Source organism: Hyla sarda, chromosome 2, assembly GCF_029499605.1.
Source record: "Hyla sarda isolate aHylSar1 chromosome 2, aHylSar1.hap1, whole genome shotgun sequence".
NCBI classification, from domain to species: domain Eukaryota; kingdom Metazoa; phylum Chordata; class Amphibia; order Anura; family Hylidae; genus Hyla; species Hyla sarda.
This window is the reverse complement of record NC_079190.1, coordinates 281618831-281690919: the sequence shown is the minus strand read 5'-3', so window position 1 is coordinate 281690919 and position 72089 is coordinate 281618831. Positions and strand designations below refer to the sequence as shown.

Below are 72089 nucleotides of genomic sequence, written 5' to 3'. Positions count from 1 at the left end.
TGGCGTGGCACAGAAGGAGACTGTCAGGACGTGGCAAGATGGCAGTAGGTCAGGGCAGGTAACAGGTGCAGGGGGGGTAAGGTAGCAAGGAACAGGTACACAGTAACAGGGACACAGGACTTTCACTATGGCAATAGGTAACCAAAGATCTGGCAGGGAAACAAGGGAGGAGCTGATATTTAAGGACAGGATGCAGGTGTAGACACTTTATTAATAGAGCACTGGCCCTTTAAGTCAAAGAGCTCCGGCACGCACGCGCCTTAGGAGTTGGGGGTACGCGCGCCGGGGCTGCGAGGACACGGAGTGGCGGAAGATGAGGGAGGTGGGTGACGGGCTGGGATTAGTATGTGGGCGCGTCCCGCGATCAGAATCCCAGCCCCGCCAGCGGCAGGTACATAAACAGAGAGTGCTCATAGTTACAAGTCTTAGCAGGTGTTTTAGATGATTCCTCCTGTGGATCTCTAGTTTAGAGCGGTTGTCTGGATTATTGGTTCCAGCTGATTATTGGTTCCATGTGAGCACTCTCCCTGTGGAGTAGTCCATCAAATCTCTATGGAACGCTCTCCCTGAGGAGTAGTCCATCAAATCTCTATGCCATTTGTGTCTCTTAGAAATCTCGAATTTGCTCCTGATTTTAGTTAAAAATGACAGTTCTTTGTCCACCTGTTTATCATACATCTCCTTATCAATAGGACACAATGAAGATTCCACCGCAGCTAATTTAGTCTGATGATTTACATGGATTTGTTTTTAAAACCACTCACTCATGTCTGGAAACCCTAAATTGTTTGTGATGCACTTTGATTGCACATGCACTTTATATATTTGTATACACTGTTTTAATGATTTGCAATTATGTTTGACATGTTGCACCCTATATATATATCTTGATGTGATCACTATCATTTGGCTGGAGAATGGTGTTATGAGAACACCAAAAGGCGCCTGTTCATGGAATAAAAGTCACTTTTTATTTTTGATACTCTGTAGTGCTGCAGTCATCCCTTTGTTTCTGTATCCTTTTGGACCCGGGCCCGGGGTCCCAGAGACCTGCCTGCCCCACTTTTACTTCACTTGCTGTTTTGGAGGTGCTGCGCCTACATATATAGGTGCCTACATAAAAAGCTGTTTTCATCTGCTCTGTTTAAAAGTAGAGCAGATGATAACAGAAGGGATAAGAGAGAAAGAAATCTATTGCATTAAAGGGTACCTTTCATCAAAAAAACTTTTGATATATTATAGATTAATGTATGCAGAATAACTTTCCAATAGCATGTTATTAAAAAAATATGCTTCTTTCTATTTAATATTCCACTTTGAAACAAAAGACCACTAGGGGTCTCCCTACCAGTCCTGGCCGCAATCCTTTTTTTTTTTTCATAGATTTCAGACTCATTCTGGAGTCCTAAATCTCAGACTGCAGTCGGCACATAGGGAGGGAGCAGTGCTGAGCTTGTCTGTGTCCCAGCTGCAGTCTGAGATTTAGGACTCCAGCATGAGTCTAAAATCTATAAAAAAGACTTGCGACCAGGACTGGTAAAGAGACCCCTAGTGGTCATTTTTTCAAAGTGGAAAATTAAGTAGAAAGAAACATATTCTTTAAACCATGCTATTGGAAAGTAATTCTGCATTCATTAATCTATAATATATCAAAAGTTTTTTTTGATGAAAGGTATTCTTTAAGTGAAAAAATGGAAGATTATATAGGAAGCTATTGGCATTAGTCATTTTTGTCTATTACAATAATTATAAACATAGTGATCAAAAGGGAGCAAACCTTTTGGAATATCTTTGACTGGCTGGCGTCATAAACTAGTGTGTATTCAGATACAAGTATGGAAAAGAGATAACTGGAGCACTAAGCAAAGTTTTATCATTCAGTATGCAAGTTATGTAATATGAAGATTCACACGCTCATGTGGGACCAAAAGCTTTACACCTCTATGGGTACTCCCTTGCCTTCCCAGTAGCCCTCATCATTTTACAGATATAAACTGTAATGTCTACAGCAAGTATTACTCTTATTTTTCTGCTTTTTATGTTGGTTAAATATTTCGGCACCTTCTCCCAGTAACATGAAAGGTGAATGCTTTGACGGATCTTTGATAATTCTTGTTTACAGCCTTATCCTCTCAGCAACTGAGATAAAGACTACCATAACTGATAACTTGGAAAAGTCATCATATATATATATATATTTATATATATATATATATATATATATATATATATATATATATATAAAAGCATTTGCTTTTATTCCGCTGGCCATGAGACTGAAACCTAGAAGGATGAAGTGCACTGTTCTCTTACAATGATAACATTTATGTTGAGCAGTTATCAAGCCAAGGGGAAATAACAGTCTGTAGGGCAAGGCTTCTGTTTTGACAAGCTATCATTACATATAATGAACGTGAAGAGTACTATTCTGAAGCCACATTATACGTAGCTGTTATGGGTACGACTCCCACTGATCGCCTGATGGAAATGTAACTGCTGAAATAGCCAAGAACAGAGAAGTTATAAATAAAGTCAGTGAGACCAGGTCACACCAAATACTATAAGAACATAAATGATTTCTATGGCCGGAAGGAAAGCTTCCCAACATAATATCAACTTCATTAATCCCTCTCAGCATAGACAGCATATTGAGCTCCGTATTGCTGTGCATTCTGCTTGTGGTCACACATGTGCCAAGCCTTGTAAGACCTTGTGGTACCATTCATTTCCCTGAAGATTACAGGAACAAGAAATATTAAAAGCAATATGCTCTAGGGATTGCTTAAGGCAAGGTTCACACAGATTATTTATGTCACCATTGCATAGGGCAGTATCCAAGCTCTATTCACACAGTCATAGTATAGTGCGGTAGTATGTTTTCTAGCTTTGCATTTTTTTTTTTTAAATGCAAATTTTCTCTGCTTGATATTTCTGTGGTATGTAGAAATGCCATTTAACATCCCAAATAAACATTTTTTATGTACAGTATTTATGTATTGGTAGTAGCAACTCAATGGAGACATTTGTGGTTTTCTATTTGTTTACCAAAAGCAAACTTCACAAAGCCGTTTGTATGAACACAACATAGTAGCAAACTCTAAAAGCCCAATTAACCTCTTAACGACCACGGACGTAAATGTACGTCCTGGTTTGGCGGTACCTCCCGCACCAGGACGTACATTTACGTCCTGTGTATGACCGCGAGCATCGGAGCGGTGCTCGCGTCATACACGGCAGGTTCTGGCTGCTATCAGCAGCTGGAGACCCGCCGGTAACGGCCGATATCCGCGATCGCGCGGATGTCCGCCAATAACCCCTCAGATGCCATGATCTGTACAGATCACGGCATCTGCGGCAATACGCATAATAAAATAGATGATCGGATCGCTCGCAGTGCTGCCGCGGTGATCCCATCATCTGTAATGGCGGACGGACGTCCCCTCACCTGGCTCTGGCCGTCTCCCGGCATCTCCTGCTCTGGTCTGAGATAAAGCAGAACAGAGCACTGAACAGTATTAGCAATCAACTAATTGCTATAAATATAAATGAAAAATCACCTCCCCCAATATAATTAAAATTGTCAGTTTTTCCCATTTTACCCCCAAAAAGCGTAATATTTTTTTTACATAAACATATTTGGTATCGCAGCGTGAGTAAATGTCCGAACTATCAAAATATAATGTTAATGATCCCATACGGTGAATGACGTAAACGTAAAAAATTTTCAAAATTCCAAAAATGCAGCTTTTTTGTCACATTTTATTAAAAAAATTATAAAAAATGAAATAAAAGTCTTATATATGCAAATGAGCCCTCATACCGCCCTATAAACGGAAAAATGAAAAAGTTATAGGTGGTCAAAATAGGGCAATTTTAGATTACTGATTTTGTACAAAAAGTTTTAGATTTTTTTTAAGCAGTACAAAAATATAAAAGTATCTAGCCATGGGTAACATTTTAATCGTATTGACCCACAGAATAAAAACACATGTCATTTTTACCGTAAATTGTACAGTGTGAAAACGAAACCCTCTAAAATGTGCAAAATTTTGGTTTTCATTAAAATTTCCTCCCTAAAAAAATTTTTTTTTTTGGGTTCGTAGTACATTTTATGGTAAAATCAGAGGTTTCATTACAAAGTACAATTGGTCACGCAAAAAGCCCTTATATGGGTCTGTAGATGGAAATATGGAAGAGTTACGGATTTTAGAAGGCAAGGATTCTCTCCAAATAGCTAAGCATTTTGCCTGTCACACTAATATATCTGCACTGTAGTATTTAGTATGTGCAAGTGTTTTTATTTTGCTATTCACTGGTAGATTACATTTGTAAAGATGAATAGAACTTTGGTCACATGGCCTTTCCTTTACCATTAAAAGCTGCTGGAAAGTTCTGAGGGAGAAGTCTCCCCAGTCCAACCCTCTCTTCAACCAATGCTGTCTAGCTCAGGCTTGTGTCACCCATATTGTAGGACCGCTTCACTCACTACCCCAATAGCTCCGGTTTCGTTGCCTTCCTCAGGGGATTGCACTCAGTCTATCTCTAAAGTCTCACCTTATATATCATGCTGTGGATATGGCGTTCTCGGGCCGCAGGAGAATCTCGCAATGGGTCTCGGCGCCCATGTGTCAGTGTGCATGTCCCGGCCTCAGCATAGCTGGATATGCGCACGGCCACTTTGGCTCCAGAGCGCATCCCGCTCCCGCTATGTCCCGAGAACACGCGCACAGTGAGAGAAAGCGCTGCGGTAGGCAATAGCAACAATTTAAAACTAATGTGACATTACTTACGGGGGAGATTACCGATATAAAGTGCTTTGAAAATATCATGTATGCATCAATACAATTTAAAGTGGCCGTGCTAAAAATAAAGTGCTAATGTAACAATGTGTAACCATTGAATGACCAGTGTAGAGAAACAAAATGCTTTGCTATCCCCACTCTGGCCATGACAAAGATGAAAATACAGTGCAATACATTTCACAATGCAAATAGATGTGTAATTCTTGTGAATACTTATATGTTCAAAATAATCCCAAAGAACCTAACAGGATTCATATCACTATGTTGGTCATGATATATTTTTGTTTGTACCCATAATATATCTAGTCTACTATCAATCATACTGTCACGATGCCGGCTGGCAGGTAGTGGATCCTCTGTGCCAGAGAGGGATGGCGAGGACCGCGCTAGTGGACCGGTTCTAAGCCACTACAGGTTTTCACCAGAGCCCGCCGCAAAGCGGGATGGTCTTGCTGCGGCGGTAGTGACCAGGTCGTATCCACTAGCAACGGCTCACCTCTCTGGCTGCTGAAGATGCTGAAGATAGGCGCGGTACAAGGGAGTAGGCAGAAGCAAGGTCGGACGTAGCAGAAGGTCGGGGGCAGGCGGCAAGGATCGTAGTCAGGGGCAACGGCAGGAGGTCAGGAACACGGACTAGGAACAGACAAGGGAACGCTTTCACTAGGCACAAGTGCAACAAGATCCGGCCCGGGAGTGCAGGGGAAGTGAGGTGATATAGGGAAGTGCACAGGTGGGAGCCAATTAAGCTAATTGGGAAGATTGGGCCAGGCACCATCATTGGTGCACTGGCCCTTTAAATCGCAGAGACCCGGCGCGCGCGCGCCCTAGGGAGCGGGGCCGCGCGCGCCGGGACAGGACCGAGGGAGAGCGAGTCAGGTACGGGGGCCGGGGTGCGCATCGCGAGCGGGCGCTATCCGCATCGCGAATCGCATCCCGGCTGAAGGCGGACCCGCAGCGCACCCGGTCAGTGGATCTGACCGGGGCGCTGCAACAACGAAGATGAGGCGAGCGCTCCGGGGAGGAACGGGGACCCGGAGCGCTCGGCGTAACAGTACCCCCCCCCTTGGGTCTCCCCCTCTTCTTGGGGCCAAAGAACCTGAGGAAAAAAAAACTCAATTTTTCCGTGATGAGGTCCGATGCAAATTAGGAGGGGTTCTGTGTGGAAACGTACGAGACAGTCCAATCTTTTATTGTAAAAACAATAGATGTAGAGGGGTCTGGCGAGACTGGTCACAGGAACGTAGAACCTGTTGATGAGAGAGGCCAAAAAAAATTTTCCTGCAGATCCGGAATCCAAGAAGAGCATAGTAGAGAAGGAGAAGGTAGAGGCAGATATCCGCACAGGCACAGTAAGGCGTGGAGAAGCAGAGTTGACATCAAGAACTGTGTCACCTTTGTGCGGAGTCAGCGTACGTCTTTCCAGGCGGGGAGGACGGATAGGACAATCCTTCAGGAAGTGTTCGGTACCGGCATAGTACAGGCAAAGATTCTCCATGCGGCGTCGTGTCCTCTCTTGAGGTGTCAAGCGAGACCGGTCAACTTGCATAGCCTCCACGGCGGGAGGCACAGGAACGGTTTGCAGAGGACCAGAGGAGAGAGGAGCCGGGGAGAAAAAACGCCTCGTGCGAACAAAGTCCATATCCAGGCGGAGCTCCAGACGCCATCCGGAAAAACGCATGTCAATGCGAGTGGCAAGATGAATGAGTTCATGTAGGTTAGCAGGAGTCTCTCGTGCGGCCAGAACATCTATAATGTTGCTGGATAGGCCTTTTTTAAAGGTCGCGCAGAGAGCCTCACTATTCCAGGACAACTCGGAAGCAAGAGCACGGAACTGAATGGCGTACTCGCCAACGGAAGAAACACCCTGGGCCAGGTTCAGCAGGGCAGTCTCGGCAGAAGAAGCTCGGGCAGGCTCCTCGAAGACACCACGGACCTCAGCGAAGAAGGACTGGACTGTGGCTGTGGCAGGATCATTGCGGTCCCAGAGTGGTGTGGCCCCAGACAAGGCCTTTCCAGAAAGGAGACCACGGCAGAGTCTAGAGTCCTCATCAAATTTGTCCGGCAGAGACAAGCAGGGGTTAGGAGCGGCCGGTTGCTGCGGAGGAGTTGCAGGAGCCGGCGGAGGAGATGGTTGTTGCAGTTGCAGCTGCTGTAACTGTGACTCCAGTTGCTGTGTCACGGTGGACAAGTATGCCAGCTGGTGATTTTGTTGGGTGATCATCGTGGAAATGTCGGCAAGACTTGACAGCGGCACCTCAGCGGAATCCATGGCCGGACGCTGCGGAGGAGTTGCAGGAGACGGCGGAGGAGATGGTTGTTGCAGTTGCAGCTGCAGTGTCAGTGGCAGCAGCTGCTGTAACTGTGAGTTCAGTTGCTGTTCCACGGAGGACAAGTATGCCAGCTGGTGATTTTGTTGGGTGATCATCGTGAAAATGTCGGCAAGACTTGACAGCGGCACCTCAGCGGAATCCATGGCCGGATCTACTGTCACGATGCCGGCTGGCAGGTAGTGGATCCTCTGTGCCAGAGAGGGATGGCGAGGACCGCGCTAGTGGACCGGTTCTAAGCCACTACAGGTTTTCACCAGAGCCCGCCGCAAAGCGGGATGGTCTTGCTGCGGCGGTAGTGACCAGGTCGTATCCACTAGCAACGGCTCACCTCTCTGGCTGCTGAAGATGCTGAAGATAGGCGCGGTACAAGGGAGTAGGCAGAAGCAAGGTCGGACGTAGCAGAAGGTCGGGGGCAGGCGGCAAGGATCGTAGTCAGGGGCAACGGCAGGAGGTCAGGAACACGGACTAGGAACAGACAAGGGAACGCTTTCACTAGGCACAAGTGCAACAAGATCCGGCCCGGGAGTGCAGGGGAAGTGAGGTGATATAGGGAAGTGCACAGGTGGGAGCCAATTAAGCTAATTGGGAAGATTGGGCCAGGCACCATCATTGGTGCACTGGCCCTTTAAATCGCAGAGACCCGGCGCGCGCGCGCCCTAGGGAGCGGGGCCGCGCGCGCCGGGACAGGACCGAGGGAGAGCGAGTCAGGTACGGGGGCCGGGGTGCGCATCGCGAGCGGGCGCTATCCGCATCGCGAATCGCATCCCGGCTGAAGGCGGACCCGCAGCGCACCCGGTCAGTGGATCTGACCGGGGCGCTGCAACAACGAAGATGAGGCGAGCGCTCCGGGGAGGAACGGGGACCCGGAGCGCTCGGCGTAACACATACGCTCCTTGCGGAGTCCAAAAATCACCTACTGTGCACCTAATAAGTGACAGTAATTTGTGAAATATCACATGTTGTACATAATATACTGCAGTAAGGACATCTACATGATGTCATATATTATAGCATGACCAACATAGTGACTTACATGTTATGGCACCATACATTGAACTATCCCACCTTTTAATAGTGATAATTAATATTATTATTGACAACATAATATACATCATCCCTCATGTAAAAAGGGGGTTCCTCCACCCCCACTCCACTTTGCACACACAAGGCACTACAAACAATGATATTGCAACCACCCCCCCCACCCCCCCCCCCCCCTACCCGCACACCTACACACCCACACCCCTGCTCTCCCATTATGGTTTGCAGTTCCTTGTTATTTGTTGCTACTTCATGTTTATGCCACAGTGTTTGCCCGGATAAGCTTGGCCACCACCACAATAAACAAGGGTCTATCAACAAAGTCTGTCACTTCCTACTAAAACTAAAAAAGACAGACAAAAGTTAAAATCAATGCAAATGGGTTATATCCTATAAAAATGAAGCAAAACTCAACTGCTCATTTAGGCCACTAGGAGCCATCGTACCTAGAGTTACTATCCAACGTGTTTCCTTCTGTGCAAGATTCCTCTTCACATTCCCACCACTAACACCACAGTGCACTCTCTCTATACCATGAATCTGCAAGAACTTAGGGTCAGAATTATGGGAAACTTTAAAATGTCTTGGGAGTGTTTTTAACTAGGCCAGATCCTCTATCTCTTTTGCCGCTATGATGTCTCTCACATGTTCCCTGGTGCGAACCCTTAATTCACGTGATGTTAGTCCTATATTTACTTTTGTACAACTGCAAGTAGCATAATAAATTACATTATTGCTACTACATGCAATGTATTGTCTGATCTTATGTTCCCTATCACCTTTTACTGTATGAAAGGTATCTGTTCTCGTTATATTTGGGCACGCACGACACCCTCCACACGGAAAGCACCCTACTCTCTGTTTTGTCACACCAAATGGATTTTTTATAGTTTTTGTATAATGTGATCGCACCAGGGAATCTTTGAGGTTTTTGCTCCTCCTAGCAGTCATAAATATTTCTGATGTAAAAAAATTGGACCAAGATGGGGGTCTGTAGATAATGCACCCCAGTGTTTTCTCAACACTTCTCTAATTGCTGTCAATTGACAGTTGTACGTAGTAATGAATCTGGTTTTGTTGTCTGTTTTTTTGCTGATTTCCTCTATTAATCAAAAGGTCCTCTCTCTTAGTATGTTTAGCTCTATGATATGCCTTTTTAATTGAACGTTTACTGTAGCCTCTAGCCAAAAATCGTTCACTTAGATCTTTACTTTGTTTTTCAAATGCCTCATCCGTAGAACAAACCCTCCTGATATGCAAGAATTGACCAACTGGAACAGCTCTTATTGTTGATCTCAAGTGGGCTGAAGTGAATGCAGCAACGAGTTTGTGGACGTCGGCTTTCGGAACACATCGGTGACCAGTGAACCGCCTAATGATTTGTGAATCTTTATATCCAAAAAATCCACCACTTCAGAACTATATTGATGGGTAAGTTTGATGTTCATTCGATTTTCATAAAGTTCCAGCATGAACTTCTCAAGCTCGGATATAACCAATCCAGCAATGCACATGGTGAGTGCCCTGCGCCCCTCTGCACATAAATACCCCTCTCTCCCAGTACCCCAGAAAGAGGTTGGCGTACGATGGGGCACAGGTCGCGCCCATGACAATGCCGCTCATCTGTAAATAAAAATTATCTCGAAAAGTAAAAAAATTATGTGTAAGAACAAATTCTAACAAAATCAAATGGCAGGTGTCGGTGTCCCAGCTACTTAAGCTCAGAAAAAAATCAACAGCTGTCAACCCGTCAGAATGGCCTATACATGTGTAGAGGGCTTCTACGTCGGCCATGACCAGAATCATATCTGGTTCCATAAAGACCCCGTCGATCTGCCTGAGTACATTAATTGTATCTTTAACAAAAGAAGGTAAATTTTCAACTAATTTTCAAATAATAATCAATAAACTTGCAGACGGGATCGCTTAGTCCATCAATGCCTGAAACTATTGGGCGCCCAGGTGGATTGACGGGGTCTTTCTGTATCTTGGGGATCATGTAAAAAGTGGGGACTTGTGGGTAAGGAATTAATAGTCCTTCTATTACCTTTTTGGAGGTTTAGTGTGCAGATATTGCCTGCTAGACCATGTGAGGTGAGTAGGCTTAGGCATATTATAGTTTCTCTGCTTTCAGCCAAGTCTGCTGTGAAGCAAGTTAAAGGGGTACTCCAGCCCTAAGACATCTTATCCCCTATCCAAAGCATAGGGGATAAGATGCCTGATCGTGGGGGTCCCGCCGATGGGGACCCCCGCAATCTTTCATGCAGTACTTCGCTATCATCAGCCTCCTGAGCGAACATCACTCCGGGTCTGATGAATCACGGGGCCGGAGTATCGTGACGTCACATGGAGGCAGAGCTGTGACGTCATGATACTCCAGGCTTGTGATCGCGATTCATCAGACCGGCTGATGATAGCGGGGGGGCTGCATGAAAGATTGCGGGGGTCCCCTTTGGATAGGGGATAAGATGTCTTAGGGCTGGAGCACCCCTTTATCTAAGCTTTTTTTTAATCTAACACCCTGCAATAGGGAATCATAAAGTCTTCTCAAGTATGCCTTCACCACAGGCAGCCAATGTGTGTAGGCCCTACTTACTGGACTGTATACATCATCTCTGTAAAAACCAAAATGTGTAAAGCATATTCAGAGAGTCTCTTGCTAATATTTCTTCTAACAAAGCAGATAAATAGGAACTGTGACCAATTTCCAAGTATCACTTAAAAGACTATAACGTTGATACTTTGTGCTGTGAAAAGTATATATATATATATATATATATATATATATATATATATATATATATGTATATATATATATATATGTGAGAGAGAGAAAAGCCAGATGAGAGCAGCACATCCCCAAAAAAGTGCACGGGTGCCGTCAGCTAGGAATCCAGGTCCAGGAAGAGTGTTTTTTATTCACACAATGTGAAGTGACGTTTCGCTTTGCTCACCAAACAATTTTCAGTAAATGGTTTGGTGACCAAACCGAAACGTCGCTTCACATTGTGTGAATAAAAAACACTCTTTTTTTGCACCTTATCTGGAGTTGCTAAATAGAAAGTAGAGAAATGGCGAGGTTCTCAAGGACTGTGGGTTGGTTTATGTAGGTGAAATTAATCTATGTATAGTGTGTGAGAATTCGTACATAGTATTAAGACCTGAGAAGTGGTATAGATTTATATAGAAAAATAGTATTGGTGGAATAGAATGTTATACAGTATATACCAATTTGTATGTATAGTGTGTGGTATAACTGTGGGATGTGGAGTGTAACTGTATCAGTAACTGAATCAGTTACATGTGAAGCAGGTGATGTGTAGAATGTTTAATGTAGCTGTGGGATATGTAACTGTATCAGTAGTTGTATCTGTGCTGTGTGTACTGTGTAAAGAAAACGGATAGGTGGAGGGGTTATGTGTGGTAACAGTAATAGAGATAGTGTGAGGATGGTCAGGAGAAAATATTATATGTAGATAAATAAGTGTCAGTGAGAATGCATCTAATGTCCTGAATGTTACTATCACTGATGATGGACCACGTAGATCCGAAACGCGTCTGATCTCAGCTTGCCACCCACCACAGTCACTACAATTACTAATCAGAGCATCAACCAACATCCAGGACAACATCACCCTGCGATTTGCTGCACCTCTAACTCCGGAACTGGCACCGCACTTTCCACCACTGCCGCTACCACCACCACCATCTGCACTCTCTTACAGCAGCCGCAAGCCACAGACACCTCGAGGACCCAGGACGGGAGCACCGGAGGCCTGATTTAGGAGACGGCGAATATAGCTGACGACCGGCCTGTCGGGAGACAGACTGCATTGCCTAACCACTTCATCGCCGATACCACCAGGTCACCAGAGACTCCACAGTCACCCACGGTCGGGTAAGTGGTACATAGTACCGAACGGCTTTTTGCTTTCTGCTGCCGCCGAGCTGCTTTACATCTACTGCTAGTATTATTACCATCTGCTGGCCATGACCGCCGAGTCACCACCAGGGAGTTTGTGACCGCCATGTCACTGCATCACTGTACCACTACCGATTTACTATTGAAACAATCTTAACACAAATTGCATCATATTTGGATATAACAATAGGAGTGGGCTGCAAATAAGGAGGCTCCAGAGGTTGCAAATTGAATCACCCAATTCAGGATTATAAACTGTTCAAACCAAAGAACTGTGGACTAATATATCTTTAGGGACATTCTGTGTGGCATTAATATATATATATATATATATATATATATATATATATATTTTTTTTTTTTTTTTTTTTTACCCTATATTAACCTTTTTTTTAATCTTTGTATTTTCTTTACCCCATGTACATTTTTTGGAGGGGATTGCAAGGGCCCTGCATCTCCCTTTCCTGCATGTATGTTTTTTATGTTTTATATGCTTCATAAAACTTAATAAATCACCATTGTACCTTGGACAGCTTTTGATTATTCAGTCATACAGATACATTACTGAGCTTCATTATTTACCAGTTTTTCACCAGACAAGAACTAAACATCTACATATACTATTTTCTCCTGACCATCCTCACACTATCTCTATTACTGTTACCACACATAACCCCTTCACCTATCCGTTTTCTTTACACAGTACACACACCACAGATACAACTACTGATACAGTTACATTCCATATCCCACAGCTACATTAAACATTCTACGCATCACCTGCTTCACATGTAACTGATTCAGTTACTGATACAGTTACACTACACATCCCACAGTTATACCACACACTATACATACAAATTGGTATATACTGTATAACATTCTATTCCACCAATACTATTTTTCTATATAAATCTATACCACTTCTCAGGTCTTAATACTATGTACTAATTCTCACACACTATACATAGATTAATTTCACCTACATAAACCAACCCACAGTCCTTGAGAACCTCGCCATTTCTCTACTTTCTATTTTTCTAAATATTTAAGGTGGGTTGAGAATACCACCAGGTGAAAGTTCTCGGACCTCCACAAAGATTGAGTACATCCACATATAATTTATCTTATCTGGAGTTGCTGCCTCTTTTTAAGTGATATATATAGCCTAGTTGTGCACATGGGGATTTCAGTAAAGTTAATTCCTCTATTGCAAAAGAATCACGTGCCTGGGGTGTTTCTATCATGCACACCTTCAATGGTACCCCCTCCAGACTTTGTACCCAAGTGTACCCCAGAGTCAAGGACCTTGCATGGGTTCACAGGGGGACCTACAGGGTTATCTAGCCACAAAGCAGTCCATAACAAGCCTAGTAGAATACAACTCTCAAACAACTCTTTGCTTCAGTCAGGATTAGACTGGGACTAAGAATTTGTCCTGGCACTTAAAGTGCCCCTGTCATTCAAAGCCACAAGCCACAGAGACATGTCAGAAGTTTTGATCATTGCTGTATCAGTGCTGAGATCCCAACGATCAGTAGAATAAGCAAGGAGAAGTCTACAGTACCACATTTCATATCCCCAGCTCACAGCAATCTCTGTTCTGTGGCCAAATCATAAGTCTATGGGGCACTACCTTGAAGCTGGAAAAAAGCCTATGTTGAGGCCGAAACATAGCACTTTGCAGTTTATCGGGATGCATGATAATTAGGGATGAGCGAATTGCAGCTGATGAAAATGATTTCTTTATGAATTTCATGAAAATTTTGATTCGCAACGAATGCAAATATTGCCGTGATACTATCGTGCAAATCGGTTCATTAAACTCCATTTAGTGGAGTCCAGGCTCCAGGGAATCTAAAATGGCGCATCCACATGTCAGGACATGGAGCAAGGAATGCTGGGAAGGCAAAGCGAGAAGGTGGGTGTGATAGACAAAGGACATCGCTGTGTGTGTTACACAGGAAAGCTTGTTGCAGCAGCGTTTCACCTCCTAGTCAAGTTTTTGCACAGAAATGAATGCTTACTGCAGCAATTAACCCCTCAGTCAATGTGAAAAGCATTATATTACAGAGAGGGGCAGAGAGCTGTGTGTTGCCTCAGCTGCAGAAACGTTTTGAGAGGAGGGAGAAAAAGTTTTTTAGGGCAAATCTGTGTCTTTGTTCCACAACAACTGGTCTGCTGGTTATACTAGTCTGTAGACAGTATAATCCATACCCAGCAGTCCATTCCTAATAGTATTTGAAAGAGAGAGTCTTTTTGCAATTTTGGGTTTACTACACAGTGATTGTGTGCTGCAGCACTGTTGTGTACTGCTGGTGTTGTGGGCAAAAAATTTTTTTTAAGTGTACTTTAGGGCATTTTTCTGCCCTCATTAGTGGTATACTATTTTTTATCTGTTAATCTGTCAAGGGCCAATATGCTGTGAAAGGACAACCAAAAGTAATCACCGGCTGGTGTTTTACTCCAATACGTTTTTTAAGCATACTGTAGTGCATTTTTCTGCCCTCATAAGTGCATACAACATACCTACATCTAAGGGGTGTACTATTTTGTAACTAATAATCTGTCAAGGGCCTACATACTGTGAAAGGACAGCCAAAAGTATTCACCGGCTGGTGTTTTACTCCAATACATTTTTTAAGCTTACTGTAGCACATTTTTCTGCCCTCATAAGTGCACACCACATACCTACATCAAAGTAGGGTACTATTTTGTACCTGGTAAACTCTCAAGGGCCTAGATACTGGGAAAGGACAGCCAAAAGTAATCACCGGCTGGTGTTTTACTCCAATACATTTTTTAAGGGTACTGTAGCGCATTTTTCTGCCCTCTTAAGTGTATACAACATACCTAGATCTAAGTGGTGTACTATTTTGTAATTAATAATCTGTTAAGAGCCTACATACTGTGAAAGGTAAGCCAAAAGTATTCACTGGCTGGTGTTTTTCTCAAATAATTTTGGAAGCGTAAAGTAGCGCATTTTTCTGCCCTCCTAAGTGCACACCACATAACTACATGTAAGTAGTGTACTATTTTGTACCTGGTAAACTCTCCAGGGCCTAGATACTGTGAAAGGCCAGGGAAAAGTAATCACTAGCTGGAATTTTACTAAAATAGTTTTTTTAAGCATACTGTAGCGCATTTTTCTGCTCTAATAAGTGCATACCACATACCTACATCTAAGTAGTGTACTATTTTGCACCTGTTAATCTCTCAAGGGCCTAGTTACTGTGAATGTCTAGGCAAAAGTAATCACCGGCTGGTATTTTACTCCAATACGTATTTTTAAGCGTAGTGTAAAGCATTTTTCTGCCCTCTTTGTTCCACAACAAATCATCTGCTGGTTATACTAGTCTGTAGACAGTACAATACATACCCAGCAGTCCATTCCTAATAGTCTGTGAGTAAGAAGGAGTAGCTGAGCTGCACTAGTAAATGAGTGGACTCACTGCTTCATAGGAGGGGACTTACCCACAATCACTGTGGTGCCCATGAGCTAGCTTTGCTGCTTTGGATGGACATGGGAAAAAGTGTGCAAGAAAGAAAGTGGGAAATTAAGTCAGCACAGGCCAATGGACAGCATTAAGCTTCTGATGCCGAGGAGCATTGGGACCAGTTGTGCCATGTTGTAGATTATCTGTGTATAATTAATGACACATTGAAGTACAATATGGGCTTACTGAAGTTTTTTTTTTTTTACAATAGAGGGAATATGTAATACAGCCATGTGCGTGAGCTCTTAGCCCACAAACTGCACTACATTACATGCACTTGAATGTATGGTTTTATCCTGTTTTTGTTATTTTATTTTTGCCCAAGCCTGCCAATTCATTTTTTATGCACACTTAACCCCTTAAGGACCAGGCCCATTTTGGCCTTAACCCCTTAAGGACTCAGGGTTTTTCCGTTTTTGCACTTTCGTTTTTTCCTCCTTACCTTTTAAAAATCATAACCCTTTCAATTTTCCACCTAAAAATCCATATTATGGCTTATTTTTTGCGTCGCCAATTCTAATTTGCAGTGACATTAGTCATTTTACCCAAAAATGCACGGCGAAATGGAAAAAAAAATCATTGTGCGACAAAATCGAAAAAAAAAACGCCATTTTGTAACTTTTGGGGGCTACGCAGTGCATATTTCAGTAAAAATTACACCTTTTCATTATTCTGTAGGTCCATACGGTTAAAATGATACCCTACTTATATAGGTTTGATTTTGTCGCACTTCTGGAAAAAATCATAACTACATGCAGGAAAATTTATACGTTTAAAAATGTCATCTTCTGACCCCTATAACTTTTATTTTTCCACGTACGGGGCGGTGTGGGACTCATTTTTTGCGCCGTGATCTGAAGTTTTTATCGGCATGATTTTTGTTTTGATCGGACTTTTTGATCACTTTTTATTCATTTTTTAATGGTATAAAAAGTGACCAAAATACGCTTTTTTGGACTTTGGAATTTTTTTGCGCGTACGCCATTGACCGTACGGCTTAATTAATGATATATTTTTATAGTTCGGACATTTACGCACGTGGTGATACCACATATTGTCACGATGCCGGCTGGCAGGTAGTGGACCCTCTGTGCCAGAGAGGGATTGGCGTGGACCGTGCTAGTGGACCGGTTCTAAGCCACTACTGGTTTTCACCAGAGCCCGCCGCAAAGCGGGATGGTCTTGCTGCGGCGGTAGTGACCAGGTCGTATCCACTAGCAACGGCTCACCTCTCTGGCTGCTGAAGATAGGCGAGGTACAAGGGAGTAGGCAGAAGCAAAGTCGGACGTAGCAGAAGGTCGGGGGCAGGCGGCAAGGTTCGTAGTCAGGGGAGATAGCAAAGTTCTGGTACACAGGGTATAAACACACAAAAACGCTTTCACTAGGCTCTAGGGCAACAAGATCCGGCAAGGAAGTGCAAGGGAGGAGACTAGATATAGCCAGGAAACAGATGGGAACCAATTAAGCTAATTGGGCCAGGCACCAATCATTGGTGCACTGGCCCTTTAAGTCTCAGGGAGCTGGCGCGCGCGCGCCCTAGAGAGCGGAGCCGCACGCGCCAGCACATGACCGCAGGAGACGGGAACGGGTAAGTGACCTGGGATGCGATTCGCGAGCGGGCGCGTCCCGCTGTGCGAATCGCATCCCCAACGGCCATGACAGGGCGGCGCTCCCGGTCAGCGCTGACCGGGGAGCTGCAGGGAGAAAGGCGCCGTGAGCGCTCCGGGGAGGAGCGGGGACCCGGAGCGCTAGGCGTAACAGTACCCCCCCCTTAGGTCTCCCCTTCTCTTTATCGGGTAACTGCCTCCCCTGGGATGAGGACACCGGGAAAGGAAGGAGGGATTCCTCAACGGCAGGCAGAACCGCAGGAGTAGGAATGGGGAGAGAGGGCAGAGGGCGAGACCTGGCACGGGGCAGTGTGACACCAGGACGAGGGCCATGAGGGGACACAGAAGCTTGCCTGGGAGGGGGGGAGGGGCATTTCCTGTGGCAGGCAGAGTCCTTAATGACCTTAGGGGGACCGGATACAGGAGGAACCACAGAGTTACGGCAAGGGTTACTGGGAACCGGTTTTAGACAGTTCTTGGCACAAGAGGACCCCCAACTCTTGATCTCCCCAGTGGACCAATCCAGGGTTGGGGAGTGAAGTTGAAGCCAGGGAAGTCCAAGGAGAATTTCCGAGGTGCAATTGGGGAGGACCAAAAGTTCAATCCTCTCGTGATGAGATCCGATGCTCATAAGAAGGGGCTCCGTGCGGAAACGTATGGTACAGTCCAACCTGGCTCCGTTGACCGCGGAGATGCGGAGTGGCTTGACAAGACGGGTCACCGGAATATGGAATTTATTCACAAAGGACTCCCGAATAAAATTCCCAGAAGCTCCAGAGTCCAGACAGGCCACGGCTGAGAGGGGAGAGCTGGCTGAAGTGGAAATCCGAACAGGTACCGTGAGACGTGGAGAAGCCGACTTGGCATCAAGAGACGCCACACCCACGAGAGCTGAGTGTGAGCGTGCGTTTCCCAGACGTGGAGGACGGATTGGGCAATCCACCAGAAAATGTTCAGTACTGGCACAGTACAAACAAAGATTCTCTTCCTTACGGCGATTCCTCTCTTCCAGGGTCAGGCGAGACCGATCCACTTGCATGGCCTCCTCGGCGGGAGGCCTAGGCGCAGATTGCAGTGGAGACTGTGGGAGAGGTGGCCAGAGATCTAAGTCTTTTTCCTGGCGGAGCTCTTGATGCCTCTCAGAAAAACGCATGTCAATGCGAGTGGCTAGATGAATGAGTTCATGCAGGCTAGCAGGAGTCTCTCGTGCGGCCAGAACATCTTTAATGTTGCTGGATAGGCCTTTTTTAAAGGTCGCGCAGAGAGCCTCATTATTCCAGGAAAGTTCAGAAGCAAGAGTACGGAATTGTATGGCGTACTCGCCAACGGAGGAATTACCCTGGACCAGGTTCAGCAGGGCAGTCTCAGCAGAAGAGGCTCGGGCAGGTTCCTCAAAGACACTTCGAATTTCCGAGAAGAAGGAGTGTACAGAGGCAGTGACGGGGTCATCACGGTCCCAGAGCGGTGTGGCCCATGACAGGGCTTTTCCAGACAGAAGGCTGACTACGAAAGCCACCTTAGACCTTTCAGTAGGAAACTGATCCGACATCATCTCCAGATGCAGGGAACATTGGGAAAGAAAGCCACGGCAAAACTTAGAGTCCCCATTAAATTTGTCCGGCAAAGACAGGCGGAGGCTAGGAGTGGCCACTCGCTGCGGAAGAGGTGCAGGAGCTGGCGGAGGAGATGGTTGCTGCTGCTGTAGCTGAGACTGAATCTGCTGTAGCTGCGACTGGAGTTGCTGAGTCATGGTGGTCAAGTACGACAGCTGGTGATCTTGTTGGGCAATCTGTCGGGCTTGCTGGGCGACCAGTGTGGGGAGGTCGGCGACAACAGGCAGAGGAACTTCAGCGGGATCCATGGCCGGATCTACTGTCACGATGCCGGCTGGCAGGTAGTGGACCCTCTGTGCCAGAGAGGGATTGGCGTGGACCGTGCTAGTGGACCGGTTCTAAGCCACTACTGGTTTTCACCAGAGCCCGCCGCAAAGCGGGATGGTCTTGCTGCGGCGGTAGTGACCAGGTCGTATCCACTAGCAACGGCTCACCTCTCTGGCTGCTGAAGATAGGCGAGGTACAAGGGAGTAGGCAGAAGCAAAGTCGGACGTAGCAGAAGGTCGGGGGCAGGCGGCAAGGTTCGTAGTCAGGGGAGATAGCAAAGTTCTGGTACACAGGGTATAAACACACAAAAACGCTTTCACTAGGCTCTAGGGCAACAAGATCCGGCAAGGAAGTGCAAGGGAGGAGACTAGATATAGCCAGGAAACAGATGGGAACCAATTAAGCTAATTGGGCCAGGCACCAATCATTGGTGCACTGGCCCTTTAAGTCTCAGGGAGCTGGCGCGCGCGCGCCCTAGAGAGCGGAGCCGCGCGCGCCAGCACATGACCGCAGGAGACGGGAACGGGTAAGTGACCTGGGATGCGATTCGCGAGCGGGCGCGTCCCGCTGTGCGAATCGCATCCCCAACGGCCATGACAGGGCGGCGCTCCCGGTCAGCGCTGACCGGGGAGCTGCAGGGAGAAAGGCGCCGTGAGCGCTCCGGGGAGGAGCGGGGACCCGGAGCGCTAGGCGTAACACATATGTTTATTTTTTATTTTTTTTACACTGTTTTATTTTTTTTATGGGAAAAGGGGGGTGATTCAAACTTTTATTAGGGAAGGGGTTAAATGACCTTTATTAACACTTTTTTTTTACATTTTTTTTGCAGTGTTATAGGTCCCATAGGGACCTATAACACTGCACACACTGATCTCCTATGCTGATCACTGGCGTGTATTAACACGCCTGTGATCAGCATTATCGGCGCTTGACTGCTCCTGCCTGGATCTCAGGCACGGAGCAGTCATTCGCCGATCGGACACCGAGGAGGCAGGTAAGGGCCCTCCCGGTGTCCGATCAGCTGTTTCACCGCGGCGGTCCCGAACAGCCCGACTGAGCAGCCGGGTCACTTTCAGTTTCACTTTAGAAGCGGCGGTCGGCGATGTGTGGTATTAGCCGCGGGTCCCGGCCGTTGATTAGCGCCGGGACCGACGCGATATGATGCGGGATCGCGGCGCGATCCCGCTTCATATCGCGGGAGCCGGCGCAGGACGTAAATATACGTCCTGCGTCGTTATGGGGTTAAGGATCAGGCCAATTTTATTTATGCATTTTCGTTTTTTCCTCCTCGCCTTCTAAAAATCATAACTCTTTTATATTTCCATCCACAGACCAATTTGAGGGCTTGTTTTTTGTGTCACCAATTTTACTTTTAAGGACATCACTTATTTTACCATAAAATGTACGGCTCAACCCAAAAAATATTATTTATGTGGGAAAATTTAAAAGAAAACCGCAATTTAGCTAATTTTGGAAGGTTTTATTTTCACGCTGTACACTTTACGGTAAAAATTACATGTTTTCTTTATTCTGTGGGTTAATATAATTAAAATTATACCTATGATTTATGCTTTTCACAATTGTACCACTTAAAAAAAATGGGAATTATTTTAACAATTAGTATGTTTGAAATTTACCTATTTTGACCACCTATATCGTTCTCATTTTTCTGTATAAAGGGTGATATGAGGACTCATTTTTTGCACCATGATGTGTAGTTTTTATCGGTACCCCTTTTGCTTAGGTTTTATTTTTTATAATTTTTTTAATGATTTTTTTGTGAATAAAACGTGACAAAGATGAAGCAATTTTGGACTTCTTTATTTTTTTACGTTTACGTCGTTCACTGTACAGGATAATTAACAATATATTTTGATAGTTCAGACTTTTACACATGCGGCAATACCAAATATGTTTATTAATTATTTTTGCATGCTTTTTGGGGGTAAAATGGGAAAAATAGATGATTTAAGTTTTTATTGGGGGAGGGGATTTTGCCCACTTTTTTACTTTTTATTTTTACACTTTAATAGTTCCCATAGAGGACTATTTATAGGAATTATTTGATTGCTAATACTGTTCAGTGCTATGCATAGGGCATAACACTGATTAGTATTATCGGTGATCTTCTGCTCTGGTCTGCTCGATCTCAGACCAGAGCAGAAGTCCCCTGGAGACGGCCAGATGATCGGATCCCCGCTGAAGCGCTGCGGGCGATCCGATCATCCATTTAAAGTATCGTACTGCCGCGGATGCCATGATGATCTTTATTGATCAAGGCATCTGAGGGGTTAATGGCAGACATCCGCGTTATCACGGATGTCCGCCATTACCGGCGGGTCCCTGGATGCTGATAGCAGCAGGTAAGTGCCGCACATGACGCGAACACTGGTCCGGTGCTTGCGGTAATGCGGAGCGTAAATGTATGTCATGGTGCGGTAAGTACCACGGCACCATGATGTACATTTACGTCCATTGTCGTTAAGAGGTAACGTAAAGGAGATCTATTCCCATAGCAACCAATAAATGCTGAAATCTAATTAGTTGCTATGGCAAACTGCGCCATTTTTCCTTGTGACAGATCTTGTCTATTGTCTTAATATGGACCTGGTCTAAGACCGGTAAAACAAGAATAAAATTTAGCAATTTCCTGCGTGTATCTGTGTATATTATTGTGTGGGGGAGGTGACTGTAACAGTGTTTAGCTATTATGAAAACATCATTAAGTAATGAAAACCCTGTCAAACGTGTGGACAAATCATAACATCAAACTCTTTATTAGGCAAACCTTTGCAATTCACAGAGGCACGCTCATACATTTAAACATGACTGCATAGCTTATGAATCTCAGCTGTCTTACTTGCTAGATTTTGCAGTTGGTACCTTCAACAATGATCTAAACATATTTTTAACAAAAAAGCAAAACAATGCAAATGAATTCATTCAAGGAAAGTTGAGAGATGAGTCTTTCTTTTGTGTTCTGTGCAGTCATTGCCCAGGTAAGCTTTTTTTTGTGGATAAGATTCAGAGCACTATTGTTCTCCAGAGTCCTTCAGTTTTATTTCAGTGATAGATTGGAGGCAACATTATTCTTTTTCAAGGTAGCAGGAAAGAAAATAGTCTTAATAAGGAATATTTTATTCGAATACAAAACTATACGTTGTGAGTTTGTGCCCCTTTGACTCTTTCCTGCCTAGAAAGAAACTATTGAAATAAGTTAGAATATAATTTTGTTACATAGTAAGGGAAAGTTTCCCGAGGATTGTGAAGTGCTGAGTAGGTGCTATTTGTGATGGATCCATACAATTGACCTGTCAGCAGTTTTGACATGAATTCTTTTTTAATGTTACACCTGTGTTGGTTTATTCTTTGGTGCAATTTTTGTGAAGTGCGCCCAATGTACTGTTTCCCACAAACACAATTTATGAGATATATTATAAATTCCGACTGGCAATTCATGTGGAATTTGATGGGGAATATTTCCCCTGTGTGGGTACTTGAGAAATGGGTGCTGTCTGCTTTAATAATCGTGCAGCAGAGGCATCGTTTTTTCTTGCCTTTAAATACCCCTTTTTTCAGTGTCATTTCTGCTGCTTTGCTCGTATCGGGCCTTGTCTTTTTATTCTGCTAGGTGCAATCATATTTTTAATGGTCGGTGCCCTCCTGAATACTATTTGCGTTTTTTCTGGTATTATGTCCTTTAGATATGGGTCAAAAAATGTAATACAAAGGATTATTTTAATATTTCAATGGCCCACTGAATATGTTGTGATACAATTAGTATTAAAAGCATTTTTGAGCATTTTTATTTGCTTCTTTATTTGTTTTGAGAAGGAATTTTTAATAAATAATAACATTTTTTAAAAACATGCAGTCATCTATAAAAGATATATAGATGACTTGTTCGTACTTTGGAAGGGGAACATTAATGAAATCAAGATGTTAATTGAGGAAATTGATTCCAACAATTGGGGGATCACTCTTATCCCCAATATATCAACAGATTAAATCGAATTTTTAGATATATTAATTTCACATGACTGCGATGCAATAACCACCTCCACCTTTTTTAAGTTATATACCATTTTCTAGTGCCCACTTCCATAAGTGGAAGGAAAATATACCTTATGGCCAGTTCAGGAGGGTAAGGAAAAATTGCACTGACTTGCACACCTTTTGACAACAAGCCAAGATTAAAAAAAAACACTTTACATCTAAAGCATATCCCCGGACCTTGATAGAGAATGCCTATGAGAAAGCCAAAAAACATACCCAAGATGAATGTTTGATACCAAGCACAAGACGGACATCTAGATTGACCTCCATGGAAAATGCGGGGAACATGGAATCTGCCAAAGAGAAAGAAGAAAGTGTAGAGAACCCAAAAATGCCCAAACCTTTTAATACTAATTTTATCACAACATATTCAACAGAAATATTCCCCATCAATTCCACATGAATTGCCAGTCGGAATTTATAATATATCTCATAAATTGTGTTTGTGGGAAACAGTACATTGGGCGCACTTCACAAAAATTGCACCAAAGACTAAACCAACACAGGTGTAACATTAAAAAAGAATTCATGTGCCGTAGTTTGTCTCGACATATCACTACAAAGCATAAAGGAATCACTAATACAATATCCATCATGGCGATTGACTATATTCTGGAACATGTGCCTAATCTCTTTGATGCATTAGCAAAAAGAGAAATGTATTGGATCTGCCGTCTCCATTCATTACAACCATATGGTCTTAATGAAGCAATGGAAGTAATGGCTAAAGATCATGTTAAGATATGTACATACTACAATATATTTATATATTTCTATACGCAGCTTATACAATTTCAACAAACTTTCAAGCACATTTATGTATGCTACAATATATTTTGAAGGGGTCCTAATAATATTTTTATATATTTTAACATTCTACTATTATATATCTTTTGATCATTTTACCGTCTAATATTATATTATATTAATTACTTATCATTTTCCCATTATATTGAATATATTTCCTGTAAAGATATGCTTATAGACATCTTTGAAACATCCGTTGTCCCCCACTTTTTGACATCGACATTTATTTATGTATAATTTTTATCTATTGCACATGTCACCTCAATACTATACAGCACTTTACCCTACTGGGCTGCGAATCTCCTCCTGGAGAAATGGTCTCCCATTTTTCTCTGGACCATAGCTGGTCTTGCTGAGCTGATTTTATGCACCAGGTATTCTGGATACCTGGACAACCCGATATTATAATGGAACACCTGTCCGTAAAGGGGCTGGATAAATGTGAATAGAAAGGACGCAAACCTCTGTTAAAACTTTTAAACCGTCTGATCCGATAATAGCATGATAACTGCAAATGATTGAAACTACAGGTTTACAAAGTACAGGGTGGGCCATTTAAATGGATACACCTTAATAAAATGGTTGGTGATATTAACTTCCTGTTTGTGGCACATTAGTATATTTGTGGTGTCCCGGTACCATATTGTATATGTTACCTTTATAGAGTTCCTAGGACGTCGGGGTCCCTCTTCTGTAGTTATCTCCTTGTCACCCCTCAGTTAGTCAATGACTGTATGGAAGTTCTTAACAATGTAAATATAAGTACATAGATATGTATATATTTAATTGCCTACCTATTCAAGCGTAGCAGGACCTGTGGGTCACGTGATTTGGTTAGAACTCTATGATTTTGCTACAGGAGCTTTGGAGGTTCCCATGACGTGTTCACCCACAATGCACTGTAACGGTGAGTGACAGTTGTTACGGACCAATCCAAAACGGCCAGCCCCTGCCCATATAAGGGACCTGCGCCATCTTGATCCCTCTCTTGGGTTGCTGACTCTGGAAGAGGTAGGAACTCCGCAGCTTACAAGACGATTTACTAGGCAAAAGCCTTGCGGCCAAGGCCTCTAACATAGCGGATAGACTAAACAATTCCCCGCTACTCATCGCAAGATCACTGGACCTAAATACTCCGCTAAATCCAGCGGATCTCTGCTATACAATCCTTAAGAAGCTAAATTAGGCTTATCTGATCCCAATCGAATGTCAATCGCTGCTCAGCTATATGCAAAGAGACTCTGTTATCTGGACTGTTACTATTACCACATGCACAGAAATTCTTCAGTAAAAGTTCCTGCAAGTTTTCAGTTAACAGTGGTTGTGGACAATCCTTTATTTCTGCATCACCTATTGCTCTTGGGAAGGGTGGCAATAGGCCTACCAAGAATACAGCATTTAACCCTCACCCTGGCATCACGAGTGACAAGGGTTGACAGCTCCCTTAACTATTCCGAACAGCAACACCCTAACTACCCTACACCCCCACAAGGCTTTATCCCAATTCCACCACCACATATGTGAGGGGGGAAACTTTTCAAGATGAGTGGTGACCATGGCGGCCATTTTGAAGTCAGCCATTTTGAATCCAACTTTGTTTTTTTCAAAAGGAAGAGGGTCATGTGACACATCAAACTTATTGGGAATTTCACAAGAAAAACAATGATGTGCTTGGTTTTAACATAACTTTATTCTTTCATGAGTTATTTACAAGTTTCTGACCACTTATAAAATGTGTTCAATGTGCTGCACATTGTGTTGGATTGTCAATGCAACCCTCTTCTCCCACTCTTCACACACTGATAGCAACACCACAGGAGAAATGCTAGCACAGGCTTCCAGTATCCGTAGTTTCAGGTGCTGCAGAATGGGCAAAACAAAAATTGGAACAGGACCCTCAGTTTACGCAGAAGATTTTGTTCAGTGATGAGGCAAATTTTTATGTGAATGGTGAAGTTTACACCGCTTTTGGTCTGACACTAACCCACAATGGATAGATCCCTCCAAGACTATTGGAACACAAATATTGATGGTATGGTGTGGTATATGGGGTACAAAGATAGTGGGGCCATTCTTCATCAATGGAAACCTCAAGGCCACTGGATATGCGAAATTGCTACATGATGATGTGTTTCCTTCTTTATGGACTGAAGCTGGCACGTTCCCTGAGTTTTTCCAGCAAGATGGTGCACCACCATATTATGGGTGTCAGGTCCGAGCATTCCTAGCTGAACAGTTTCCTGGAAAGTGGATTGGTTGTCGTGGACCAGTTGAATGGCCCCCAAGGTCTCCCGATCTGACCCCCTTAGACTTTTCTCTTTGGGGTCATCTGAAGGCAATTGTCTATGCTGTGAAGATACGAGGCAGGGGCGGACATATCGCCTGTGCAGCCGGTTCAGCTGCACAGGGGCCCAGCGTGAGAGGGGGTCCGCTTCCCTCTCCAGGTCCGGCCCCAGAGGCGAGCATTAGGCCACATACCACTGCATACTCCCCGACCACAGCAAGTTTGACAGCACCCGGATGGACGCTGCGTTCAACCACCCCTGCAGCCAGTGGCGGGGGGGGGGGCGGGGTTAGGGGGGCCAGAGGGAGCCACGCCCCCCCCCTACATCATGATTGCCCCCCCCTTGTGCCCCCCCTAGCAGCAGTAAGTCACTAGCAGCTCTCATGGCCACCAGTAAGGGTCCTGAGCCCCCGCTGCACCCCCGCCTTCCGGAGCCATCTACTCCGCCATCCTTTTTTTAAATAAATCTTCAGCCTGCAGCCCTGTCACCACGCAGGGGCCGCGCTATGCAGACTGGGAAGAGCAGACAGGAAGCTCCTCCCCCTCTCTCACTCCCCTGTATACTGGACCTTGTGGAGCAGGTCCGCTGTGTGTATACAGGCCCGGACACCACCAGTATGGAAGACTTACCTGCCCACTGCCCACTGCTAATGCTGCCCTTTTAAAGTAAGTAACTTGCTTGGGGGAGAGGGGGAAAGTTGTAGTTCGGGAGACAGTGGGAGGTTGTTCAGTGTTTCCCAACCAGGGGGCCTCCAGCTGTTGCAAAACTACAACTCCCAGCATTGCTTTGGCTTTATGAGCATACTGGGAGTTGTAGTTTTGCAACAGCTGGAGGCCCCCAGGTTGGGGAACACTGATCTATCTATCTATCTATCTATCTATCAATCTACTATCTATCTATCTATCTATCTATCTATCTATCTATCTATCTATCTCATATCTATCCATCCATCTATCTATATCCATCTATTTATGCATCTATCTATCTAATATCTATCTATCAATCTCCTATCTATCTATCTATCTCATATCTATCCATCTATCTATCTATATCCATCTATTTATGCATCTATCTATCTTTCTCATATCTATCTACCTCTCATCTATCTATCTATCTCATATCTAGCTATCTATCTATCTATCTATCTATCTATCTAACTCAGATAGATGAGAGATAGATAGACGAGAGATAGCTAGATAGATATGAGAGATAGATAGATAAATAGATGATATATAGATAGAGAGATGATATATAGAAAGATACATACGGTAAATAGATGGATAGATAGATGATAGACAGATCGATAGATAGATGATAGAGAGATATGATATAGACAGATAGATAGATAGGAGATAGATGGATATGATATAGATAGATGGATATGATATAGATAAATTTATATGATATAGATGGATAGATCAGTTTCCCAACCAGGGGGCCTCCAGCTGTTGCAAAACTACAGCTCCCAGCATTCCTTTGGCTTTATGAGCATACTGGGAGTTGTAGTTTTGCAACAGCTGGAAGCCCCCCTAGTTGGGAAACACTGATCTATATCAATCATCTATCTATTATCTATCTATCTATCCAAAAAAAAATCAAGAGACCAGCAGCACACAGAAAAATGAGTGCAAAAAAGGTGGAGATTTATTGCATTATCCCAGTGTAGAAAAGAAGCGACGTTTCAGCGACCTCTCGTCGCCGTTCTCAAGGAGCTTGTACACTGGGATAATGCAATAAATCTCCACCTTTTTTGCACTCATTTTTCTGTGTGCTGCTGGTCTCTTGCTTTTTTCTAGTACAAGTGAAGCTCTCACCAAGGTCCACACCCAGCGTGCACCATTGCATTGGTTTTCTTCATTTTGTTGTGCTGCTCTTCTGGAGGTTTTTTTTATCTATCTATCCATCTATCTCCTATCTATATATCTCATATCTATCTATCTATATCATATCTATATATCTATCTATCTATCTATCTATCTATCTATCTATCTCATATCTATCTATCTATCTATCCATCTATCTCCTATCTATCTATCTATCTATCTATCTCATATCTATCTATATCATATCTATCTATCTATCCATCTATCTATATCATATCTATCTATCTATCTATCTATCTCATATCTATCTATCTATCCATCTATCTCCTATCTATCTATCTATCTATCTATCTATCTATCTCATATCTATCTATATCATATCTATCTATCTATCCATCTATCTATATCCATCTATTAATGTATCTATCCATCTATCTCCTATCTATCTATCTCATATCTATCTATCTATCTATCTCATATCTATCTATCTATCTATCTATCTATCTATCTCATATCTATCTATCTATCTCATATCTATCTATCTATCTATCTATCTCATATCTATCTATCTATCTATCTATCTCATATCTATCTATCTCATATCTATCTATCTATCTATCTCATATCTATCTATCTCATATCTATCTATCTCATATCTATCTTTCTCATATCTATCTATCTATCTATCTATCTCATATCCATCCCATATCTATATATCTATCTCATATCTATCTATCTATCGATCTATCTATCTCATATCTATCTATCTATCTCATATCTATCTCATATCTATCTATCTATCTCATATCTATCTATCTATCTATCCATCTATCTATATCCATCTATTTATGTATCTATCTATCTTTCTATTTATCTATCTATCTCATATCTATCTCAGATAGATGAGAGATAGATGTAAGATTGATAGATATGAGAGATAGATAAATGATATATAGATATATAGATAGATATGAGATAGATAGAAAGATAGATTAATAGATGATAAATAGATAGATGATAGATATAATATAGATAGATGATAGATATGAGATAGATAGATATGAGATAGATAGATATGAGATAGATAGATATGAGATAGATAGATAGATAGATAGATAGATAGGAGATAGATGGATAGATAGATGATTGATAGATAGATAGAGCAGTGTTTCCCAACCAGGGGGCCTCCAGCTGTTGCAAAACTACAACTCCCAGTATGCTCATAAAGCCAAAGACATGCTGGGAGTTGTCGTTTTGGAATAGCTAGAGGCCCCCTGGTTGGGATACATTGATCTATCTATCTATCTCATATCTATTATCTATCTATCTATCTATATATCATCTATCTATGTATCTACAAAACTAAAGATCCAGTGGCACTCCCAGATAAGGTGCAAAAACAAAGTGTTTTATTCCCCCATGTATGTGTGACGTTTCGATAGCATCCCGCCATCTTCATCATACGTACAGTTGTACATTCTGTAGTCTCTGTGACATCACTGTGCTTCATAATAAACTGTGACATCACTGTGCTTCATAATAAACTGTGACATCACTGTGCTTCATAATAAACTGTGACATCACTGTGCTTCATAATAAACTGTGACATCACTGTGCTTCATAATAAACTGTGACATCACTGTGCTTCATAATAAACTGACATCACTGTGCTCCATAATAAACTGTGACATCACTGTGCTTCGTAATAAACTGTGACATCACTGTGCTTCGTAATAAACTGTGACATCACTGTGCTTCATAATAAACTGTGACATCACTGTGCTTCATAATAAACTGTGACATCACTGTGCTTCATAATAAACTGTGACATCACTGTGCTTCATAATAAACTGTGACATCACTGTGCTTCATAATAAACTGTGACATCACTGTGCTTCATAATAAACTGTGACATCACTGTGCTTCATAATAAACTGTGACATCACTGTGCTTCATAATAAACTGTGACATCACTGTGCTTCATAATAAACTGTGACATCACTGTGCTTCATAATAAACTGTGACATCACTGTGCTTCATAATAAACTGTGACATCACTGTGCTTCATCATAAACTGTGACATCACTGTGCTTCACAATAAACTGTGACATCACTGTGCTTCACAATAAACTGTGACATCACTGTGCTTCATAATAAACTGTGACATCACTGTGCTTCATCATAAACTGTGACATCACTGTGCTTCATAATAAACTGTGACATCACTGTGCTTCATAATAAACTGTGACATCACTGTGCTTCATAATAAACTGACATCACTGTGCTTCATAATAAACTGTGACATCACTGTGCTTCATAATAAACTGTGACATCACTGTGCTTCATCATAAACTGTGACGTCACTGTGCTTCATAATAAACTGACGTCACTGTGCTTCATAATAAACTGTGACGTCACTGTGCTTCATAATAAACTGTGACGTCACTGTGCTTCATAATAAACTGTGACGTCACTGTGCTTCATAATAAACTGTGACGTCACTGTGCTTCATCATAAACTGTGACGTCACTGTGCTTCATCATAAACTGTGACGTCACTGTGCTTCATCATAAACTGTGACATCACTGTGCTTCATCATAAACTGTGACATCACTGTGCTTCATAATAAACTGTGACATCACTGTGCTTCATAATAAACTGTGACATCACTGTGCTTCATAATAAACTGTGACATCACTGTGCTTCATAATAAACTGTGACATCACTGTGCTTCATAATAAACTGTGACATCACTGTGCTTCATAATAAACTGTGACATCACTCTGCTTCATAATAAACTGTGACATCACTCTGCTTCATAATAAACTGTGACATCACTCTGCTTCATAATAAACTGACATCACTGTGCTTCATAATAAACTGTGACATCACTGTGCTTCATAATAATCTGTGACATCACGGTGCTTCATAATAAACTGACATCACTGTGCTTCATAATAAACTGTGACATCACTGTGCTTCATAATAAACTGTGACATCACTGTGCTTCATCATAAACTGTGACATCACTGTGCTTCATAATAAATTGTGACATCACTGTGCTTCATAATAAACTGTGACATCACTGGGCTTCATAATAAACTGTGACATCACTGTGCTTCATAATAAACTGTGACATCACTGTGCTTCATAATAAACTGTGACATCACTGTGCTTCACCTTGTAATTTGATGTCACTGTGTATAACAACCCTGTAGTGACATCACAGTTTATTATTCTTGAATGCTGACTTCACTGTGTATATTTTCCCGGTACAATGACATCACTGTATAGTTACCCTCTACTGTGACAACACTGCGTAAAGGTAAATATGTACAGTGGCATTAGGGTATACAGGCTTAATATATACAGTGATGTCACAGTGCAGTGTAAGTATCAACAGTGATGTTGCAGTATAGAGATAACACACAGTGATGTTATAGTTCAGAGATAATATACACAGTGATGTCACAGTACAGGGATAATACACACAGTGATGTCACAGTACAAGGATAATACACACAGTGATGTCACAGTACAAGGATAATATACACAGTGATGTCACAGTACAGGGATAATATACACAGTGATGTCACAGTACAAGGATAATACACAGTGATGTCACAGTACAGGGATAATACACACAGTGATGTCACAGTAGAGGGATAATATACACAGTGATGTCACAGTACAGGGATAATATACACAGTGATGTCACAGTACAAGGATAATACACAGTGATGTCACAGTACAGGGATAATACACACAGTGATGTCACAGTACAGGGATAATACACACAGTGATGTCACAGTACAGAGATAATACACACAGTGATGTCACAGTACAGGGTTAATACACAGTGATGTCACAGTACAGAGATAATACACACAGTGATGTCACAGTACAGGGAGGGATAATATACACAGTGATGTCATAGTACAGGAATAATACACAGTGACGTCACAGTACAGGGATAATACACAGTGATGTCACAGTACAGGGATAATACACAGTGATGTGACAGTACAGAGATAATATACACAGTGATGTCACAGTACAGGAATAATACACAGTGATGTCTCAGTACAGGAATAATACACAGTGATGTCACAGTACAGGAATAATACACAGTGATGTCACAGTACAGGAATAATACACAGTGATTTCACAGTACAGGGATAATATATAGAGTGATGTCACAGTACAGGGATAATATACAGAGTGATGTCACAGTACAGGGATAATACACAGTGATGTCACAGTACAGGGATAATACACACAGTGATTTCACAGTACAGGGATAATACACACAGTGATGTCACAGTACAGAGATAATACACACAGTGAGGTCACAGAACAGGGATAATACACACAGTGATGTCACAGTACAGGAATAATATACACAGTGATGTCACAGTACAGGGATAATACACACAGTGATGTCACAGTACAGGGATAATACACACAGTGATGTCACAGTACAGGGATAATATACACAGTGATGTCACAGTACAGGGATAATATACACAGTGATGTCACAGTACAGGGATAATACACAGGGATGTCACAGTACAGGGATAATACACAGTGATGTCACAGTACAGGGATAATATACACAGTGATGTCACAGTACAGGGATAATACACAGTGATGTCAAAGTACAGGGATAATACACAGTGATGCCACAGTACAGGGATAATACACACAGTGATGTCACAGTACAGGGATAATATACACAGTGATGTCACAGTACAGGGATAATATACACAGTGATGTCACAGTACAGGCATAATACACAGTGATGTCACAGTACAGGGATAATACACAGTGATGTCACAGTACAGGTATAATATACACAGTGATGTCACAGTACAGGGATAATACACAGTGATGTCACAGTACAGGGATAATACACAGTGATGTCACAGTACAGAGATAATACACACAGTGATGTCACAGTACAGGGATAATACACAGTGATGTCACAGTACAGAGATAATACACACAGCGATGTCACAATAAAGGGATAATACACAGTGATGTCACAGTACAGAGATAATACACACAGTGATGTCACAGTACAGGGAGGGATAATATACACAGTGATGTCATAGTACAGGGATAATACACAGTGACGTCACAGTACAGTGATAATACACAGTGACGTCACAGTACAGGGATAATACACAGTGATGTCACAGTACAGAGATAATACACACAGTGATGTCACAGTACAGGAATAATACACAGTGATGTCACAGTACAGGAATAATACACAGTGATGTCACAGTACAGGAATAATACACAGTGATGTCACATTACAGGAATAATACACAGTGATGTCACAGTACAGGGATAATATACAGAGTGATGTCACAGTACAGGGATAATATACAGAGTGATGTCACAGTACAGGGATAATACACAGTGATGTCACAGTACAGAGATAATACACAGTGATGTCACAGTACAGGGATAATACACAGTGATGTCACAGTACAGGGATAATACACACAGAGTGATGTCACAGTACAGGGATAATATACAGAGTGATGTCACAGTGCAGGGATAATACACAGTGATGTCACATTACAGGGATAATACACACAGTGATGTCACAGTACAGAGATAATGCACAGTGATGTCACAGTACAGGGATAATACACAAGGATGTCACAGTACAGGGATAATACACACAGTGATGTCACAGTACAGGGATAATACACAGAGTGATGGCACAGTACAGAGATAATACACAGTGACGTCACAGTACAGGGATAATACACAGTGATGTCACAGTATAACCATCTCACAGCCGGACCACCATGTAATTTCAGCAGAAAATAAAGCAGGGCCTCATGTTCAAGTTTCGCCTAAGGCCTCACAAAGTCTAGAGCCGCCTCTGGTCGGCCCTACTATGGGACCCGGTGGGACCATAAGTCCCAGGTGGCACTTTTCAGGCGCGGCATTTTGCTGCCCCCCTTTTTTTTTGTGCCTAGTAGGTTCATGGTAGGGTTGGCGCCGCCGCTGCTCACTGTTCTAAAGCAGCTGCAGGGTATAATAGCGCAGCGGGCACTTTAGACAGTGAGTCTGCCTCCGGCCGACCGGGGTCTGACGAGGGACGTCGGCTACCTAATGGTATAGCTACCTAATGTGAGGAATCTATGCTACCTAATGTGGGGAAACTCTGTTACCTAATGTGGGGAAACTATGTTACCTAATGTGGGGAATCTGTGCTACCTAATGTGGGCAAACTATGCTACCTAATGTGGGGAAACTATGTTACCTAATGTTGGGAAACTATGTTACCTGATGTGGGGAATCTGTGCTACCTAATGTGGGGAAACTATGCTACCTAATGTGGGGAAACTATGTTACCTAATGTGGGGAATCTGTGCTACCTAATGTGGAAAAACTATGCTACCTAATGTGGGGAAACTATGTTACCTAATGTGGGGAATCTGTGCTACCTATTGTGGGGAAACTATGCTACCTAATGTGGGGAAACTATGCTACCTAATGTGGGGAAACTATGCTACCTAATGTGGGGGAACTGCTACCTAATGTAGGGAATCTATGCTACCTAATGTGGGGAAACTATGCTACCCAATGTGAGGAAACTATGCTACCTAATGTGGGGAATCTATGCTACCTAATGTTGGGAATCTATGATACCTAATGTGGGGGGCTTGAATGAGCTGCGGCATATGGGATGCCTTAATAAATAATTAGAAACTTATACAGCAAGTGACATATGGTGGTCCACCTGAGTAAGTGACACATGGAGGGGGGTGCTGAACAATTGATGTTTTGGGGGGGGGGGCACAGGCACATTCTTTGCACAAGGGCCCTCTGCTGTCTGTGTCCGCCCCTGGGTAGAGAATAAGGGGTAAAGTGGAACATAGAACAAATGCAGTTATTTTTTTCTTAATTTTTTTTTAATGAAATAAACGAGATAAAGGTAAGCAATGACTTTTCCTCAGTCTGAAGCGCGGTCCTCATCAGCAGGAAGCAGTGAGGAGGAGGAGGATGACGGAGGTTCTGATTCCATCTCTGCTTCTTTTTCGTCCCTCTCTATATATAGGGCCGTGGCCATGAAGAAGGCCCCTCCGATGACTGCCATTATGGTGCAGGTCATGAGGGCATACTCCAGGCTGCGGTATTTCAGAAGAGGGGATTTGGCATATCCTCGTTCGTAGGTGTCAGATATCAGGCCGATGAGGTACGGGCTGCCGGCATCACCTAGGAGGTGATAGATTGTCATCTGCACGGCCAGGGCTGAAGATCTCCTCCACGGAGTTACTACTTTTAGTATAATGTCAGATATGAGGGTGAAATTTACTGACAGAAGCGTCTCTCCGATGAAGATGAAGATGTTGGTGGCAACGAGGCTGATGTTGCCAAAAGTCAATGCCAACAGAAGAAAAGGGGCGGAGAGCATCATTGCGCATCCACACACAAGCGGGTCCGCGCGTGGGTTGGATTTGCGATATCTTTTACTTATCTCCGTCCCTGCTACAACTCCCAGAATGCCGGAAACGACTGTAACCACACCAAATATTAGGATGTCGTGATAGTCACACGGTTCAGCACGGCAAGGGTCCTTCTCTTGTAGGAGTGTTCGTGCGTGGGTCAGGTATGACGGACCCCATACACCTATGGCTCCCACTATGAAGGCTACAGCCGTCGATCCCATGGTGGTTAACATGAAGCTTCGATTTTTAAATAGTTTTTTCAGATCTGTCGTCCATTTGGCAAACTTCTGGGATTTGTTGTTCTTTTTCCCGTTTGTAGTCGTTCTTGGAAGCTCCTTTGTGACCAACATCATCAAAGCCACAGCTATGAGGCCCAGGCCAGGGGTGACCCGAAATGCCCAGTGCCAATCGCCCCTTGCTGCATCAGTCACTTTGGGCCCGATGATGTATCCTAGTCCGCAGCCTACAGGTATGACGGAGTAAAACACGTTCAGCATGCGGGTCCGCTGGTCACTTGTAAAAAGGTCTGCAATGATGGAGGGGGCGATGGTGCAGAAAGTCGCCTCTCCGGCCCCAACCAGTCCACTTGTCAGCAGGAAGAGCAGGAAGTACCCGTCAGGGATGAATGACAGGGTAAGTGTCATGCTCAGCCAAACGATGACTCCTGCGCAAACAGTATATTTCTTATTACAGTGGTCGCCCAAATATCCGGCAATTGGTGCGACCAGCACGTAGCTTCCAATGAACAATGTATTCAATAAGCCGGACAGACTAGCATTGGTGTCATATGCTTTCTGTATATAAGGCAGCACCCCTGCCACGCTGGAGCGATTTGCATAAATGAGCAAATTAACAAAGGCGAGGATCACTACGGTGATGATGGAACGTGCGGTGGACATCACGCTTAGAGATGGCAGGTTCTGCCTCTCAGGGATATCGCCCTTTTCTACATCCATATCACTATGGTCCTCCATTGCTTCTTCCTCCTCCTTCAGCAATGGGTCTTGTGGAGAGGCCATGGTCACAGGTCAGAGCCTGAAAACACTAGAGAGAGAGAGATAAGTGAACACATTAGACAACATGTAATCATTCCTGTCATTATACAATAGATCCTTCATACAGAGCAGAAATGTCCAGCACAGAACCACAAGATAACACTAAGACCATCGCAGCCTCAGAAGAAGACGCTTCTCTATAAGTGTTTTATAAGGAGACCACTTCCCTGAGGTTACCAATGTCTGATAACCCTGAACCTGTCCGGTCCTAGTAATATCTGATAACCCTGAACCTGTCCGGTCCTAGTAATATCTTATAACCCTGAACCTGTCCGGTCCTAGTAATATCTGATAACCCTGAACCTGTCCGGTCCTAGTAATATCTGATAACCCTGAACCTGTCCGGTCCTAGTAATATCTGATAACCCTGAACGTATCCGGTCCTAGTAATATCTGATAACCCTGAACCTGTCCGGTCCTAGTATTATCTGATACCTTGCACCTGTCTGGTCCTAGCAATATCTGATATCCCTGAACCTGTCCGGTCCTAGTAATATCTGATAACCCTGAACCTGCCCGGTCCCAGTAATATCTGATAACCCTGAACCTGTCCGGTCCTAGTAATATCTGACAACCCTGAACCTGTCCGGTTGTCACGATGCCGGCTGGCAGGTAGTGGATCCTCTGTGCCAGAGAGGGATTGGCGTGGACCGTGCTAGAGGATCGGTTCTAAGTCACTACTGGTTTTCACCAGAGCCCGCCGCAAAGCGGGATGGTCTTGCTGCGGCGGTAGTGACCAGGTCGTATCCCCTAGCAACGGCTCAACCTCTCTGGCTGCTGAAGATAGGCGCGGTACAAGGGAGTAGACAGAAGCAAGGTCGGACGTAGCAGAAGGTCGGGGCAGGCAGCAAGGATCGTAGTCAGGGGCAACGGCAGGAGGTCTGGAACACAGGCTAGGAACACACAAGGAAACGCTTTCACTGGCACTAAGGCAACAAGATCCGGCGAGGGAGTGAAGGGGAAGTGAGGTGATATAGGGAAGTGCACAGGTGTAAACACTAATTGGAACCACTGCGCCAATCAGCGGCGCAGTGGCCCTTTAAATCGCAAAGACCCGGCGCGCGCGCGCCCTAGGGAGCGGGGCCGCGCGCGCCGGGACAGAACTGACGGAGAGCGAGTCAGGTACGGGAGCCGGGGTGCGCATCGCGAGCGGGCGCTACCCGCATCGCGAATCGCATCCCGGCCAGAGGCGGTATCGCAGCGCCCCGGGTCCGTGGAACCGACCGGAGCGCTGCAGTGAGAGGAGTGTAGCGAGCGCTCCGGGGAGGAGCGGGGACCCGGAGCGCTCGGCGTAACAGTACCCCCCCCCTTGGGTCTCCCCCTCTTCTTGGAGCCTGAGAACCTGAGGACCAGACTTTTGTCCAGGATATTGTCCTCAGGTTCCCAGGACCTCTCTTCTGGACCACAACCCTCCCAATCCACTAAAAAGAAGGTTTTCCCTCTGACCTTTTTAGATGCTAAAATTTCTTTGACGGAGAAGATGTCCGAGGAGCCGGAGACAGGAGTGGGGGGAACAGATTTGGGAGAGAAACGGTTAATGATAAGTGGTTTAAGAAGAGAAACATGAAAGGCATTAGGAATACGAAGAGAAGGAGGAAGAAGAAGTTTGTAAGAGACAGGATTAATCTGGCGCAAAATCTTGAAAGGACCAAGATAGCGTGGTCCCAACTTATAGCTAGGGACACGGAAGCGGACATATTTGGCGGAGAGCCATACCTTGTCTCCAGGGGAAAAAATGGGAGGAGCTCTTCTTTTCTTATCCGCGAATCTCTTCATGCGTGAAGAAGCCTGTAAGAGAGAATTTTGGGTCTCTCTCCATATGATGGAAAGATCACGAGAAATTTCATCCACAGCGGGCAGACCAGAGGGCAAGGGGGTAGGGAGGGGGGGAAGAGGGTGACGGCCGTACACCACGAAAAACGGGGATTTGGAGGAAGATTCAGAGATTCTGAAATTATACGAGAATTCGGCCCAAGGTAGAAGATCTGCCCAGTCATCCTGGCGGGAGGAAACAAAATGTCGTAAATAGTCACCCAAGATCTGGTTAATTCTTTCTACTTGTCCATTGGATTGAGGATGGTATGCAGAAGAAAAATTTAATTTAATCTTGAGTTGTTTACAGAGAGCCCTCCAGAATTTAGACACAAATTGGACGCCTCTATCCGAGACGATCTGCGTAGGCAACCCGTGAAGACGAAAAATGTGTACAAAAAATTGTTTAGCCAACTGAGGCGCTGAAGGAAGACCAGGAAGAGGGATGAAATGTGCCATTTTGGAGAATCGATCAACGACCACCCAAATAACAGTGTTGCCATGGGATGGGGGTAAGTCAGTAATAAAATCCATACCAATCAGAGACCAAGGTTGTTCGGGAACAGGCAGAGGAAGAAGAAAACCAGCGGGCTTCTGGCGAGGAGTCTTATCCCGGGCACAGATAGTGCAGGCTCGCACAAAGTCCACCACATCAGTCTCTAGAGTCGGCCACCAATAGAAGCGAGAGATGAGTTGCACAGATTTCTTGATGCCCGCATGACCTGCGAGATGGGAGGAGTGACCCCATTTGAGGATTCCGAGGCGTTGGCGTGGAGAAACAAAGGTCTTTCCTGGAGGAGTTTGCCTGATGGAGGCTGGAGAAGTGGAAATCAGGCAGTCAGGAGGAATGATGTGTTGAGGAGAGAGTTCAATTTCAGAAGCATCTGAGGAACGAGAGAGAGCATCGGCCCTAATGTTCTTATCAGCAGGCCGAAAGTGAATTTCAAAATTAAATCGGGCAAAGAACAGAGACCACCTGGCCTGACGAGGATTCAGCCGTTGGGCAGACTCGAGGTATGAGAGGTTCTTGTGATCGGTGTAAATAATAACTGGAAATCTTGATCCCTCCAGCAGATGCCTCCATTCCTCAAGTGCTAATTTAATGGCTAGAAGCTCTCGATCCCCGATGGAGTAGTTCCTCTCCGCCGGAGAGAAGGTCCTAGAAAAAAACCCACAAGTAACAGCATGCCCGGAAGAGTTTTTTTGTAGAAGGACAGCTCCAGCTCCCACTGAGGAGGCATCAACCTCCAATAGGAAGGGTTTAGATGGGTCAGGTCTGGAGAGCACGGGAGCCGAAGAGAAGGCAGACTTGAGTCGTTTAAAGGCGTCTTCCGCTTGAGGAGGCCAAGACTTGGGATCGGCATTTTTTTTGGTTAAAGCCACAATAGGAGCCACAATGGTAGAAAAATGTGGAATAAATTGCCTGTAATAATTGGCGAACCCCAAAAAACGTTGGATGGCACGGAGTCCGGAGGGGCGTGGCCAATCTAAGACGGCAGAGAGTTTATCTGGATCCATTTGTAGTCCCTGGCCAGAGACCAAGTATCCTAGAAAAGGAAGAGATTGGCATTCAAACAGACATTTCTCAATTTTAGCATAGAGTTGATTGTCACGAAGTCTCTGAAGAACCATACGGACATGCTGGCGGTGTTCTTCTAGATTGGCCGAAAAAATTAGGATATCATCAAGATATACAACAACACAGGAGTATAACAGATCACGAAAAATTTCATTAACAAAGTCTTGGAAGACGGCAGGGGCGTTGCACAGGCCAAAGGGCATGACCAGATACTCAAAGTGTCCATCTCTGGTGTTAAATGCTGTTTTCCACTCATCCCCCTCTCTGATGCGGATGAGGTTATAGGCGCCTCTTAAGTCCAATTTAGTAAAGATGTGGGCACCTTGGAGGCGATCAAAGAGTTCAGAGATGAGGGGTAAGGGGTAGCGGTTCTTAACCGTGATTTTATTAAGTCCGCGGTAGTCAATGCAAGGACGTAGAGAGCCATCTTTTTTGGACACAAAGAAAAATCCGGCTCCGGCAGGAGAGGAGGATTTACGGATAAAGCCCTTTTTTAGATTCTCCTGGACGTATTCAGACATGGCAAGAGTCTCTGGGGCAGAGAGAGGATAAATTCTGCCCCGGGGTGGAGTAGTGCCCGGGAGGAGGTCGATAGGACAATCATAAGGCCTGTGAGGAGGTAGAGTCTCCGCTTGTTTTTTGCAGAAAACATCCGCGAAGTCCATATAGGCCTTAGGGAGACCGGTTACTGGAGGAAGCACAGAGTTACGGCAAGGGTTACTGGGAACCGGTTTTAGACAGTCCTTGGAACAAGAGGGCCCCCAACTCTTGATCTCCCCAGTGGACCAATCCAGGGTTGGGGAATGAAGTTGAAGCCAGGGAAGTCCAAGGAGAATTTCCGAGGTGCAATTGGGGAGGACCAAAAGTTCAATCCTCTCGTGATGAGATCCGATGCTCATTAGAAGGGGCTCCGTGCGGAAACGTATGGAACAGTCCAATCTTTCATTGTTTATACAATTGATGTAAAGGGGTCTGGTGAGACTGGTCACTGGGATGTTGAACCTGTTGACGAGAGAGGCCAAAATAAAATTTCCTGCAGATCCAGAATCCAAGAAGGCCACAGAAGAGAAGGAGAAGGCAGAGGCAGACATCCGCACAGGCACAGTAAGACGTGGAGAAGCAGAGTGGACATCAAGGATTGTCTCACCTTTGTGCGGAGTCAGGGTACGTCTTTCCAGGCGGGGAGGGCGGATAGGACAATCCCTCAGGAAGTGTTCGGTACTAGCACAGTACAGGCAGAGGTTCTCCATGCGGCGTCGTGTCCTCTCTTGAGATGTCAGGCGAGACCGGTCGACCTGCATAGCCTCCACGGCGGGAGGCACAGGAACAGATTGCAGGGAACCAGAGGAGAGAGGAGCCGAGGAGAAGAAACGCCTCGTGCGAACAGAGTCCATATCTTGGCGGAGCTCCTGACGCCTTTCGGAAAAACGCATGTCAATGCGAGTGGCTAGGTGAATAAGTTCATGAAGATTAGCAGGCATTTCTCGTGCGGCCAGAACATCTTTAATGTTGCTGGATAGGCCTTTTTTAAAGGTCGCGCAGAGGGCCTCATTGTTCCAGGATAATTCAGAAGCAAGAGTACGGAATTGTACGGCATACTCGCCAACGGAAGAATTACCCTGGACCAGGTTCAACAGGGCAGTCTCAGCAGAAGAGGCTCGGGCAGGTTCCTCAAAGACACTTCGAATTTCCGAGAAGAAGGAGTGTACAGAGGCAGTGACGGGGTCATTGCGGTCCCAGAGCGGTGTGGCCCAAGCCAGGGCTTTTCCAGACAGCAGGCTGACTACGAAAGCCACCTTAGACCTTTCAGTGGGGAACTGGTCCGACATCATCTCCAAGTGTAATGAACATTGGGAAAGGAAGCCACGGCAAAGCTTAGAGTCCCCATCAAATTTATCCGGCAAGGATAGTCGTAGTCCAGAAGCGGCCACTCGCTGCGGAGGAGGTACAGGAGCTGGCGGAGGAGATGGTTGCTGGAGCTGTGGTAGTAACTGTTGTAGCATAACAGTCAGTTGAGACAGCTGTTGGCCTTGTTGCGCAATCTGTTGTGACTGCTGGGCGACCACCGTGGTGAGGTCAGCGACAACTGGCAGAGGAACTTCAGCGGGATCCATGGCCGGATCTACTGTCACGATGCCGGCTGGCAGGTAGTGGATCCTCTGTGCCAGAGAGGGATTGGCGTGGACCGTGCTAGAGGATCGGTTCTAAGTCACTACTGGTTTTCACCAGAGCCCGCCGCAAAGCGGGATGGTCTTGCTGCGGCGGTAGTGACCAGGTCGTATCCCCTAGCAACGGCTCAACCTCTCTGGCTGCTGAAGATAGGCGCGGTACAAGGGAGTAGACAGAAGCAAGGTCGGACGTAGCAGAAGGTCGGGGCAGGCAGCAAGGATCGTAGTCAGGGGCAACGGCAGGAGGTCTGGAACACAGGCTAGGAACACACAAGGAAACGCTTTCACTGGCACTAAGGCAACAAGATCCGGCGAGGGAGTGAAGGGGAAGTGAGGTGATATAGGGAAGTGCACAGGTGTAAACACTAATTGGAACCACTGCGCCAATCAGCGGCGCAGTGGCCCTTTAAATCGCAAAGACCCGGCGCGCGCGCGCCCTAGGGAGCGGGGCCGCGCGCGCCGGGACAGAACTGACGGAGAGCGAGTCAGGTACGGGAGCCGGGGTGCGCATCGCGAGCGGGCGCTACCCGCATCGCGAATCGCATCCCGGCCAGAGGCGGTATCGCAGCGCCCCGGGTCCGTGGAACCGACCGGAGCGCTGCAGTGAGAGGAGTGTAGCGAGCGCTCCGGGGAGGAGCGGGGACCCGGAGCGCTCGGCGTAACACCGGTCCTAGTAATATCTGATAACCCTGAACTTGTCCGGTCCTAGTAATATCTGATAACCCTGAACCTGTCCGGTCCTAGTTATATCTGATAACCCTGAACCTGTCCGGTCCTAGTAATATCTGACAACCCTGATTCTGTCCGGTCCTAGTAATATCTGATAACCCTGAACCTGTCCGGTCCTAGTAATATCTGATAACCCTGAACCTGTCCGGTCCTAGTAATATCTGATAACCCTAAACCTGTCCGGTCCTAGTAATATCTGACAACCCTGAATCTGTCCTAGTAATGGCGGATTATAAGGGCTTGGCTGTATGGTCACTGGGCCATGTGAACTTCATACTGTAGATACAATTGGGCTATCCTGCTATATACATTTACTAATAATGAACCTACCCCACCTCATTGGGATCTATTCGTCCCCTATATGACTTTCTGCCACTAGTTGATTTGAAAATGTTCCCTTTCGGAGTACCCGGAGTATTTCTATTGTTAGTACACACAGAATTCTATTATATAATATTATATTTCTGCCCTAATCTTTCTGTCATTCTTTTACTACACCACCAAATCTTTCTCATAGACTTATATCTTTTAGAACTTCATGAATTAGGACTCTTGGGGGCTTTTTTGGGCATAATTGCATCTTAGCAGTTTTGCAAGAAAAAGCTCTGGTCATGATACTATCTGTGCGTTTTATTATGTTTAATGCCTAAGCCAAGTATTGTCACAATGTTATGAGAAATATAACTTTTGTTATTTCTTTTGGAAATTAATTTCTTGTTTTTTTTTTGCTAAAAAAAAGCAACAACAATAAAAAAACCTGTCAAACAAAAAGCCCTGTGTATGTATGAATAGAAGAGGCTGAGACTTACCTTGTGGTTCTCTCTTCAGACAAGGAACGGTCAAAATCTTGAATTCTCTATCGCAAATAGAAACTCTCTAACAAACACTTTGCACCACAGGTTGTGAATGCAAAACACACTGAAGAGACTGCAGCCGGCGCGCACCTCCTTGTACAGCTTACGGTGACATCATCACAAGCATGTGTGACATCACAGGGTTCTAAACCATCTTCTGGTATGTGTATATCTGTATAGTAAATGTGAGTAGCCATATTAGTCCAGTGATGCAGATTGTAATACCTTTTTTATTGGACTAACAGAATTTTGTAGAGACAAACTTTCGGAATTCCTCCCTGATAATTTATAAAGTCCTTTGATCATTAGTCCTTGTCTATTGGACTTGATAAAGGAAGGAATCCTGAAAGCTTGTCTCTACAAAATTCTGTTAGTCCAATAAAAAAGGTATTACAAGAGACTGCAACATATGTTTTTGATTTGTGTATATATATATATATATATATATATATATATATATATATATATAGTTCCAAGCGTGAGTAGGTGCCTCCAGCTAGGGTCCGTGTCCAGGATTCTGCATACGTAGTTCCAAGGAAAATGCTGTGGCACTCAAGGTATGGTGAAAAAATGAAAACTATTTATTCATCCCAAATGTGCAAAGAGCAACGTTTCAATGGTCTCACACCATCATTATGAAGCCACTTGATAATGATGGTGTGAGACCATTGAAACGTTGCTCTTTGCACATTTGGGATGAATAAATAGTTTTCATTTTTTCACCATACCTTGAGTGCCACAGCATTTTCCTTGGAACTACGTATGCAGGATCCTGGACCCGGACTCTAGCTGGAGGCAGCTACTCACGCTTTAAGGAGTGCTGCTTTCTTCTTTGACATATATATATATATATATATATATATATATATGTAGAGGGTAGGCAGCACAACCACGTATTCTGCAAGTCTTGGGGTGCAGGCAAGGATAGCAGTCCCAATCGCAGACAGCTCAGATAATCCAAGATGCAGAAAATATAGCAGCACACCCAGTAGTAAAGTGCAAAAATCGGGATTTATTGACCCATATCAGATGCGACGTTTCGACGGCATCCCGCCATCTTTTTCAAGCATGATACACAGGTTACAACATCCGCATTATATCAGGTGTGTAATTAACAAACAATCAAGTATAAAAAGTGCTATAAACAGTGATCAAATATACAATCATGGGAGTAAAGTGTATACAGAATATAAAAAATGTAAGTGACAGACTCAGTCAATCATAACATGAATATAAATTAAGTACAAAATTTATTTTATATATTTTATATATTTTGTACTTAATTTATATTCATGTTATGATTGACTGAGTCTGTCACTTACATTTTTTATATTCTGTATACACTTTACTCCCATGATTGTATATTTGATCACTGTTTATAGCACTTTTTATACTTGATTGTTTGTTAATTACACACCTGATATAATGCGGATGTTGTAACCTGTGTATCATGCTTGAAAAAGATGGCGGGATGCCGTCGAAACGTCGCATCTGATATGGGTCAATAAATCCCGATTTTTGCACTTTACTACTGGGTGTGCTGCTATATTTTCTGCATCTTATATATATATATATATATATTTAAAAACCAGATACAGGCGCAGCACTCCAACAAAATAAGTGATTTAATGTCTCATGTCAGCATTACAACGTTTCAGCTCCTCCTGGAGCCTTTTTCAAGCATGCTTGAAAAAGGCTCCAGGAGGAGCTGAAACGTTGTAATGCTGACATGAGACATTAAATCACTTATTTTGTTGGAGTGCTGCGCCTGTATCTGGTTTTTATCTTGGATGGACTCTGATCAAGTCCTTTGGGACGCTGGCACCAATTTTTTGGTTGGACTGGATAAGTAGTGCTGCTTTATTTTGGGATTATATATATATTTATATATATATATATATATATATATATATTAATATACACCTAGAAATACATCAAGTACATAAAAACATCTTTTAGAAAAATATTTCTCCAGGCCTGCCAAGTATATCCCCGTACTTCACAGTGTCTTCTTAGTTTATATATTTTAATCTTTTGACCTTTTAACCCCACTAGGACCAAGGGCATCCTGGGACTTAAAGGGGTATTCCAGGCCAAAACTTTTTTTTATATATCAACTGGCTCCAGAAAGTTAAACAGATTTGTAAATTACTTCTATTAAAAAATCTTAATCCTTTCAGTACTTATGACCTTCTGAAGTTAAGGTTGTTTTTTTCTGTCTAAGTCCTCTCTGATGACACCTGTCTCGGGCAACGCCCAGTTTAGAAGCAAATCCCCATAGCAAACCTCTTCTAAATTGCGCGTTTCCCGAGACAGGTGTCATCAGAGAGGACTTAGACAGAAAAAAACAACCTTATCTTCAGAAGCTCATAAGAACTGAAAGGGTTAAGATTTTTTAATAGAAGTAATTTACAAATCTGCTTAACTTTCTGGAGCCAGTTGATATATATATATATATATATATATATATATATATATATATATATATATATATATATATAAAAGTTTTTGCCTGGAATACCCCTTTAAGATTGAACCGATTATTATTGATATATGTCATGAATGCATCAACGGTCAGATGGTCGGACGACCAAATGATGACCACATCGTCTACATACCTCCCATACCATGCGAGGCATGTGGAAAATGGATTGGTGTCAGAAAAAATAAACTGCTCCTCCCACCAAAAAACAAAAAGCTTAGCCCGAGCTGGTGATGACTTTGCTCCCATTGAAGCACCCGTGCGCTGCAAATAAAAATTGTTACCAAACATAAAATAATTGTGTTTTAACACAAAATCTACCACCTCAATAATGTCTCAAATCCACAGAATATTTAGAAAATCTCATCAGTATATCCGAGATAGCTGATAATGCCAGGTTTTGCGGAATACTGGAATAGAGCGATTCAGTGTCGCAAGTAAGCCACGACAGAGAATCACTCCATGTGAATTTAGTTCTTCTGACCAGGAGTTTACTGAAAATTCAGATTGTTCAGATACCACGGACACTAGCGGGGACTCAGAACCACAATATGTGAACACTCACAAGAATCGCAATGCGAGAAGACAGTCAAAAAACGAGGAAGGCGCGGTGGCAGAAAACATAGGAAGAAGAGCTTCGGAGCGTAACAAGGACAAATGGAAAAAGTAATAAAAGAGGATTTTCAAGTCATTAACATTTCTGCACAAATCATTACAGATGAAGAAACCTCGGTCCTGTGGAAAGGACTGGCTTTCTCTCCTACACATCATTTTGATGTTTATCGGACAATTTTGGATATAAATAAATTTGTGAGAACTTTAACAGTTAAGAAACATTTTTTTTGTGGAAAATGCTGATGAACCATCGGACCCACCTCAACTTTCTATAAACCCTGATTTACCACTAATGCATACGTTAGCAGAACAAATTGCTTTTAGAGATCTCTGTCTCCTTGAAAATAGTGGGATATCAATTTGTGATGAAGTGAATACTGCACATACCTTCTCCACTAAAAACCAAAATTTTTACCCCATACAGACCAGACCAGCAATTTTTGATTGGTTCCAGGACCTTATGATGAAAGATTTGGTTAATCTACAATCAAAAGTAATGTCCTAATTTGAATAAAAAGGAGGCTGCTGCCATAATGAAATTAAAGAAAAACAAAAATTTGACGATCCGATCCGCCGATAAAGGCGGCTCGGTAGTATGTATGGACACGGGACTGTATATAAATTTAAATGAAAATCTACTATCTGATGATAAAACTTACCTTAAACTTTGTGGGGATCCCACTGAACCTTTTAAAAAAGAACTGTTGACTCTGTTGGAAGAGGGGAAAGCCAGATCTATTTTGACCCAAAAAGAAGTGGATTATATTTTCGTGCCTGCTCCAATTATTCCTATCTTCCACTCGCTACCCAAGCTGCATAAGGACCGATTTCCGCCGCCGATGCGTCTGATCGTGTCGGGGATCGGATCCCTTAATGAGCACCTATGCGAGTTGTTGGACTCAGTACTGCAACCTCTGGTTATGCAATGCCCAAGTTATATCAAGGACACTAAGCACTTGCTAAAAATCATGGATGAATTCACATGGAGCGATTCTCTGTCGTGGCTTACTTGTGACATTGAATCGCTCTATTCCAGTATTCCGCAAAACCTGGCATTATCAGCTATCTCGGATATACTGATGAGATTTTCTAAATATTCTGTGGATTTGAGACATTACATTATTGAGGTGGTAGATTTTGTGTTAAAACACAATTATTTTATGTTTGGTAACAATTTTTATTTGCAGCGCACGGGTGCTTCAATGGGAGCAAAGTCATCACCAGCTCGGGCTAAGCTTTTTGTTTTTTGGTGGGAGGAGCAGTTTTTCTGACACCAATTCATTTTCCACATGCCTCGCATGGTATGGGAGGTATGTAGACGATGTGTTTATCATTTGGTCGTCTGACCATCTGACTGTTGATGCATTCATGACATATATCAGTAATAATCGGTTCAATCTTACGTTTACCCACACATGGTGTAAAAGTGAAACCCCCTTTTTGGATGTCATATTACGTGGCAACCCTGATACAAATAAAATTGAGGTTGATCCTTACAGAAAAAAGATATCAGGCAATACCATCCTAAGGGCGAATACATGCCATTCCAAACAAACAGTAAGAGCCATACCAGTAGGTGGACTTATACGAATTAAGCGGAACAGTTCTTCCGCCGAGGTGTACCGCAGGGAAGCTGATGCAGCATGCACACGCCTGGCGGCTCGAGGTTACCCTGGATGGCTCTTGAAAAAAGCTTGGTCGAGAGTGGATCCTATGGATCGAAAATCCCTTTTTACAAGTAAGCAACCAACTGAATCACAAGATTGTCCTACATTTGTCACCACGTACAGTCCAGAATTTAATGACATCAAACGCATTGTAATTAAACACTTACCTTTGCTATCAACAGATCCCACGGTAGGGGAGATTATACAGTCAGGTGTGAGATTTGCAGCGGGGCGGGCACCTACTCTATCCAATCTCCTTGTTCCCAGTATGGTGGACACGGCTAGTGTTACCACCCAGTGGATTAGCACCAAGGGCTTCCACAAGTGCGGTAAATCGCGGTGTGTGGTATGTCCCTTTGCCGAAAAATGCCAGAAAATAGAAGGTACGGTGGATGGCAAATGCCATGTCATTCACAACTTTATAAACTGTGATAGCACTTTTGTTTTATATAAAATCATGTGCACACAATGTCACTTAACATATATGGGTTCCACCAAAAGGTCCCTTAAAAAACGCATGCAAGAGCACATTAGACATGCTGCTGGCCCTTTAAGCTCGAACATTTCTAACGTATCTAAACATTTTCTAATATGTCATAATTCAGACACCACTTCCCTCAGGTTCTCAGGCATTGAGAAGGTGAACCTAAATAAAAGGGGAGGTGACCATATTCGATCCCTCCACAATAGGGAAATCATGTGGATTTATCTTTTGAATTGCATTCAACCCCATGGTCTAAATAGCAAAACAGATTTAATATTACATTACTGATATGTCTCCGAATAATTTATCTGTGTTTGGTCCCATGTTTTTGTTTTAATCACGCGCACATGTGATGTGGACCTGTCCCTCCCCTTCCTGTGGGAATGGGGAAAATGCCCTGGAGTATATAAGGGTGCCTCATTTGAGGATGTACAGGCTATGAGTAAGGATCGATAGATCAGAAACGCGTCAGCCATGCTTGGGACCCCCCCCTGTTTGTGCAATATTTCATATTTTTGATATGTTCACGGTTTGTCTGCCACCGTGAAGGCTTTTAAGGAAGAACCCTGAATAAAGATGGACGTTTTACTTCTACTTGCTGGCTTTTTTAGTATTTTATTTTAGTTTTATCCACTGTGCCCAAATTAATTATCCAAATTATTCCAAAAGAAACTAACTCAACTGTCTATGCTCCCCCGTTGCTCCAATATTGGTTTCTCGTTCTCTGTTCGCCGCCTTCTGCTTTTCCTGCAGGTCAGTAAATCACGGTGCGCTCAGTGTCATCATTGTTTCAGCACCAGTTTTACAAATCAGTGTGCCTCCAGTGTTACACCAGTGTTTACAAATAAGTGTGCCTCCAGCTGTTGCAAAACTATAACTTCCAGCATGCCTTGACAGCTAGAGACTGTCCGGGAATGCTGGGAGTTGTAGTTTTGGACCACCTGGAGAGACACTGTTTTGAAAACACTGCCTTAGTCAGTATTTTCCAACCTGGGGACTTCCAGCTGTTGCAAAACTACAACTCCCAGCATTCCCCTGACAGTCTTTAGCTGTCCAGGCATGCTTGTAGTTATAGTTCTGAAACAGCTGGAGACACTCAAGTTTGGTAGGTAGGTCCTTAGTCCATTGTTTTCCAACCTGGGTGCCTCCAGCTGTTGAAAAACTCTAACTCCCAGCTTAAGACTGTCCGGGCATGCTGGGAGTTGTAGTTTTGCAACAGCTGGAGGCCCCCAGGTTGGGAAACACTAACTAAGGCAGTGTTTTCGAAACATTGTCTCTCCATCTGTTGCAAAACTACAACTCCCAGCATGCTCGGACAGTCTTAAGCTGGAAGTTAGAGTTTTGCAGCAGAAGGTGGCATTTTGGTGGGTAGTTGGGCCCTTAGTCCAGTGTTTCCCAACCTGAGTGCCTCCAGCTGTTGCAAAACTACAACTCCCAGCATGCCCAAACAGCCAAAGCCTGTTTGGAAAACACTGGACTAAGGGCCTACCTACCAAATGTAACGTGGCCACCCACCTACCAACCAAACTGCTGAAAACACCCCCCTTGGCTTATACTCTAGTGAACTCTCCACCCTCAGTGGTCTTCAACCTGCGGACCTCCAGAGGTTTCAAAACTACAACTCCCAGCAAGCCCGGGCAGCCATTGGCTGTCCGGGCTTGCTGGGAGTTGTAGTTTTGAAACCTCTGGAGGTCGGCAGGTTGAAGACCACTGCAGCCTTCGACATCATCCAGCCCCTCTCACCCCCTTTAGTTGTGTACTCATCTCCGCTCGGTGCTGGTCCGGTGCTGCAGGACTGTCCGGTGGGGAGGTCATCCGGTGGGATAGTGGTTCCGGGCTGCCATCTTCATCGGGGGGGGGGCCTCTTCTCCGCGCTTCTGACCCGGAATAGTCACGTTGCCTTGACGACGACGCAGAGGTACGTTCATTACCAACGTCCCTCTGCGTCATCGTCAAGGCAACGCCTCTATTCCGGGCCCGAAGCGCGGAGAAGAGGCCCCCCGGTGAAGATGGCAGCCCGGAACCACTATCCCACCGGCCGACCTCCCCACCGGACAGTCCTGCAGCACCGGACCAGCGCCGAGCGGAGGTGAGTACAGAACTAAAGGGGATGAGAGGGGGCTGGATGATGTCGAAGGCCACAGTGGTCTTCAACCTGCGGACCTCCAGAGGTTTCAAAACTACAACTCCCAGCAAGCCCGGACAGCCGATGGCTGCCCGGGCTTGCTGGGAGTTGTAGTTTTGAAACATCTGGAGGTCCGCAGGATGAAGACCACTGTATCAGACATTGACAAGCGGTGATGATGATTACATGTGGTGATGATGACAAGGGGATGGTGAAGGGGGGGTGTGGGATTATGACAAGGGGATGATGAAGGGGGAATGTGTGGGATGATGACAGGGGAATGATGAAGGGGGGGTGTGGGATGAAGACAAGAGGATGATGACAAGAGGATGATGACAAGGGGATGATGAAGGGGGGTGGGGATGATGACAAGGGGATGATGACAAAAGGATGATGAAGGGGGTGTGTGGGATGATGACAAGGGGATGATAAAGGGGGGTGGGGATGATGACAAGGGGATGATGAAGGGGGGGGGGTGGGATGATGACAAGGGATGATGACAAGGGGATGATGAAGGGGGGTGTGGGATGATGAAGGGGGGATGATGACAGGCGGTGATAATGAAGGGGGGATGATGAAGGGGGGGTGATGACAGGGTGATGATGACAGGGTGATGATGATGAGGGTGTTAATGACGGGGGTCTGGATGATGACAGGGGGGGATGATGTATTTCCCACCCTAGGCTTATACTCGAGTCAATAACTTTTCCTGGGATTTTGGGGTGAAATTAGGGGCCTCGGCTTATATTCGGGTCGGCTTATACTCGAGTATATACGGTAACCTACCTACCTAGCGGCAAACCTTTTACTTGCCTTCCTACCAGCGGAACTTACTACCTGCCTAAATAACTTGCAAACTTACTACTTGCCTACCTACTTAGAGAATGTTCTACTTACCTAATTTACTACTTGCAAACGTACTACCTGCTTACCTAGCAAACATATTACCCGGGTGGGGGGGGGGGGCAGGCATATTCTTTGCACAGGGGCCCTCTGTTGTCTGTGTCCGCTCCTGATACGAGGTATGCCGCACCTGAAACTACGGATACTGGAAGCCTGTGCTAGCATTTCTCCTGCGGTGTTGCTATCAGTGTGTGAAGAGTGGAAGAAGAGGGTTGCATTGACAATCCAACACATTGACAATGACAATCCAACACAATTGAACACATTTTATAAGTGGTCAGAAACTTGTAAATAACTCATGAAAGAATAAAGTTACGTTAAAACCAAGCACATCAATGTTTTTCTTGTGAAAATTGTCAGACTTGAGAATTTGCACTACGTAATTTGTAGTACTCTGGATGTTATCTGGTTCTCTATCCCTTTGGGGGCACATGTGATGCCCTGGTTTGTTCTCCTCTACTATTGCAAGATGAGGCTTGAGACTATACTAGACTTGGAACTAGGATTTAAGACTTGATTTGAAATTTAACTTGGGACTATACTTATATCTCCCTTTTAACATGTGCTAGCTCAAAGGCTTGCAGGGCTTGTGCCCTGGCTTGTCCCTCATGGTACTCAGGAAACACTTGTTTATTTGAATTTTGCTCTAGCTACAGTCCAATGTGTGACTGCATGCTTCAAAAACCTACAAGGGTGGTTGGTGTAGCACAGTGTGCAGATATCCTCTCCCTCACCTATGTTTCATTAGGTTGCTCTAAGACACTATTTTTGAGGTTATCATTTCATAAGTGAGGGTGACAGCATTAAGGACAGCACTGTGTGGATGGAGATAACAGGTCTTCCTGCCTACAGAGAAAGCTCAAATAAATAGACAAAATTCAAGCTTCTAGGTGCCGGATCAGCACCTAGAAGCTTGAATTTTGTCTATTTCTTTGAGCATCTTCCCACCGGATCAGCGCCACTGACACAGGACAAGCCACGGCTGCAGATCCAAGCGACCATCACATTGATATTTGAGGTCTTCTGAGCACAACCCAACTTGGTGAGTGCAATTCCACTTATCATTTATAATAGTTTATTTGACATATTACACTAGGGGCGCGTATCACTTTCTTTTTGTGTTTTTTCTGTGCCTAGAGAGAAAGGGAAACAAAATTTCACACAATTACACAACTAAGAAAATACAAGTTGCTAAATTTTAATATCTTTATCCAAGAGTGAAGAATTTTCTTTGCCCAGAATACCCCCTTAAAGTCAGGACTTGGCAACATTTCTATAATTTCTGTGACCTGTTGACCGGAAGAAGCGTCGACCTATGATTTTGATGTCCTGAAATAAAGAAGGATTTTATCTGCTATAGTGGGTGAGTGCAGCGTTCTTCCTCTCTGCTTTCCATTGTTGGATTTATTGAATTTGTGCCACTGTCCATTACGCTATCACCACCACTGACACTTAAGGGAAGGCATATCTCAAGTCCACAGCTGCACGGGACTCTTAGGCTGGGTTCACACCACGTTTTTCAAATACGGTTACCGTATACGGTTTTCCGCTAAAAAATGTATGGCAAAAACCGTATGCAACCTTATACAACCGTATGACTCCAAATTAAAACGTATACGGTTTTTCCCCCAGACGGTTCTATCCGTTTGCATCAGTTTTTGCGCGCGGTTTTGCTATTTTGTTGGAATTAGTTTTCCAGCAATTTAATAAAGTTACTATTGTTCTATTGAAATTCCAATCTGCGCATGTGTCAACTCCAAAAACGGATTAGAAAAACCGTGTGCAACCGTATTCTGAAATTCTGTGTACGGAACTGTCACGATTCGGCTTCCAGGTAGTGGATCCTCTGTGTCAGCGAGGGATTGGCGTGGACCGTGCTAGTGGACCGGTTCTAAGAGGCTACTGGTGTTCACCAGAGCCCGCCGCAAAGCGGGATGGTCTTGCTGCGGCAGTAGCAACCAGGTCGTATCCACTAGCAACGGCTCAACCTCGCTGACTGCTGAGAAGGCGTGGGACAGAAGGACTAGGCAGAGGCAAGGTCAGACGTAGCAGAAGGTCGGGGCAGGCGGCAAGGTTCGTAGTCAAGATGGATAGCAGAAGTTCAGGTAACACAGGCTTTGGACACACTAAACGCTTTCACTGGCACAAGGCAACAAGATCCGGCAGGGGAGTGCAGGGGCAGTGATCAGATATAGTCTGGGAGCAGGTGGGAGCCAATTAAGCTAATTGGACCAGGCACCAATCATTGGTGCACTGGCCCTTTAAGTCTCAGAGAGCTGGCGCGCGCGCGCCCTAGAGAGCAGAGCCGCGCGCGCCAGCACATGACAGCAGGGGACCGGGACGGGTAAGTGACCTGGGATGCGATTCGCGAGCGGGCGCGTCCCGCTGTGCGAATCGCATCCCCGACGGCCATGACAGTGCAGCGCTCCCGGTCAGCGGGACCGACCGGGGCGCTGCGGGGAGAGAGACGCCATGAGCGCTCCGGGGAGGAGCGGGGACCCGGAGCGCTAGGCGTAACAGTACCCCCCCCCCCTTAGGTCTCCCCTTTTCTTTGTCCGGTAACTGCCTCCCCTGGGATGAGGACACCGGGAAAGAATGGAGGGTTTCCTCAACGGCAGGCAGCACAGCAGGAGTGGGAATGGGGAGGGAGGGCAGAGGGCGAAGCCTGGCACGGGGCAGTGTGACACCAGGACGGGGGCCATGAGGAGGCACTGAGGCTTGCCTGACGGGACTGGGAGGGGGGGAGAGGCACTTCCTATGGCAGGCAGAGTCCCAGTTCTTGATCTCCCCGGTGGTCCAATCAAGGGTGGGAGAATGAAGCCGGAGCCATGGCAGACCGAGGAGGACCTCAGAGGTACAGTTGGGGAGGACGAATAACTCAATCCTTTCGTGGTGGGGTCCAATAGACATCAGGAGGGGTTCTGTGCGGTAACGCACGGTGCAATCCAATCTGACTCCGTTGACCGCGGAAATGTAGAGCGGCTTGACGAGACGGGTCACCGGGATGCTGAATTTATTCACAAACGACTCCAAAATAAAATTCCCAGAGGCACCAGAGTCCAAGCAGGCCACGGCTGAGAGGGAGGAGTTGGCTGAAGGAGAAATCCGCACGGGCACCGTGAGACGTGGAGAAGCAGACTTAGAACCAAAAAGACGCCACACCCACGTGAGCTGGGTGCGTGCGTTTCCCAGACGAGGAGGACGGATAGGGCAATCCACCAAGAAATGCTCGGTACTGGCACAGTAAAGACAGAGATTTTCTTCCCTACGGCGATTCCTCTCTTCCTGGGTCAGGCGAGACCGATCCACTTGCATGGCCTCCTCGGCGGGAGGCCCAGGCGTAGATTGCAACGGATACTGTGGGAGAGGTGCCCAGAGATCTAAGTCTTTTTCCTGGCGGAGCTCTTGGTGTTGCTCAGAAAAACGCATGTCAATGCGGGTAGCCAAATGGATGAGTTCTTGCAGGTTGGCAGGAATCTCTCGTGCGGCCAGCACATCCTTGATGCAACTGGATAGGCCTTTTTTAAAGGTCGCGCAGAGAGCCTCGTTATTCCATGATAACTCGGAAGCAAGAGTACGAAATTGGATGGCGTACTCGCCCACTGAAGAATTACCCTGGACCAGGTTCAACAGGGCAGTCTCGGCAGAAGAAGCTCGGGCTGGCTCCTTGAAGACACTCCGGACTTCAGTGAAGAAGGACTGGACTGTGGCTGTGGCAGGATCATTGCGGTCCCAGAGCGGTGTGGCCCAAGACAAGGCCTTTCCTGAAAGAAGGCTTACTACGAACGCCACCTTAGACCGTTCTGTAGGAAACAAGTCCGACAACATCTCCATATGCAGGGAACACTGAGACAAAAATCCACGGCAGAGTTTAGAGTCCCCATCAAATTTGTCCGGCAGGGACAAGCGGAGGCTAGGAGCGGCCACTCGCTGCGGAGGAGGTGCAGGAGCTGGCGGAGGAGATGGTTGCTGCTGTAGCAGAGGCAGAAGTTGCTGTAACGTGGCGGTCAATTGCGACAGCTGCTGTCCTTGTTGGGCAATTTGCTGCGATTGCTGAGCGACCACCGTGGTAAGGTCAGCGAGACTTGGCAGCGGCACCTCAGCGGGATCCATGGCCGGATCTACTGTCACGATTCGGCTTCCAGGTAGTGGATCCTCTGTGTCAGCGAGGGATTGGCGTGGACCGTGCTAGTGGACAGGTTCTAAGAGGCTACTGGTGTTCACCAGAGCCCGCCGCAAAGCGGGATGGTCTTGCTGCGGCAGTAGCAACCAGGTCGTATCCACTAGCAACGGCTCAACCTCGCTGACTGCTGAGAAGGCGTGGGACAGAAGGACTAGGCAGAGGCAAGGTCAGACGTAGCAGAAGGTCGGGGCAGGCGGCAAGGTTCGTAGTCAAGATGGATAGCAGAAGTTCAGGTAACACAGGCTTTGGACACACTAAACGCTTTCACTGACACAAGGCAACAAGATCCGGCAGGGGAGTGCAGTGGCAGTGATCAGATATAGTCTGGGAGCAGGTGGGAGCCAATTAAGCTAATTGGACCAGGCACCAATCATTGGTGCACTGGCCCTTTAAGTCTCAGAGAGCTGGCGCGCGCGCGCCCTAGAGAGCGGAGCCGCGTGCGCCAGCACATGACAGCAGGGGACCGGGACGGGTAAGTGACCTGGGATGCGATTCGCGAGCGGGCGCGTCCCGCTGTGCGAATCACATCCCCGACGGCCATGACAGTGCAGCGCTCCCGGTCAGCGGGACCGACCGGGGCGCTGCGGGGAGAGAGACGCCGTGAGCGCTCCGGGGAGGAGCGGGGACCCGGAGCGCTAGGCGTAACAGGTACTCATAGACAGCAATGTTAAAAGAACCGCATACGGTTCGCATACGGTTTTCCAACCGGAGGCAAAAACATGGTCGACAGCGTTTTTGCCTACGGTTGAAAAATCGGCAAAACCGTATCCGAGGCAAAACGGATGCAACCGTACACAACATTTGGAATATGGTTTACAATGCATTCTCTATGCATACGGTTTCGGATACGGGCGTATACGTTTTTTTTGCGGAAAACCGTATACGGTTACCATATTTGAAAAACGTGGTGTGAACCCAGCCTTATACATGATATATTGTCAGAAAAGTTGCAGTGCCTAATCACTAATTTCTACTTTACAATTCTCTTTCTATAACTTCTATTTGTTTAATGTATAATTATTGTGCAGTTTGTTAATTTACATAGCTAATTTTGGATTGGATTTTGGAAAGTCAAAATTTGCAAAAAATCTGTATTGTTGTGAAGTGACTACCTGTTGGAACAACAGCAAATTCTTCTTTATTATTATTATAAAACTACAACATTGTCAACATATGTAAAATAGTTATTACCCATTTTATTTTTATATATCATCTTTTTTTATGTGTAAGGCTTTTTTATAATATGCAGTATATTTTCTTGGATCTGTATTAGTACCATTTTTAGCCAACAGAAGTCAAAAGGTAAGATTTTACAATGCATGTTTAATTTTTGTGTATTGCATGTATTTTTATGAATTCAAGTAGAAAAAAGACATGGTCGCACATCTACATATTGTATTTTGATCTACTTGCTTCTCAGCATAAATTAAAAAACTAACAGGTTGTTAGTATACATTTTGATCAAAAGGTACAAGCCCACTCGCCACGTCAAGGCCACCTAATTAGAGTGGGTCCCTAACGTCCCTAGCATAAAATGGCGTAGCGCTGGGTGGCGACCACCACCGCCGCAATACCAGTGCCCACAGGGGGAATGACCCACTGGCAGAGCGGCCCCAATGCCACTCAAACCAGTCCCTGGGTCGCACCTCCCTACAGACACAGCGCCACGGCAGCAACAGACGCCACACAGCACCACACCAGTGTGAACAGGGTGGAAAAGCTCACTTATCATGTGCTCCCAGTGAGACTGGGAGGCTGCTAGGAAAGAAAAGGCCCTTGTGTAGCTAACTACTACTTACATAGGGTTGAGCTGAGGGGGTGGGGCAGAGTGCAGACACAAGTAAAAAAAAACACTCTAATTAGGTGGCCTTGACGTGGCGAGTGGGCTTGTACCTTTTGATCAAAATGTATACTAACAACCTGTTAGTTTTTTAATTTATGATGAGAAGCAATTAGATCAAAATACAATATGTCTATGTGCGACTATATCTTTTTTCTACTTGAATTTACATTGTGTTTTCTATCCTCTCTTTTTTTTTACTTGTGTCTGCACTCTGCCCCACCCCCTCAGCCCAACCCTATATAAGTAGTAGTTAGCTACACAAGGGCCTTTTCTTTCCTAGCAGCCTCCCAGTCTGACTGGGAGCACATGGTAAGTGAGCTTTTCAACCCTGTTCACACTGGTGTGGTGCTGTGCGGCGTCCGTTGCTGCCGTTGCGCTGTGTCTGTAGGGAGGTGCGACCCAGGGACTGGTTAGAGTAGCATTGGGGCTGCTCTGCCAGTGGGTCGTTCCCCCCTGTGGGCACTGGTGTTGCGGTCGCCGCCCAGCGCTACGCCATTTTATGCTAGGGACGTTAGGGACCCACTCTAATTAGGTGGCCTTGACGTGGCGAGTGGGCTTGTACCTTTTGATCAAAATGTATACTAACAACTTGTTAGTTTTTGAATTTATGCTGAGAATCAATTAGATCAAAATACAATATGTAGATGTGCGACTGTGTCTTTTTTCTACTTGAAGTCGCATGTATTTTAATATTTTATTTTTCATCTGTATTTCAGCAATATTACCAAAACAGCTATAGGTAATCCTTTAACAAACATTGGAACAAATGCAGATGAAAAACCTAACAACGTACCACAAAATATAAAAACAAAAACTGAAACATAGGCCCACAAACAGAACAAATTATAAAAAGATAAAAATGAACAGCTCTTTTTAGAAAGCTGCAGGATATAGGCAGCTTATTGGTTGTGAGAGAATGCTCTTCTTTGCTTTGTTGATTATTTCAGACATCTTTTGATGTGGACTCTGAGAAGGTCATTGGGACATTGGGAGTCTAGTGTTAGGGGCAGAAGCAGTTTGAACATTTTTCTTGAAACATTTATTTAGGTTAACTTCAACAGAAAAAGAGCAGAAAAAGCGGAGCACACACCTGGAAATCTTGCTTGTGATGATTTATTTCAAACGAACAGCAGCAGGTTCCAAAATCCCGACACCCCTAGACCAAGCAGAGCTGGAGCGGCAGGAGCTATTCACCTGGATGACCGCAGTTTCACGCTCATGGGCGTTTCCTCAAGTTAGGTTACATTACATGTTGACCGTCTTCTTTTTAGGGATTTTATGGAAGTGTTCAGAAGTAGGCAGAGTCTACAATAATAGTCTTATAAAAAAGGGAGCAGTCCTCATTTACATGCAAGTAAGAGATTGTCTAGTTTACTATTGAAGAGAGTTCAGGGTTGGCAGATGTTTAGAGTATAGTTTCTTTTGGGCAAACCATTGGTTAATGTCTTCAGTCTCTGATAATAAAATAACAGAAGAGCTCAAGCAATACAGGTTGGGGTAAAGATTGTAACAACTGTTCATGGGAGGGTAGATGGAGATACAAGTGGAGCACGAACCGAAGACTGCATATCAGGCATTCAGAAGATTGCGATGACAGACTTACAGTCTTCAATGCACCTTCCGGGGGACTCATTTTCATAGGGGGCCCACAGAGATTTAAAAAAAAAAAAAAAAGGCCATTTGGTTAAATCATAAAGTGTTGCCAACATTTCTAATACCGTTCCCTGGATAAATATTTCATTAAATCAGAAAATTCCTTTAAGGGTGTGTTCACACTGAGTAATTCAAGAGGAATTTACTCGAGTAATTCCTCTTGAATTCTCCTCTCCAAATGAATGCACATCTCCTCTGCCCATTGACTTTTATGTTATTTCTTCTGTCCTGTTCACACTGCGGAAATTCTGCTAGCAGAATTCCGACTCTGAATTCCTTTTCGCTCGAAGAAAGAACAAGTTCATTATTCAAGAGGAATCTGCGAGCAGAATCCAATAGAAGTCAATGGTTAAAAAAAATTCTGCCCGACATCATTTTCAAGCAGAATTCAAGCGGAATTCGAGCGGAATTTGAGCGGAATTCAAGCGGAATTCAGAAAAGTAGATTAAAGGGGTACTCCGCACCCCTAGACATCTTATCCCTTATCCAAATGATAGAGGATAAGATGTCAGATCGCCAGGGTCCCGCTGCTGGGGACCCCTGGGATCTCGGCTACAGCACCCACCTGTATGGTTTCCACCTCACGCCCCGCCCCCTCAATGCAAGTCTATGGGAGGTCTGTCATGCCCCCTCCCATAGACTTGCCTTGAGGGGGCGGGGTGTGATGTCACATGGGGCAGAGTCATGACATCACGCTCGTCCGCCATTGTGGTTGGGATCCGAAGCCTCCATCATTGCCGATGTGAGGTGGAAGCCGTACAGGTGGGTGCTGTAGCAAAGATCCCGGGCGTCCCCAGCAGCGGGACCCCGGCGATCTGACATCTTATTCCCTATCCTTTGGATAGGGAATAAGATGTCTAGGGGTGCGGAGTACCCCTTTAAATAGCCTCCTCCTTCATTCCTCTTCATTTCCGCATGGAAATTCCGCTTGAATTCCACTTGAATTCTGCTTGATGGAGAAGGCAACAATTTCCTGACCGAAATTATTCCTCGTGAATTCCTCTTGAATTACTCAGTGTGAACGCACCCTAAGGAAACTATAAGTTATGAGTTTATTGTAATAAATCCCCTACCTGCTAGTTTGATACTACTATTTCATATAAACATAAAACCCCAAGCTTCACAAAACCTTTGTGTTTGAAAGGACAAGAACATTGAGATGGTCTTCATGCAGACACAGGTATAGTACATATGGGTCTAACAAATGCAGGGACTAGTAAACAGGTGGGAACAGGAAACTGAGCTAGTCAGGTCTTCGTTTAAAGGGGCACTCCAGTGGGAAAAAAAAATGTAAATCAGAAAGTAAAAAAGATTTGTACATTACTTCTATTTAAAAAAATCTTAATCCTTCCAGTACTTATCAGCTACTGTATGCTCCACAGGGAGTTCTTTTCTTTTTGAATTTCTTTTCTGTTTGACCACAGTGCTCACTGCTGACACCTCTGTCCATGCCAGGAACTGTCCAGAGCAGGAGCAAATCCCTATACCAAACCTATACTGCAAAGGACAGTTCCTGACATAGGACAGAGGTGTCAGCAGAGAGCACTGGTCAGACAAAATAGAAATTAAAAAAGAAAAGAACTTCATGTGAAGCATACAGCAGCTGTTAACTACAGGAAGGATTAAGATGTTTTAAAATAAGTAATATACAAATCTGTTTTACTTTCTGGCACCAGTTGATTTAAAAAAAAAAAAAAAAAAAAAATGTTTTCCACCGGGGTAACCCTTTAATTGTGGTTTTGGTGCAGGGTAACTTGTCATGGTAGGATAAGGCAGCATAGATGAAAGTAAATGAAGTAACTAGGCATGCTAGAAATTTTACTTCATCTTGACATAACTATGTAAATATTAAAGGGGTTATCCACCATAAGGTGATTTTAGTACATACCTGGCAAACAGTAATGGACATGCTTAGGAAGGATCTGCACTTGTATTAGGGCTAAATGGCTATGTTGTGAGATTACCTTAACACTGTGGCTAGCTTTTTGTGAACTGGTATTTCCTGTTTGACTTTTCTTTTTTTTTTACTACAGATCCCACAATTCCATTTTCCTCCCTCCCACACATCAGCCACCCCACCCATTGAAACATAAATGAGCTGCATCCATTCAAAAGACCTGTGGTTTTCAATCAGGGTGCCTACAGCTGTTGCATTAGTTGCAGAGTGAGTCAGGTCTCGGCCGCATTGTAAGCTGGGAAAAATCTGAGACAACAGTCATTTTTTATGCTGGTAAAAATAAATATTGGAGTGAAAATCACAGAAGAATTGTGAGAAAACCATCACACACAGGAACAGACACTATATTGTGATCTATACTAACTTTACAGCCCCTGTAGCATAGTCAAATAAAATAAAAAATCTTGGAATACCCCTTTAATGCAGATATCTTCTAAGTGCCTCTGGAGGTACTCATGATATCTATCTATGGAGAACTAAATACAGAGTAACCGAATAATGCAGCTATTCTTGCATGGATGTTTTTTTTATTTTGTAGTATATTTTGTAGTTTACAATCCTGTTATATGCCTAAAAACACATTATGAACGACGCTAACAACCGAGCATTAAAAGGGTATTAAACTGGTCAGCGTTCGGAACATTTAGATCCAAAAGCAGTGTGCATGCTGTGGGAGTCGGTCATGCCCCCTCTTGATGTCACGCCACCCCCCTCAATGCAAGTCTATGGGAGGGGGCGTGGTGGCCACCACACCCCCTCCCATAGACTTGCATTTAGGGGGTGTGACGTGATGTCACAAGGGGACATGGCCGACCCCCGCAGCGTGCATACTGTGTTTGGATCTAAATGTTCCGAACGTGGCCAGCGGGATATCCCTTTAAGGGGACTTTGAAAAACCAACACCCTCTTACATAATATTCCATGTTGAAATACACAAGAATAACACTGCCATAACCAAAATAGTTTTCTTTTCCCAATCTGAAGAAAATTTAATTCACTCCAGTAAATTGGTTTTGAAGGCATTGGTTTAACATACACAAGAAAATAATGGAATATTAAGAAGAGAAAACAAACACAATGGTTTGGAGCCGGTTGTGCCTAAGCATTAGAGTGATAGTAATCTCAATCTGTCACATATGTTTAATTTCAAATATATCAAGCAAATTACAAAGATGCTCCCCATAAGGTAACCAAATTCTAGCTTGACACTGCTGAAGCACTCTTCAAATATCATTTCTCTAACACATGGTTTTCTTTATAGAATCAGTAAAAAGCTACATTTTCAGAACAAGGTATTTCTCAGTATAATGAATCATTGCTGTCCTTTTTCCCTCAGCATCTCTGCCTGTCAACATTTTGCCTTTCTGCCTTGTAACTGAGCCAGGGACAGGCAAGATAAAGCAAACTGCAGGTGCTGTGCTAGACATTACGAGATGGCCGCTTGTTACTCTTGCATCTTTGCTTGATTCATTGACTCGTATTTGTGCAGGAAGATTTGTTTTCATTGCTTCATTTTAGGAAGACAATGTCAGGCAGCTAGCGATAATCGTGTCTAGACTTCCTATTGCAAGTGCTCAAAGTTTATCCTGTCATAAAGACCATTAATGGGCTGCAAAATATACAGTAATGGCGCAGGTTAGATTTAGTAAGAATACCATTCAGTACTAAAAAGGCGCTCAGTGATCCACATTGGATGAAGTAAACCAGTACTGCTTTATGGCTAATGACGAATCAGGAATGCTTGTTTGATACAGTAAGTGTTGTATCTCATCCCAGTGCTTGATTTATAGCTCAATACTGCTCCATAACATCTTGTTTGCTTCTGCTTCTTCTGTTTAAAAAAAAATAAAAAATAAAATAAATAAATATATAAATATATATATATATATATATATATATATATATATATATACACATACAGGGTGGTCCATTTATATGGGTACACCTTAAAGGGTACCTCTCATCAAAAAAACTTTTGATATATTTTAGATTAATGAATGTTGAATAACTTTCCAATAGCATGTTAATGAAAAATATGCTTCTTTCTATTGTATTTTTCCCGATCAGTCCTGTCAGCAAGCATTTCTGACTCATGCTGGAGTCCTAAACACTCAGAGCTGCCAGCCTGCTTTGTTCACAACCAAACAGGCTGTGAACAAAGCAGGCTGGCAGCTCTGAGTGTTCTCCTTTGTGAACAAAGCAGACTGGCAGCTCGTAGTGTTTAGGACTCCAGCATGAGTCTGAAATGCTTGCTGCCAGGACTGGTAGGGAGACCCCTAGTGGTCATTTCTTCAAAGTGGAAAATTAAATAGAAAGAAGCATATTTTTTAATAACATGCAATTGTAAAGTTATTCTGCATACATTAATCTATAATATATCAAAAGTTTTTTTGATGAGAGGTACCCTTTAATAAAATGGGAATGGTTGGTGATATTAACTTCCTGTTTGTGGCACATTAGTATATGTGAGGGGGGAAACTTTTCAAGATGGGTGGTGACCATGGCGGCCATTTTGAAGTTGGCCATTTTGAATCCAACTTTTGTTCAATAGGAAGAGGGTCATTTGACACATCAAACTTATTGGGAATTTCACAAGAAAAACAATGATGTGCTTGGTTTTAATGTAACTTTATTCTTTCATTAGTTATTTACAAGTTTCTGACCACTTATAAAATGTGTTCAATGTGCTGCCCATTGTGTTGGATTGTCAATGCAACCCTCTTCTCCCACTCTTCACACACTGATAGCAACACCGCAGGAGAAATGCTAGCACAGGCTTCTAGTATCCGTAGTTTCAGGTGCTGCACATCTCATATCTTCACAGCATAGACAATTGCCTTCAGATGACCCCAAAGAGAAAAGTCTAAGGGGGTCAGATCGGGAGACCTTGGGAAACTGTTCATGTAGGAATACTCGGACCTGGCACGTTCCCTGAGTTTTTCCAGCAAGATGGTGCACCACCACATCATGGGTGTCAGGTCCGAGCACCTTTAGTGGCTTCCAGAACCGCTGGAGGTCCTCAGGCTGAGTCCATGTCGACCATGGGTACGGAAGATCATGATGTCATGACTCCGCCCCCATGTGACGTCACACTCCGCCCCTCAATACAAGTCTATGGGAGGGGGCGTGGCATTCACCCTCCCATAGACTTGCATTGAGGGGCGGAGTGTGACGTCACACAGGGGCAGAGTCATGACGTCACGATCTTCCGTACCCGTGGTCGAGATGGACTCAGCCTGAGGACCTCCAGCGGTTCCGGAAGCCGCTAAAGGTGGGTTCCGCATGGTAGATCCCGGGGGGTCCCAAGCAGCAGGACCATGGCAATCTGACATCTTATCACCTATCCTTTGGATACGGGATAAGATATCTAGGGGCGGAGTACCCCTTTAAAGATGTGTAAGTTGCAAGGCTGGATCTCCATGGATCAGATTTGTTTTTCCAGTTCATCCCACAAGATGCTAAATTGGGGAAATTAGAGGCCATACCTTGAGCTCTTCATGTTGCTCAAACCATTTCTAAATATTTTTGCAGTGTGACAGGGTAGATTTTTTTGTTAGGGTCTATAGAATTTTATGGGGGATTACGTGAGGAAGGTCCACAAGGAATCCAGCACAGATTTTACTTTGCAGCACACTCCCTTAGCATTTAATGGTTTTTCCTCTGCTCTGTTCATATAGCGGAGGTTCTGCAACAGTACTTCTGACATGGATTTAATGGGGTACTCTGGTGGAAAACTTTTTTTTTTAAAATCAACTGGTGCCAAAGTTAAAAAGAGTTGTAAATTACTTACTTGTAAAAAATCTTAATCCTTCTAGTACTTATTAGCTGCTGAATACTACAGAGGAAATTATTTTCTTTTTGGAACACAGTGCTCTCTGCTGACATCATGACCACAGTGCTCTCTGCTGACATCTCTGTCCATTTTAGGAACTGTGCAGAGTAGAAGAAAATCCCCATAGCAAATATATGTTGCTCTGGACAGTTCCTAAAATGGACAGAGATGTCAGCAGAGATCACTGTGGTCATGATGTCAACAGAGAGCACTGTATTCAAAAAAGAAAATAATTTTCCCTGTAGTATTCAGCAGCTATTAAGTACTAGAAGAATTGAGATTTTTAATAGAAGTAATTTACAAATCTGTTTAACATTCTGGCACCAGTTGATTAAAAAAAAAAAAAATTTCCACCGGAGTACCCCTTTTACTTCTGGCAGAAGATTGAACATGTTCAACCTTCTACTGGAATGTGACAGTAAAATCCCATAAGTCAAGAATACTTTGAATTGTGTTGCATATTTCCGCAGCAAATTGCAGTAAATACTCATTTTGCATAATTTTTACTCCATCTGCCATTAAACAAAAAGGGCGTTGATCCACAGAATAATTCAGCAAGAACATTTACCATTAGATCCACTGCCATTAGGAAATCATGTTGCCATGAAGTGGTAAAAAAAAACAGAAAGGCAAACAATAGACTTCAGCAAACCATACGCTTAGGATCAAGAGGAGAGGGGCTTTATATTTCTTGGTTGAACACGAGGCAATCCAACAAGTGGGGGAAGGGTACTCCAGCTCCACGAAAAACAGAAAACTGATTCTTTATTAACGCTACATATTAAAAATATTATGTATCATTAATAAATAATCAGTTTTATATTTTTTTGTGGCGCTTGAGTACCCTTCCCCCACTTATTGCATTATCTCTTGAAGAGGTGTACTTGGTTTGTGACAATGTTTAGCTAGATGGTACGTGTCAAAGCAACGTTCACATGAATGCCAGGACTCAAGGTTTCCTAGCAGAATATTGTGTTGAGTTGCACACTGCCTTAACCAATAGTTTTTTTCCCAATAGTTTATTCTTGTACCATCTCTTCCCCGGGATAGCAGTGATTACAAAACTGACATCCACATGATGTAAAAAGAAAATGTTATTCACCAGTCCTATGTACTTTCATCCATTACTCCAAGATCCAGTTCTGGTGCTGAAGTGCCCATTGTAGAAGTTTTGGCAGAGAACAGGAGTTAGCCTGGATGCTCTGACTAGTCTGATCCCTTATATACAGCAAACTGTGATGCATTGTGCGTCCTGAAATCTTAATTTCTGTCACGTCTAAAAGTTGCCCAATCAACACTAATAAGTAAATCATTGTAATGATTCTGCTTCTTACTCTGCAATGTTTATTCTTCTAGTCGCGCTCAGCCCCCTGCTATAGGTCCATAAACGCCGGAGCTTTAGTAGTCTGCCTATTAGTAGTAGTCTATTATATTGTAAGTAGTCTTCTTATGCATCTACAAGCAGTCCATGCCCTTTTTCACGGTCTACAGTGAGAGAATACAAGGGAGTAGAAAGACAATTTTTTGGCAGTTTGTGCCATTGTGGTACTTGTGGTCTGCTGCAGGAATCCGTCATTGTATGCATTTTATGCTGGGGATCATCCCTTAGCAACGGACCACAAGTGTAGGATCTGCTCCCCCAATATATATGCACAACTGCATTAGGGGATGAGCACCTCCTGCCATTTGAGGCCGCATCTTTGTTGTTTTTGTTGTTCACTTGCTCCCTAATTTATTCCACCTCTGACAGGCACCATTGTTATTAGGTTATCCATGCTGTCCTTTCACCTGTAGTTTAAGGATGTGTGGTGTCCCGGTACTGTATTGCATACCGTACCTAGTGTAGAGGTCCCCAAAGTCAGAGTAATTACGTTCAGGTAGGGTTCCTCAGGTGGGACAACCCCTAGCTACCTCTCCTCAAGTCTATCTCTAATGATAATATATGTATATATTTAATAGTTATATATCTTTTATAATAATGTATAGTACTTACCTTGTTCAGCGTCGCAGAACCTTCGGTCATGTGACCATGCTAATAACCTCTATGGTATGTTGGAGGACCTTTGGAGGTCCTTGGGTCACGCTTTAGCCACAAATCTTTGTAATGGTGATTGACATCTGTACGGACCAATTAGCACTAGTCCAGCCCCTGCCCATATAAGGGAGCTGTGTCCAATTATCATTCTCTTGGGTTGCTGCTCTTGTGGATGCCGGATTACCAGGATGGTTCTACGCAACTTTCAAAGACACGCTAGGCCTAACCACCTACTGGCCTCAGCTGAACCAAAACCGTGAGTTCAAATCTAAATCCCTGCTAATGCTAGCGTGACTACTGGACCGCAAATAACTCCCCTAAATCCAGTGGAACAACGCACAGTACTGAAAGACTCTAAATGCTAAAGTCCCAACCTTTGTCAATCTCCAAGGAAAGCTGTTGTTATGCTTAGAAACTGTTATGTTATTGATGCTTGCAGAAAACGTTCAGTAAAAGTTAATACTGTTCCAGAAAACTCTCCGGTTGTGGGCAATCTATTATTATCTACCTCCCTATTGCTCTTGGGAAGGGTGGCGGTAGGACAAGCGTTACTGAGGACCCCGCACCCTGGCATCACGAATAGCAAGGGTTAACAAGCACCCTTTAATCACCGCACAGCTACACTCCCCATACCCTACATCCCCCAGGCTATCACAGATGATCTTAGGGTAAGCCACAATAGCGATCATTATCCAGTAGACACATGATTTTTTCTTTAAATAATGTGCCCATTGGCCACCCTATGAGGGTATGGTTTCAGTCTCATGTGGACTGCCAACTGTGTGGCCTCACCCTCACATGTTCAGATTTTGTCTTTTTCTTGCTAAGCTTTTTGTGGTTTGGCTGATAAAGTCCAAGCCAGGTATGGATGATAAAGGAAGAGGAAGTATGAAGGACAGACATTACTTTTACTTATTCATAAATCCACTCCTGGTTTAGCTTCAAAATATCATCTGAAAAACATGAACAAAATCTGATCAAATCCTAAATGTTTAAGCGTTCTGGCAGATAAATTATTAATTTACACTATGTGCACCTTGTCAGGATGCTGATAACCTTCACAACCACACAGTCACATGGCTGTCATTTCTAATCTTTGCCTACTTCACAGTATACATTTACTGGTGCCAGAAACACATTAAAAGAACAGGAAGAAGTGATGTAGGTGCACTGGAGGCAAATAAGGAGCTATGGGATGATTGTTAGTGACTTGGAAATATACTGTGAGGTTAAAGGGGTATTCCAGGATTTTTTGTTTTTATTTGACTATTCTACAGGGGCTGTAAAGTTAGTGAAGTTCATAATATAGTGTCTATATCTGTGTTTCATGGTGGTCTCGCAATTTTTCTGTGATTTTTGCCCTAATGTTCATTTTTAACAGCATACAAAATGAGTGTCCTCTCAGGTTTTCCTAGGATGCAGTGCAGCCCGAGAAATTACATCGCTAGTAAGGTGTTCAGAGGGAGCCTGTTGTAGACACTGGTCTATTGCATTAAAGTGATCACATGTGTGTTTCAATGGGTGGGGTGGCTGGAGTGTTGGAGAGAGAAAAGTGACCTCACACTTACAAACAAGGAATCGTGAGACTTGCAGTTCAAAGGAATGAACTATTACAGGAAATAGTCAGTTCACAAAAAGATAACGCCTCAACATTATGGTAATCTCACCACATAGCCATACAGCCCCAGGACAAGCGCAGATCCTTCCTAAGCATGTCCATTACTGTCTGGCAGATACGTACTAAAATCACCTTATGGTGGATAACCCCTTTAACCCCAAATGTCCCTACTGTGTCTCACACACCATTCTAAAATAAAAGCGGTTCCCGCACACAAAGCCCAGGAATAAGACCTCCTGATGCAATCCACAACACAAATACTTGAATGTAGCTTGAAAACGAAATCTTTCAATTAGTACTGTGGTGTCCCGGTACCGTATCCTATCCGGTACCTGTGTATATGGGTCCCCTTAGCCAGAGTCCCTAGGACGTCGGGGTCCCCATTGTCTAGTTCACCCCTGGTCACCTCTCATCCAGATAGTTATTGCACTAATAGTTACTTAGGAAGCTTGTAAATATTATATCCATGTCTATATATATAGTTAACTACCTGTCCATAGCGTAGCAGGACCTGTTACGTGGTTAGGAGAACTCTATGGTATTTCTGCTTAACCTCCTGAGCGGTTATCCCTAGCGTGACTCGGGGTTAATTTTCCCTGCCAGGATCGGTAATCCCGAGTCACGCTTGTGGTAGAATTGCAGAGTTCCCGGCCGGGCTGCACGATATATCGCAAAAGCAATGCGATATAGCGATACGGCCCCCGGGAAAACATGCGATTATCTGCTCTGGTCGGCTCCCGTTGCGGGGGCCGGCCAGTGCAGGTAAAGAAAATACTAAAAGTCAGTGTTTCCCTACCAGGGGGCCTCCAGCTGTTGCAAAACTACAACTCTCAGCATGCCCGAAAAGCCAAAGGCTGTCCGGGCATGCTGGGAGTAGTAGTTTCACAACAGCTGAAGGCACCCTGTTAGAAAAACACTGAGCTAAGTGTAATAGGAAAAAGGAGTAAAATAAAAAAAACTTTTGCTCACCTAATCCCGGTCCCTGCAGATGTCATTCCCCTCCGTGCGTTCCGGTCCCTGCTCTCTTCTTTATTCATCTTGTAGGACCTTTCACTTTTCAGCCAATCACAGGCCGCAGTGGTGTAAAGCCTGTGATTGGCTGAAGGGGAAAGGGCTTGTTCTGCAGCAAATGCACTAGGTTTGAAATCTGTCCGGCAAACCTAGTGTATTTGCTGCAGGACAAGGTGACAAGGGGGGGGGGGGGGGGGGGAGAATGTGACAATGGGGGAATGTGACAGAGGGGGGATGTGACAGAGGGGGGGATGTGACAGAGGGGGGAATGTGACAAGAGGGAAGAATGTGACAAGGGGGGAATGTGACAGAGGGGGGAAAGTGACAGAGCGGGGAATGTGACAAGAGGGAAGAATGTGACAAGGGGGATGTGACGGGGGGAGGGGAATGTGACATGAAGGGGGATGTGAAAGGGGGGAAGAATGTGACAGGGGGGATGTGACGGGGGGGGGGGGGGGGGGGGTGACAAGGGGGGGAATGTGACGGGGGAGATGTGAAATGGGCGGGGGGATATGTGAAATTCAATGCAAAAAATTGTACCGCTTTTGGTACAAATTTCCAGACAGAATCATACCGCCAGGGAGGTTAAGGACCTTTGGAAGTCCCTGTGACGTAGTCAATCCCATCGCACTGTGTAACAGTGAATGACAGATGTTCGGTCCAATCAGATTCACCCCGCCCCCTGCCCATATAAGGAAGCGGCGGCCATTGTTCTCTCTCTTGTTCCCGGGCTGTCAAACAAACAGGATCTGCGTAGCTGTTTATCGCAGTGAGTTAGGCCTGAGCCTGGGCCTGAAATATCTAGGATCGCGAGTGTATCAATCCCTAAGCACTCTGCTGGATCACCGGACCTTATCTATCCCCTAAATCCGGACGGAGACTTTAATTTATTTCAAGGTCCGCAACAATTGTCAGTCATTGAGGTATATGGAGACTGTTTGATTGAGACTGTTACTACTCTATGGATGTACCGCAAACTGTTAAGTAAAGTTTATGCAAGTTCAAATTCATCTACCTTGTGGACCTTCAGTCTTTATTCTTATGCACCTATCTTTACTGGGAAGGGCGGCGAAAGGCCGGAGAATCATCTCAGCATACTAGCCCTCAGCCTGGCATCACGAACTATAGGGTTAACATTAACCCCTCAATTACCGAAATAATACCCCAACTACCAATACCCCCCAAGGGCTACCACAGTACCATTTAGTATTTTTTTTTACTGTCCCTTTAAATAATATTGTACTTCACTTTAAATAGTATTGTATCTTCACAGTGGGACTGGAGCAGGGTTCCGAAACCACTTAGTTGCAGACAGGACTTGTGATATGTGCACTTGGAAAAGACCAGCTTCAAATCACTAGGACAAAATTGGGTCTACCTATTTTTCTCAGGAAAGGAGGGTGGACTGGGGACTTGCTCCTTTATCTATTGCATGTGACTAATTGCATGTGACAATGACCCTCATTTACTATTGCAAACCCAACATGTTTTGTCGGGTTGTGCACCAGATTCTGTCGTATTGCGCCAGAAATTCTGTCAGCGACAGATTCTGCACCAGAATTTGTGCCAGAATTGAAAAAACCTGACTAACTCTCCATTTTGCTAAGAAAACCTGAAAAAGGGGCGTGTCCGCTGGTAATAGGGTGTGGTTTCAGAAAAGGGGCTTGTTCCCGACATTTTCACAAAAACCCAACATATTTACTAAGGTTTCCACATAAAATGTGGTGGATTTGAGCTGAGGAAAACCAGACAGATCAGAGCATGTGTAAAAAAGCAAAGTGTAGGGAAAGTGGAAAATGTAGGGAAACCTTAGTAAATATCGTGGAAAATAAAATGTAGGGAATTAAAACCCACAAAGAAACCTACACAACACTCTTAGTAAATGAGGGCCACTATCTATTATATAGTACTTCAGCCACCCGCCTACTCTACTGGGTAGTAGTTGGAGATGCTCTACTG

General features: G+C 44.2%; 1 protein-coding gene across 1 annotated transcript; it reads right to left on the bottom strand.

Moving 5' to 3' along the window:
• Positions 1-35006: 35006 nt before the first annotated feature.
• Positions 35007-43794, bottom strand: LOC130357889 (protein spinster homolog 1-like). The gene is made up of 2 exons (XM_056560631.1): positions 43678-43794; positions 35007-36569 (listed from the first exon to the last, which is right to left on the bottom strand). Exon 2 carries the CDS (start codon positions 36542-36544, stop codon positions 35030-35032), a length of 1515 nt encoding a protein of 504 aa, XP_056416606.1. The 5' UTR covers positions 36545-36569; positions 43678-43794; the 3' UTR covers positions 35007-35029.
• Positions 43795-72089: the final 28295 nt, after the last annotated feature.

Bases quoted from the DNA above. Each gene is read 5' to 3' on its own strand.
- LOC130357889 (XM_056560631.1), bottom strand. From the start codon at position 36,544: ATGGCCTCTCCACAAGACCCATTGCTGAAGGAGGAGGAAGAAGCAATG.